This window comes from Mus musculus, chromosome 13, assembly GCF_000001635.26.
Source record: "Mus musculus strain C57BL/6J chromosome 13, GRCm38.p6 C57BL/6J".
Lineage (NCBI taxonomy): Eukaryota > Metazoa > Chordata > Mammalia > Rodentia > Muridae > Mus > Mus musculus.
Window position 1 is genome coordinate 120,138,033 of NC_000079.6, and position 71,800 is coordinate 120,209,832.

A 71,800-nucleotide genomic window follows, 5' to 3' on the forward strand; every position below is an offset into this window, starting at 1 on the left:
AGATGGAGGTTATGCTTGGGCTCAGCAACACGGGCTTCCACTCACCAAGGCTGACCTGGCTACAGCTGCTGCTGATTGCCAGATCTGCCAACAGCAGAAACCAACACTGAGTCCCAGATACGGCACCATTCCTCGAGGTGACCAGCCAGCAACCTGGTGGCAGGTTGACTACATTGGACCACTTCCTTCGTGGAAAGGACAGCGTTTTGTTCTTACTGGAGTAGATACTTATTCTGGTTATGGATTTGCCTTTCCTGCACGTAATGCCTCTGCTAAAACCACCATTCACGGACTGACAGAATGCCTTATCTATCGTCATGGTATTCCACACAGTATTGCTTCTGACCAAGGAACTCATTTCACAGCCAGAGAAGTACGACAGTGGGCCCACGATCATGGAATTCACTGGTCTTACCACATTCCCCATCATCCTGAAGCAGCTGGTCTGATAGTGAAAGACCCCCGAAGGGAGACCCTCACTCAGGCACTCAAGTCCCGGGACAGCCGCGGACCCAAGAAGACACTGAGACCATACATAAAATGTAGAAGGCAAGATTTAATAAAGCAGCAACATGAAAGCACACAGACCAGAGCTCTGGGGTCGAAACTCATACACCTAGTGGTGTAGAGGAGAATCGACGGCCAGCCAAAATTTTTCACAGGCTTATATAGTAAAACTCAAAGGGGGAGAACTGGGCAGGGAAAGTACAAGTTTACATCACTAGGGGGTTCTGCCAAGGGACAAGGGGTTCTGCCAAGGGAATCTACGTAACTAAGGGGTCATGTCCTATCATTTGGCAATGTACCGGTTCATTTTGAGGTTGTTCCAGGAGGCCCTTATCTCAAAAATGTTCTTGGAACAGTTTTTAGTTGGGAGGGTTCGAACTTTAGGGTGAGGAGTTCAGGAATGCATTCTGGGGTGAAGAGTTTAGGAGTGTTCCGGGAACAATCTCTAGATGGGAGGGGTCGGGCTCTGGGGTGAAGAAGAGTTCAGTAAAAATTTTTATTCTTCAATAGAAAGATGGAATGGCCTTTTGAAGACGCAGTTACAGCGTCAATTAGGTGGTAACAGCTTGGAAGGCTGGGGCAGAGTTCTTCAGAAGGCAGTATATGCTTTGAATCAGCGCTCGATATATGGTACAGTTTCACCCATAGCCAGGATTCATGGGTCCAGGAATCAAGGGGTGGAAAATGGAATAGTTCCACTTACTATCACTCCTAGTGACCCTCTAGGAAAATTTTTGCTTCCTGTCCCATAACTCTAGGTTCTGCTGGCTTAGAAGTTTTGGCTCCAGAGAGGGGAGTGCTCCTACCAGGAGCTACAACAAACATTCCATTGAACTGGAAGCTCAGACTTCCCCCTGGTCATTTTGGGCTACTAATGCCCTTAAACCAACAGGCTAAAAAAGGAATAACAGTGTTAGGAGGGGTGATAGATCCAGATTACCATGGGGAAATTGGATTACCTCTTCACAATGGTGGTAAGCAAGATTATGTCTGGAGTGTAGGAGATCCCTTAGGGCGTCTCTTAGTACTACCATGTCCTGTGATTAAAGTCAATGGGAAACTACAACAGCCAAATCCAAGCAGGATGACCAAGGATGCAGACCCATCAGGAATGAAGGTATGGGTCAATCCTCCAGGAAAAGAGCCAAGACCTGCTGAGGTGCTGGCTGAAGGTGAAGGAAATACAGAATGGGTAGTAGAGGAAGGTAGTTATAAATACCAATTAAGGCCACGTAACCAGTTGCAGAAACGAGGATTATAAAGTAATATGAATGCCCATTGTAAATTTACAAATGCATTTGCGATTGTACGAGGGATAGTTATATCATGTTAGGCGTATTCACAACCTTGTTATTGTTTCATGTGAACATGAGATATTATTTGTGTCAAGTTGACAAGGGGTGGATTGTAGAGGCTATTCCTGGTTGTCAACTTGACAATATTTGGAATGAACTACAATCCGGAATTGGAAGGCTCACCAGTGACCCTTATCTGGAGGCTTGGAGATCCTTATCTGGATCTTGGTTTGAAGATCTTGAGCCATAGTGGCTATGGATTCCAGAAGATTGAATCTCCGAGTTTAAGGAACACACCTTTAATCTGGGCTACGCCTTTTATCTGGGATTAAAGGTGTGGTGGAACACACCTTTAATCTGGGCTACACCTTCTGCTGGAGACAATATAAGGACATTGGAAGAAGGGAGTCTAGCTCTTGCTCCTTCTCCTGCTTGCTGCGTGAGACTGAGTAACTGCTAGATCCTTGGACTTCCATTCACAGCTGCGACTGAACAATTGTTGGGAATTGGACTGCCGACTATAAGTCATCAATAAATTCCTTTACTATCTAGAGACTATCCATAAGTTCTGTGACTCTAGAGAACCCTGACTAATACAATAACTTAGGTAGAAAAGTGCTCTGAACTCACACAGGAATAGAGAGATATGGGAGGGTCAAAAAGTGAGAGTGAAGACCATCTGTGCAATAGCAGATCCTAAGGAACATGAATGACCTCACATGGAGAATTTGAACTGTCATGGCAATGTCCCTCCATTCAAGCAGAGATTAAAGAAGCTTTGAGAAAAGAAGGAGGCTGAGAGCCAAGCTGCAGCAGGCCGTTCAGAAGGGGCATCTTGAAGAGAACTCCTGGCTCTAGAGGAAGTAAGTTGAACTGAGTGGACAGTCAGTGAGCCTCATATGAAATCCTCTCACATAAACATCTCTGGGCTGCAAAATCAATGCTCTGTTTCTGGCCACATAACAGAAGAAAGAACTTTGAGCAATGTGACTATCATGCTTCTGTCTCATGATGCCATGCCTTCTGTCTTTGATGCTGGAGTCTGTCTCCTGAGATTCAAACTGCCTTAGAGGTTTGAAAACCTGGGCCCACTTCTTGTATTTCTTTTTTTTAATGACTTATTTATTATTATATGTAAGTACACTGTAGCTGTCTTCAGACACATGAGAAGAAGGCATCAGATCTCATTACAGATGGTTATGAGCCACCATGTAGTTGCTGAAATTTGAACTCATGACCTTTGGAAGAGCAGTCAGTGCTCTTAACTACTGAGCCATCTCTCCAGCTCCCATGCCTAATTTTAATGATGGTTCTTAAATACATTAACCTCCCTTCTAGCCCACCACCAACCAGAGGTAGTAGAAAAGAAAAGATATGGGTGAAATGGACCTGTTTAGAAATGGTTCTTTGGAGCAGATTGCATCTTCGTTGCCAGCAGTTCAGTTCACAGGTCAGCAGCTGCAGCTCGATTCACTCGCAAACACTTCACGGATACACCAGCAGTCTAGTTTGGTAATGTCAGGATAGCAGCAGCAGTGGCATGACCTCTGCCAGGCCTCTGCCTCCACACGAGTCAGCAGAAGAGACCAGGGCCAATGGGAATGCTAGGAAAAGTTCTCAGCTGTGCCTCTCTCAGTGAAGCCGTGAAAATCCAGGACCAACAAGCATGCACAGCTAACTCTAGAAGCAAGCAAGCCTAGTTCAGCCTCCATCACTGTCTGAGGAGTGAGTCCTATTTATGCCTCAGCATGAGTCTTACCTCAGTATATGAGTCTGTATCAGCTGACATCACTCTGCCAATCGGTCCAGTTCCAAGGAAGGAGCAAGAAACCACAGCATATCACCAGAAGTTTTTGTGTGTGTGTGTGGTGCATTTCTCTCTATGGAGTCCAAGTGCTCATGCAGTGAGAGCAACTGGCCTCTTCTTCCTGCTGCTGTGCCTACCCTGCTGTGATAGACTGTATCCCACTAGGACCATCACACCCTAAATAAACCTTTGTTGTCTTCAGGGTCAAAAAACAAATAATCATGTATTTTAGTGCTTAAAGCCAAAATGACCAAAAGAGCTTGACATTGACTCTGTTTTTTCTATGCACAGAACTAGAGATAACCTGAAACCTTGCTGGTGTTTCAGTCATCCAATAGCTATAGGAAAGATCCCTGTACCCAGATGTGGTGGTCTACCTTCTGTACCCCACAATACATGCACCTGATATTAATTAATAGGGTATCAGCATAGAAGCTTTTTCATTCTTTATATATGTATCAGTTCATCCATTAATTCATCTATCTACTTTCATTCATTCATTCTGTGATGGTTTAAAGGAAGGCGGTTGTCAGAGGCTCATATTTGAATGTTTGTTTCCAAGTTGGTTGAACTCTTTTGGAATGATGAGGATGTGTGATCATTCTGGTAGAAAGTGTTCTCTCTGTTTCTCTCTTTCTCTGTCTCTCAATGTCCCTCTATGCCTCCCTCTGCCTCTGTTTCCTGTCTCTGTCTGTCTGTCTCACTGTCTGTCTCTCTGTACACAGACACCACCCCATAGCCTTACAAGTGCTCAGATTATTAAAGAACCTGACCATCTGAAATTCTTTTCATCAAATATCTATACTCAACATGAAAAGAATCCATTATGTTTTGACACACGGCCTAACTATGCAATCCTTGCTGTCCATTTAATAGCTCTGTAGACCAGAAAAACCTTGAACTCAGAGAACTTCCTGTTTCTAAAGTGTTAAAATTAAAAGAGTTCACAGCATGCCTGGTTCTGCAAATCCTCATTATTTAATTATAAACCTTTAGCGGCCCTTTGCTGTTCCTCAGACTCCATCCATGAACCCCATCTGTTGGCTCTGGCAGTCAAACTTACACAGTAATTTCTGAAACAGGCATGGCTTAAAGGGACGTGTTTTGTTCTTACCTGAACTTTTTTTTTTCCTATTCTTTTTTTTTTTTTGGTTTGTTTGTTTGTTGTATTTTTTAAATTAGATATTTATTTCATTTACATTTCCAATGCTATCCCAAAAGTCCAACACCTGCTCCCCCACCACTCCCCTACCCACCCACTCCCACTTCTTGGCCCTGGCGTTCCCCTGTACTGAGGCATATAAAGTTTGCACAACCAGCCTCTCTTTCCACTGATGGCCGACTAGGCCATCTTCTGATACATATGCAGCTAGAGACACGAGCTCTGGGGGTACTGGTTAGTTCATATTGTTGTTCCACCTATAGGGTTGCGGATCCCTTTAGCTCCTTGGATACTTTCTCTAGCTCCTCCATTGGGGGCCCTGTGATCCATCCAATAGCTGACTGTGAGCATCCACTTCTGTGTTTGCTAGGCCCCGGCATAGTCTCACAAGAGACAGCTATATCAGGGTCCTTTCAGCAAAATCTTGCTAGTGTATGCAATGGTGTCTGCGTTTGGCGGCTGATTATGGGATGGTCCCCCAGATATGGTAGTCTCTAGATGGTCCATCCTTTAATCTCAGCTCCAAACTTTGTCTCTGTAACTCCTTCCATGGGTGTTTTGTTCCCAATTCTAAGAAGGGGCAAAGTGTCCACACTTTGATCTTCATTCTTCAAGAGTTTCATGTGTTTAGCAAATTGTATCTTATATCTTGGGTATTCTAAGTTTGTGGGCTAATATCCACTTATCAGTGAGTACATATTGTGAGAGTTCTTTTGTGATTGGGTTACCTCACTCAGGATGATGCCCTCCAGGTCCATCCATTTGCCTAGGATTTTCATGAATTCATTCATTTTAATAGCTGAGTAGTACTCCATTGTGTAAATATACCACATTACTTTATCCATTCCTCTGTTGAGGGGCATCTGGGTTCTTTCCAGCTTCTGGCTATTATAAATAAGGCTGCTATGAACATAGTGGAGCATGTGTCCTTCTTACCGGTTGGAAAATCTTTTGGAAATATCCCCAGGAGAGGTATTTCAGGATCCTCTGGTAGTACTATGTCCAATTTTCTGAGAAACCACCAGACTGATTTCCAGAGTGGTTGTACAAGCTTGCAATCCCACCAACAATGGAGGAGTGTTCCTCTTTCTCCACAACTTCCCCAGCATCTGCTGTCACCTGAATTTTTTTTATCTTAGCCATTCTGACTGGTATGAGGTGGAATATCAGGGTTGTTTTTGATTTGCATTTCCCTGATGATTAAGGATGTTGAACATTTTTTCAGGTGCTTCTCAGCCATTCCGTACTCCTCAGGTAGGAATTCTTTGTTTAGCTCTGAGCCCCATTTTTAATGGGGTTATTTGATTTTCTGGAGTCCACCTTCTTGAGTTCTTTATATATATTGGATATTAGTCCCCTATCTGATTTTGGATAGGTAAAGATCCTTTCCCAATCTGTTGGTGGCCTTTTTTGTCTTATTGATGGTGTCTTTTGCCTTGCAGATGCTCTGCATTTTATGAGGTCCCATTTGTCGATTCTCGATCTTACAGCACAAGCCATTGCTGTTCTATTCAGGAAATTTCCCCCTATGCCCATATCTTCAAAGCTTTTCCCTATTTCTCCTCTATAAGTTTCAGTGTCTCTGGTTTTATGTGGAGTTCCTTAATCCAGTTAGATTTGACCTTAGTACAAGGAGATAGGAATGGATCAATTCGCATTTTCTACATGATAACTGCCAGTTGTGCCAGCACCATTTGTTGAAAATGCTGTCCTGTTTTCCACTGGATGGTTTTAGCTCCCTTGTCGAAGATCAAGTGACCATAGGTGTGTGGGTTCATCTCTGGGTCTTCAATTCTGTTCCATTGGTCTACTTGTCTGTCACTATACCAGTACCATGCAGTTTTTATCACAATTGCTCTGTAGTACAGCTTTAGGTCAGGCATGGTGATTCCACCAGAGGTGCTTTTATCCTAGAGAACAGTTTTTGCTATCCTAGGTTTTTTGTTATTCCAGATGAATCTGCTGATTGCCCTTTCTAATTCGTTGAAGAATTGAGTTGGAATTTTGATGGGGATTGCATTGAATCTGTAGATTGCTTTTGGCAAGATAGCCCTTTTTACTATATTGATCCTGCCAATCTATGAGCATGGGAGATCTTTCCATCTTCTGAGATCTTCTTTAATTTCTTTCTTCAGAATTTTGAAGTTCTTATCATACAGATCTTTCACTTCCTTACTTAGAGTCACGCCAAGGTATTTTATATTATTTGTGACTATTGAGAAGGGTGTTGTTTCCCTAATTTCTTTCTCAGCCTGTTTATCCTTTGTGTACAGAAAGGCCTTTGACTTGTTTGAGTTAATTTTACATCCAGCTACTTCACTGAAGCTGTTTATCAGGCTTAGGAGTTCTCTGGTGGAATTTTTAGGGTCACTTATAGATACTATCATATCATCTGCAAAAAGTGATATTTTGACTTCATTTTTTCCAATTTGTGTCCCCTTGATCTCCTTTAGTTGTCGAATTGCTCTGGCTAGGACTTAAAGTACAATGTTGAATACGTAGGGAGAAAGTGGGCAGCCTTGTCTAGTCCCTGATTTCAGTGGGATTATTTCCAACTTCTCATCTTTTACTTATATGTTGACTACTGGTTTGCTGTAGATTACTTTTATCATGAATGTATGTTGGATATTGTCAAATCCTTTCTCTGCATCTAACGAGATGATCATGTGGTTTTTGCCTTTGAGTTTGTTTATATACTGGATTACGTTGATGGATTTCCGTATATTGAACCATCCCTGTATCCCTGGGATGAATCCTACTTGGTCAGGATGGAATATTGTTTTGATGTGTTCTTGGATTCAGTTACCAAGAACTTTATTGAGGATTTTTGCATCGATATTATTAAGGGAAATTGGTCTGAAGTTCTCTATCTTTGTTGGGTCTTTTTGTGATTTAGGTATCAGAGTAATTGTGGCTTCATAGAATGAGTTGGGTAGAGTACCTTCTGCTTCTATTTAGTGGAATAGTTTGTGAAGAACTGGGATTAGATCTTCTTTGAAGGTCTGATAGAACTCTGCACTAAACCCATCTGGTCCTGGGCTTTTTTTTTTTTTTTTTTTTTTTTTTTTTGGTTGGGATACTATTAATGACTGCTTCTATTTCTTTAGGGGATATAGGATTGTTTAGATCATTAACCTGATCTTGATTTAACTTTGGTACCTCGTATCTGTCTAGAAACTTCTCCATTTCATCTAGGTTCTCCAGTTTTGTTGAGTATAGCATTTTGTAGAAGGATCTGATGTTGTTTTGGATTTCTTCAGGATCTGTTGTTATGTCTCCCTTTTCATTTTTGATATTGTTAATTAGGATGCTTTCCCTGTGCCCTCTAGTGTGTCTGGCTAAGGGTTTACCTATCTTGTTGAGTTTCTCAAAGAACCAGCTCCTAGTTTGGTTGATTCTTTGAATAGTTCTTCTTGTTTCCATTTGGTTGATTTTGCCCCTGAGTTTGATTATTTCCTGCCATCTACTCCTTTTGGGTGAATTTGCTTCCTTTTGATCTAGAGCTTTTAGGTGTGTTGTCAAGCTGCAAGTGTGTGCTCTCTCTAGGTTCTTTTTGGAGGCACTCATAGCTATGAGTTTTCCTCTTAGAAATGGTTTCATTATGTCCCATAAGTTTGGGCATGTTGTGGATTCATTCTCATTAAACTCTAAAAAGTCTTTAATTTCTTCCTTTATTCCTTTCTTGACCAAGGTATCATTGAAAAGAGTGTTGTTCAGTTTCCATGTGAATGTTGGCTTTCTATTATTTATTTTGTTATTGAAGATCAGCCTTAGTCCATGGTTATCTGATAGGATGCATGGGACAATTTCAATATTTTTGTTGTTAATATTGGCATTCTGTTTTTGTGGCTGTCTTCTTTTAGGTTAGTTGAAGAATTACTTTCTTGTTTTTTCTAGGACCTGGTTTCAGTCCTCCCATTATTTTTTTCTATTATTATCTTTTGAAGGGCTGGATTTATGGAAAGATAATGTGTGAATTTGGTTCGTTCATGGAACACTTTGGTTTCTCCAGCTACAGTAATTGAAAGTTTGGCTGGGTATAGTAGCCTGGGCTGGCATTTGTGTTCTCTTAGTGTCTGTATAACATCTGTCCAGGATCTTCTGGCTTTCATAGTCTCTGGTGAAAAATCTGGTGTAATTCTGATAGGCTTGCCTTTATATGTTACTTGACCTTTTTCCCTTACTGCTTTTAGTATTCTATCTTTATTTAGTGCATTTGTTGTTCTGATTATTATGTGTCAGGAGGAATTTCTTTTCAGGTCAAGTCTCTTTGGAGTTCTGTAGGCTTCTTGTATGTTCATGGGCATCTTTTTCTTTAGGTTTGGGATGTTTTCTTCTATAATTTTGTTGAAGATATTTGCTGGCCCTTTAAGTTGAAAATCTTCATTCTCATCTACTCCTATTATCTATAAGTTTGGTCTTCTCATTGTGTCCTGGATTTCCTGGATGTTTTGAGTTAGGATCTTTTTGCATTTTGTATTTTCATTGATTGTTGTGCCGATGTTCTCTATGGAATCTTCTGCACCTGAGATTCTCTCTTCCATCTCTTGTATTCTGTTGCTGATGCTTGCATCTATGGTTCCAGATTTCTTTCCTAGGGTTTCAATCTCCAGCGTTGCCTCACTTTGGGTTTTCTTTATTGTGTCTACTTCCCTTTTTAGGTCTAGTATGGTTTTGTTCATTTCCATCATCTGTTTTGATGTGTTTTCCTGTTTTTCTATAAGGACTTGCAACTCTTTAGCAGTGTTCTCCGGTATTTCTTTAAGTGAGTTATTAAAGACCTTCTTGATGTCTTCTACCATTATCATGAGACATGCCTTTAAATCTGGGTCTAGGTTTTAGGGTGTGTTGGGGTGCCCTGGACTGGCGAGGTGGGAGTACTGGGTACTGATGATGATGAGTGGTCTTGGTTTTTGTTAGTAAGATTCTTACGTCTGCCTTTTGCCATCTGGTAAACTCTGGAGTCAGTTGTTATAGTTGTCTCTGGTTAATGCATGTTCCTCTCGTGATTCTGTTATTCTCTACCAGCAGCCCGGGGAGACTAGCTCTCTCCTGAGTTTCAGTGGTCAGAGCACTCTCTGCAGGCAGGCTCTCCTCTTTCAGGGCAGGTGCACAGAGATCTGGTGTTCAGACTTGCCTCCTGGAAGAAGATGAAGGCCAGAAACAGGACCTGTCCCAGGAGCTGTTAGGTTCTGTAGTCTACACTCTCACCTGTGCAGAGTAGTCTCATTGGGTCTCAGATCCAAGATGTCTCCCACAGATGCTCAGGGTAAGCCCTCCCGGGCCAGGAGGGCTGACACCTGTGCAGAGAAGTCTCTGTGGAGTCCGGGATCTAACTTGCCTGGACTTAATATCTTGCTATCTCTCGGTGGCCAATACAGAAGATCTGAAGTCAGATTGTTCCTTTCTTTGACTGTAACCTGTAGATCACTTACAGCCCCAAGTACCTACACTTCCACTCTGCCCTATTCTAGAAAACCATCTTAAGAAATCCTAGTGGGTGGGCCACACTTTTGTCCCTATAAAGACTGTTAGTGTACATATCCCTCCACCCCAGTGAAACTCCACCCCAGTGAAACTCCACCTACAGGAAAAATCCTCTGACTTGATTAGTGATTATTTCCTACCCTAGATTTGAACCCTCACTTTTCTACTGAAAAAAAAAATACACAGCTATTAGGAAAAATTTTAATTATGTACACTTTCAATCAGAATGCAATGATTCTACATAGATTTAAGGAAATATTCATATCAATTGGACAGTCAGGAGGACAAAGAAAGAGACTTCCAGGCTCCTGAGCATGTAGGGCATTATCCCAACTCATAAGTCCACAGAAGCAGCCTAAGGCTTTTGCTCAGTTTTTCTCTGGCTCCTCCCAGCAAGTCTATTGAAGGACATCAAGGTGTATGTTCTCCTCAAGGCTTGCTTGTCTTTCCTTTTCAGGTACCTCTCTCATGTAAGACTCTGTTTTGATTCATTTCTTGGAGCCCCCCCCCCCTGGCTCCAGAATTCACCTGGGGTAAGCATGTTTCCACCACTTGATGGGTGCTGTCATCTTCTGGCTGGTTCAGAACCCATTGAACCCTTCTCCTGGAAGTGGTTGCTACTTTTTGAATGCCCCAAAGTCTCTCTTCAGTTTCAGGCATTGGCTCATCAAAATGTGGTTCTCTATACACTTTCTGCCCCCTCTCATCTCCAAATGCAGCTCCATCCAGCAGTGTGGCTATGCTGGGGTTCCCAGGTCCACAGCACCAGGGGTGCTGGCAGGAGTGATGGTTCAGTGCCTCAAAGTTATCCATTGCCCAGGCCCATGCCTATTCTCAGGTCATGTCTGGTGGCATGTGGGGCTCTGGGTGGTCGGTCCTTCCTTCCAGGCAGCTCTTCCAAGGCTGATGCAACTAAAGCCATTGCTTCTGTTTCCCAACGAAGCAGCAGTTTAGCAGCAGTTGGGCAACTGTGAATTGGAAGTATAAAAGTCTAGTTATTTCATGTGGTCTTCTGTATAAACTGGAACCCTGAAGAAGTAGGTTCAAGAGTTCCCTAAGTTTCCGGCCGCCGGATTGGAAAAGGAGTTATGGCTAAACATCATCCAGATTTGATTTTCTGCCGCAAGCAGACTGGTGTGGCTATCAGAAGACTGTGTGAAAAAACGGACAGCAAGTGTGTGATCTGTGATTCCTACGTGCATCCCTGCACCCTGGTCCACATATGTGATAAGTGTAACTATGGATCTTACCAGGGCCGGTGTGTGATCTGTGCCGGCCCCAGAGTCTCCCATGCCTACTACTGTAAAGAGTGCACCATTCAGGAGAAGGATAGAGGTGGTTGTCCAAAGATTGTCAATTTGGGGAGCTCTAAGACAGACCTGTTTAATGGATGCGAAAAATAGGGCTTCAAGAAGAGGTGATGGTTGGGTGGCTCCTTCCTCCCCCATCAAACTGCTGCAGCTGCCAGAATAGACACCTACTACCACCAGCCTAAAGGGAATGGAGCTGAGTGTCACCAGAGCAGCCTGCTAGTGCTAGTCTCCGGGCCCCTGCCAGTAGCAAGTGCACATGGAGCATCTGGCAGACTGGAGGAGACATTGCTTGCTTAGTCCCTAGTTCCCTTTTTTTTTTTTTTAAGTTGGAAAAGCAAGGCTCTGTTCTCCACATTGATCCTTTCAACTCAAAAGCCTCAAAACAAGTTGGTGTGTGTCCTTGGTGATGAAAATGTCACGGCAGAAGTGTGGTCTTGCAGCAACTATGATGGGTTTGTCCTGTGATCCTCACTGTGGCTAGGTATGACCTGAACAGTAATGTGACCTGACAATTTGCAGGTGGCACTGGGCTCGTTTTATTTTCCTTGTAAATTGGAGGTTTCAGTTATGCTAATAAAGTTGGCTACCTTCCCCCTTTAAAAAAAAAAAAAAAGGAAGTAGGTTCAAACAGATGTGCTTTCAAGTAAGTGCAACCAGGCAAAGACTGAGTCCTCCTTTTTCCACTGTCCTTATATAGCCCTCCAGCAGAAGGCATAGCTCAGATTAAAGATGTCAACCACCAGGCTGGGATCTAGAACTTGCTTTCTACTCAAACATAGTGGACTCTGGGGCAGAGGGACCATTGTCAGCTTCCTGACAAATACCAAGTAGGCTAAAAGAATGCATTAGTTGTGAAAGAACAGAGCAGTTATCACAATGACAAAGGAAGAGACTCATCATCCAAAGTTCACTGAAGTGTGTGTGTGTGTGTGTGTGTGTGTGTGTGTGTGTGTTGGATGTGAGTTGCTGTGGTCTCTTCCATTGTCTCTCCAGGCTTGGCCTTTGTGCAGAGTATAAACTCCTCTCCTCCCTTTCCTTACTCAACTCTCGGGCTACAGCCAACCCTGCAGTGGTGGTCCTGAGTCTATGCCTCCAGCACTAAGGTCCTTATGTGGATTTTAGTCCTGCTTCCACTTTTCTCACTGCAGCTCTCACATCCTGTTTCTGTTCACACACACTGACTCTTGTAACAGAAAGAGCTGGGGTTTTCCTGCTCAGTGTAACCAATGTATCTTGTGTAAAGAGGTTCTGCCATGCCCTTCTGTATGGCTTATCACCACATGTGTTGTGACCTCGTTCGTTACAGTAGCAACAGGTTAAAGTCATTACTTGAATGTGACCATATCTGAGTCACAATAAGCTCCAGGTGCTTTAGAGGGAAGGGAGTTCTTGGGAAGAGTCTGGTCAGAGCCTGGGTGAGGTTGTATAATTGCTTTGTCCAGGCAATAAGAAATGCACTTTCTCAGTAACAACCACTCACAGGCCCTGCCCCCTTAGATCCTAGAGGTCTCTTAGCTAAGGATGTCAAAAATTCCAGAGACTGTCAGCAGAGAGCATGAAAGTGGAGAAGGCAGGAGAGTCTGCATCATAGGGTTCTCTTTATTCTGTTGGATTTTTTTCAAATGAAAACAACTTGGGTGTGCTAACAATTCCTTTTCCCCCCACTGTTCTACTACAAGCCAAATAGTATACTCTTCCTCTCACAGTTTTATACAACACATTTTTAATCTAAATTCAAGTTTTGTACTCCAAGAAGAACCCATTTTTTTCCATCGTGCTAGTTTGTCTTGTCTTGACATTTCAAGAGTGATTTTTATTAATTTTTGTCTTGGGTCCTGAAACATAAAGGTTTTTATACCATACTCTGACCTTGATTTTCAATATATTTTTTTAAAGTGTGTGAGTATGTGTGTGTGTATGTGTTTGTTTGTGTGTTTGTATGCATGTGTGTATGTAAATGAGTTTTGGTCATTGAACAAAAATACAATCTGAAGGAGTTGGATCTTTCCTTCCACCATATAGATGTCAGGAATCAACTCAGGTTAACTGGACTGGTGGTGAGTTCGTTCACTCACTAATTTGTCTTGCAAATTTCCTCCTGTGTTCTATTCCAAGAAGTAACTGGTTCCCTTGACTGATCTCTGAGGACTCTCAATTCCAGACTAGCCTGAAATTACGCAAAACTAAAATATGTTCACTTATTCAGGGGAGCAGTTTAGTAGGAGTGACTGATCCACTCCTACTGAGGTGCTAAGTCTCCCTAAAAATGCTGATTATAGACAGAGGCAGAGTAAAAATGGATGGCAAAGAAGAGGCATGTGGTGAAAACTGCTTTTTGAACAACCCTGTTCTTAGCAGTAAGTGCAGCTGAGAGTCATTTTCAGACCTGCTAGCCTACATGTATCAATATGGATGATGACTCAGACCACTTGAGCTAACAGAGACACTCTCCAACCTGTCAAGATGCCTGGCTCCTTGCAGGCTGTGCAGAGAGCACCACGTTTCCATCTTTTGTAAGCCATCACCTATGATAGGGGCCTTTGGGCAATTTATGTCCCTGTATGTAAGTCCTGTGTCCCTTACTCCTGTCAGCAACCTCTTCACACCAACATTTCTATAATTCCTGTAAAACAAGTTCGACTCTGATGACATCCTTACTTTGACCTATTGTTAATTCCCTATCTGGGGTGAAGAATTTTATTCCCCAATGAATTGTTCCACACAGCAATAGGAGAGGAGGAAAGGAATTGGAGATCATTGAGGGATCCCTAGATGGATCTCCTGTCTTGATAGCTCCTTCTCTTCCCTTCTCTGGTGGGTCTCAGGTTCATCCAGAAAAAGATGAAGTGGAACTGAATGGGGTTTTCAATGTGATGGAGAAGAGGAGAACAAAGGAAATGCTCATGGTACAGTCTGGAGGTGTCTCTGCAGGAGAAGTTAATTTCCACAGTGCAATTTCTATGGAAGCAAAATAGCTGTGTTACAATGTTTTCCATCTGAGAAATCCATGTCCATTCATTTCCTAAGAAAGGCATACTGAGGGGTTAGTCTTACTGATGTTCAAGAAGAGGTCTCTCATTTAATTCTCTTTTCTCATGTCATTATGCAATCTGCAGTGGTATCTCACACAGTCCAAGATTAAAATACATATGGAGAGAAGTGAACACAAGGAAAAAATCCTCCATATTTGCTTATTATCTAGTCCAGCCCCAGAAGAACTAAATTGGGCTTTTACGTGTTTAAACTTACACTTTTCAAAATATTTCAATTCCCAGAAACCAAACAAGGCTGTTTTAGAGAGAGTACTGAACTGTGAGTTTCAAGATACTTACCATTCAACTTTGATACCGAATTATTTTGATAGTCTTTTAAGAAACTGCTTTCCAGTCTTGCTACGTGGTTCCTGGCAAATATGAATCCAGTTCAGGGCAGCCGGTAGCGCAGCTATCCCAGCAGATCCCTGCCTGCCTTCTGTCCATTAATAGATACTAGAGGATGGAAATGTAATGCACATCAACTCAAAAACATACATAGAAAATGGCGCTGGGGGAATGGGCAGGTAGAGAGAAGATTCCCTGTCCTGAAGTTTCATCTCTACACTCGGCTGTTTCCCATAACCACTCCTCTGGTGGGAATACAGGATTAGCACCTGCTCAGGGCTCCAACTGACCAAAGGACTATTAACAGCATTTCAAAGCAGGACCTGGTAACACATGCCCTTAATCTAAGCACATGAGAGGCAGAGGCAGGGAGGTTTTGAATTTGTACATAGTTTGGTCTAGAGTTAGTTTCATAACGGACAGGGTTGCACAGAGAAACACTCTCTGTAGTGGCTCTTCACTGTTGTCAACTTGATTATATCTACAATTAAGCAAAATCCAAAAATGAAGGGTAGACCTGTAAGTAACTTTTGCTTAATTTGTAGAATGTAATTCATATTTTTGAGATAGGAAGACTTGCTTTTAATGCAGATCTTATTGAGCTTGAAAGACACAGGCCTCTAATCAGGATTGAAGCAAGATATACACGTATCTTTGTTAATGTGATTATTGTTATAAGCCAGGGTTTGTCTATAATACACCTGGATGTGCTGGAACTCACTTTGTAGACCAGAATACTCACAGAGATCCACTTCCTTGATTCAATTCCGTAGTCCTTGGATTAAAGGCGTGAGCAAGCAGAAGACACTAAGATTTAATCCAGACATTGAAGCTAACACACACCTTTAATTCAGGCCACACCTTCAGCTGGAGGCCTATATAAGAACACGGAGGAAGAAAGTTTTCACTTTGCCTGCCTGCTCCCTCCTGGCTAGCAAGTCGATTACTTCCCTAGCAGTAGAGCCTCCTTGCGTGTGGTTCCATCTTCTACTGAAGACCAGCTGAGACATCAAGCCTCGGGAACTGAGAACTTCTGGATTCTTGGACTTTGCTTCCTATCCAGCTCTTGAGGAGTAAGTTCAACTGCAGCCTGTAAGTTATCTTAATAAATGCCCTGCCAAGAAAGAGAGAGTAAGGGATCATTATTCTTAATATTTTAATCTCTAAACTAGGCACCCAAGTAGATTGGATGGTCCATTAGAACTTTTCCCATTGTCTGTCTAGTCGTCGCCTATAGTGTTTAAGTGTAGACAATTGCATCAAGAGTGACAGGATCTTAATTTGAGAAGCTCCACTCCTTTTTGTTTTCTTTTTTTGATTTTTGAGCCTAGGTTTTCCTGTGTAGCACTAGCTGAACTGAAACTAGGCTTGACATCCAGGCCGGCCTTGAGATCAGAGATCCACCTGCCTCTGCTTATGTGTAGGATCTGCTCTTTCCCTAAGGTTCTGGGATGAAAGAATTTTGCCACCAGATTTGGCAGAATCGTGTCTCCTTAGGCACTGCAAATAGATTCTAGGATTGTGGGTTTAAAACCCAGCTTCCCACAGTGTAATGGTTGGGAAGGGTCAAGAAATATAGAGCACAATTAATTAACTGGACTCTTCTCTTAATCAGAAGGTGGAGGACTTATCCTCAGGGATCCATGGATAAAGCCAAGAAGATGATGCAGTCCTTTTCCGGTTTTGTCAAGGATACATCAGATACTGAAGAACATGCACTGCCCAATGCACAGGTCTTGCCAGCCCTGAGTACAAGGTGTTCCAAGTCTGAGACACTTTGTTTCAGCAAAGAGCAAAGCCACTGCTCTGAGGATGGCTGGATTGCCGAATGGGATCTATACTCCTTTTGTGTATTTGAGAGTGTGGACTACCTGAGATCCTACCACAGATTGAATTCTGCCATGAAGAAGGGCACAGAGGTCTTCCAGAGTGAGAGTCAGAGGAAGCCACAAGTGTCCCCAGGAGATGTGGAAAACTACAAAGATACAGAGGAGCCAGACCAACCCTTCCCAAGCTTGCTCAGGGAGAAAGGACTGGATCTTGCAACCTGTGATGGTGGAGACTGCCCTGACCAGGATCCTGTTTCTGATAATTCCAGGCACCTAGGCTGCTGGGCATGGCTTCAAAGGGCTTTTGGCCAGAAGAAGAAGTGAGAAAGGCACTAAGAACTGTGTTTGGAGCCCATCAACCCTGATGCCTGCTAAGACTTGCAATTAGGGAATCTTCTGTCAGCTCCTGCTGTTACAGCAAAGGCATACACGAGGCAGTTGTGTCTTTGCGGACATCTGGGTTTTGGTTGTGTTTGTTTATTTGTTTGTTTACAGCTCTCTTAATAAAAGTGTTAAAAAGCTGAATATTGTGTTCTTCTTAAAGTGGCCTAAGGGAAAATACAAAGGGTGGAGTTGACACAGATGACAAATCTGTATTTATTTCCTCCTGTTTTTTACAGGACTAACTCCTGGTTCTTTTTAAAGGAATTCCTCAGGGAACCTTAGGCATTCTAGTTCTCCTGTGTGCTGAGCCATAAGACAACCAGCACACAGGGAGCAACCTTGAGCACTTTGGGAAACCCTTCTGCTGAATCACAATGGATGATGACTGATCCACCCAGATGCTTCCCCCTCAAATTAATTTAGGGGACACCTACAACTTCCATTTTACTCCTTCTTCCTAATGTGTAGACTAGGCTACCCCTGAACTCAGATTCACTTTGTCTTGCTTCTCTATTATGAGGAGTAGAGGCCTGTGCCACCACTTCTGCACAGGAGAAACTTTCAATGTTTAGAAATTTCCAGAGCAAATTTCTGCATCATAAGTGAACTCATCTGCATAAACAGGATTGCCTAAAGTGAAAAGTCAGGACAGTACTGGCCCGAACACAGGAAACCCAGCAACCTGGCCTTGAGAGGTGGCTTTTATGTGCTTCCAGTCTTGGAAGAGCTTCACATTTTATAAGCCTTAGTTTTGCTGTTGGTCTTCCAAAAAGTTCAGCTTCTCAGTAAGAAATTGATCTGAGGTAGGTATGTTCACTCAGGCGTGTGGTTCTTGGGCTGGTGGTATAGTTGCAAGGAGCTCTGAGGGTACTTACTGGTTAGTTCATATTGATGTTCCTCCTATAGGGTTGCAGACCCCTTTAGCTCCTTGGCTACTTTCTCTAGGTCCTTCTTTGGGAACCCTGTATTTCATCCAATAGATGATGGTAAACATCCACTTCTGTATTTGCCAGGCACTGGCATAGCCTCACAAGAGACAGCTATATCAGGATCCTGTGAGCAAAATCTTGCTGGCATATGCAATAGTGTCTGGGCTTCGTGGTTGTTTATAGGGTGGATCCTTGGGTGGGGCAATCTCTGGATGGTCCTTCCTTCTGTTTCACCTCTGAACTTTGTCTCTGTAACTCCTTCCATGGGTATTTTGTTCTCTATTCTAAGAAGGAACAAAGTGTCCACAGTTTGGTCTTCCTTCATCTTGAGTTTCATGTGTTTTGCAAATTGTATCTTGGGTATTTTAAATCTCTGGGCTAATATCCACTTACCAGTGAGTGCATATCAAGTTGTTCTTCTGTGAGTGAGTTACCTCACTCAGGATGATATCATCCAGATCCATCCATTTGCCTAAGAATTTCATAAATTCATTTTTTTAACAGCTGAGTAGTATTCTATTGTGTAAATGTACCACATTTTCTGTATCCATTCCTCTGTTGAGGGACATATGGCTTCTTTCAAGTTTCTGGCTGTTATAAATAAGGCTGCTGTGAACATAGTGGAGCAGGTGTCCTTATTACAAGTGGGGACTTCTTCAGGATATATGCCCAGGAGAGGTATTGCTGGATCTTGAGGTAATACTATATCCAATTTTCTGAGGAACTGCCAGACTGATTTCCAGAGTCATTGTACAAGCTTGCAATCCCACCAGCAATGGAGGAGTGTTGCTCTTTCTCCACATTCTTGCCAGCATCGGCTGTCACCTGAATTTTTATCTTAGCCATTCTGACTGGTGTGAGGTAGAATCTCAGGGTTATTTTGCTTTGTATTTCCATGATGATTAAAGATGTTGAACATTTTTCAGGTATTTCTCAGCAATTCGGTATTCATTAGTTGAGAATTCTTTGTTTAGCTCTGTGCCCCATTTTTAAATGGGGGTATTTGATTTTCTTGTGTTGAGCTTCTGGAGTTCTTGTATACATTGGATACTAGTCCCCTATCTGATTTAGGAGTGGTAAAGATATTTTCCCAATCTGTTGGTTGATTTTTGGTCTTATTAACAGTGTCTTTTGCCTTACAGAAGCTTTGCAATTTTATAAGGTCCCATTTGTCAATTCTTGATTTTACAGCACAAGCCATTGCTGTTCTATTCAGGAATTTTTCCCCTCTGCCCATATCTTTGAGGATTTTCCCCACTTTCTCCTCTATAAGTTTCAGTGTCTCTGGTTTTATGTGGAGTTCCTTGATTTACTTAGACATGATCTTTGTACAAGGAGATAAGAATGAATCAATTTGCAATCTTCTACATGATAACTGCCTGTTGGGCCAGCACCATTTGTTGAAAATGCTGTCTTTTTTCCACTGGATGGTTTTAGCTCCCTTGTCAAAGATCAAGTGACCATAGTTGTGTGGGTTCATTTCTGGGTCTTCAATTCTATTCCATTGATCTACCTGTCTGTCGCTGTAATACTACCATGCCGTTTTTATTACAATTGCTCTGTAGTACAGCTTGAGGTCAGTCATGCTGATTCCACCAGTTTCTTTTATTGTTAGGAGTAGTTTTTGCTTTCCTAGATTTTTTATTATTCCAGATGAATTTGTAAATTGCCCTTTCTAACTCAGTGAAGAATTGAGTTGGGATTTTAATGGGGATTGCATTGAATCTGTTGATTTCTTTTAGCAAGATAGCCATTTTTAATATATTAATCCTGTCAATTCATGAGCATGAGATCTTTCCAGCTTCTGAGATCTTCTTTAATTTCTTTCTTCAGAGACTGGAAGTTCTTATCATACAGATCTTTCACTTCCTCAGTTAGAGTCACACAAAGGTATTTGATATTATTTGTGACTATTGTGAACAATGTTGTTTTCCTAATTTCTTTGTCAGCCTGTTTATCCTTTGTGTTAAAAAGACCACTGATTTATTGGAGTTAAGTTTATATCCAGCTACTACACTGAAGCTGTTTATCAGACTTAGGAGTTCTCTGATGGAATTGTTAGGGTCACTTATATATACTATCATATCATCTGCAATTAGTGATATTTTGACTTCTTCATTTCCAATTTATATTCTCTTGATCTCCTTTTGTTGTCTAATTGCTCTGGCTAGAGCTTCAAGTACTATATTGAATAGATAGAGGGAAAGTGTGCAGCCTTGTCTAGTACCTGATCTTAGTGGTATTGCTTAAAGTTTCTCTCCACTTAATTTGATGTTGGCTACTGGTTTACTGTATATTGCTTTTATGTTTCAGTATGGGCCTTGAATTCCTAATCTTTCCAAGACTTTTATCATGAATGTGTGTTGGATTTTGTCAAATGTTTTCTCAGCATCTAAGGAGATTATCATGTAGTTTTTGTCTTTGAGTTTGTTTATAGATTGGATTCCTTACATTGCCATATATTAAACCATCCCTGCATCCCTACGAGGAAGCCTACTTGATCATGATGGATGATCGTTTTGATGTGTTCTTGGATTTGGTTTGCGAGGATTTTATTGAGTATTTTTGCATCAATATTCATAAAGGAAGTTGGTTTGACATTCTCTTTCTTGTTGAGTCTTTATGTGGTTTAGGTATCAGTAATTGTGGTTTCATAGAATGAATTGCATAGAGTACCTTCTGTTCCTATTTTGTGGAATTTTGAGGACTATTAGAATAAGGTCTTTTTTGAGGTCTGATAGAACTCTGCACTAAACCCATCTGGTCCTGGACTCTTTTTGGTTGGGAGACTATTAATGACTGTTTCTATTTCTATAGGGGATATGGGAATGTTTAGATTGTTAATCTGATCCTGATTTAACTTTGGTACCTGGTATCTGTCTAGAAAATTGCCCATTTCATCCAGGTTTTCCTGTTTTGTTGAGTATAGGCTCTTGTAGTAGGATCTGATGAGTTTTTTTTTTTATTTCTTCAGTTTCTATTGTTATATCTCCCTTTTCATTTCTGTTTTGTTAATTAGGACACAATGGAAAGAGATCTTCTTTAAAGACAAGTTTTCCTACCTCAAAGACACTGATTACTTTCTACAACAGGCCATAACAGATACAAAATCCTGAAATTACCCCATGCATCATATCAGATAACCCATACTAAGGCTGATCTTCTATAACAACATAAATAATAGCAAGCCAACATTCACGAAGAACCTGAACAACACTCTACTCAATGATAACTTGGTCAAGGAAGAAATAAAGAAAGAAATTAAAGACATTTTAGAGTTTAATGAAAATGAAGCTACAATATACCAAAACATATGTGTCACAATAAAAGCAGGCCTAAGAGGAAAACTCATAGGTCTGAGTGCAGTTAACATTCAAACACGGTTGCTCCCATCAGAAAAACACTGTCTCTGTAGGGTATTCTTTATTGTCAACTTGACAATATCTTGAATTCAGCAAAATCCAAAATTGAAAAAAATATTTACTTAATTTGTAGAAAGTAATCAGTGTCTTTGAGCTAAGAGACTTGTCTTTAATGCAGATCATTTTTGAGTTTGAAAGACACAGTTTCTGGATCTGAACCAAGAAAGACACATCTTTTTTTTTATGTAATGTGGCTGTTGTTCTTGTTGTTGTTGATGATGTTGTTATGAGCAAGGATTTGTCTATAATACCACTGGCGGTCCTGGAACTCATTTTGTAGACCAGCTTGTCAACAGAGATGTAATTGATTGATTCAATTCCATGGTGTTTGGATTAAAGGCGTGAGTCACAACACCCAGCAGAAGACACACACCTTTAATCCAGAGATTGAATCTGGAACAAACACCTTTAATTCCGGCCACACCTTGAGCTGGATTCCTATATAAGAACTCGGAGGAAGAAAATTTTCACTTGGCCTTCTTGCTCTCTTTTAGCTAACAAGTCTATTACTTCACTGGTTCGAGAGCCTACCTGACGGTGATTCAACTTCTACTGAAGGCCATCTGAGACATCCACCCTCTGGAACTGAGAACTTCTGGAATCTTGGACTTTGCTTCCTGTCCAGCTGCTGTGGAACAATCTCAACTGCGGAATGTAAGTCATTCTTATAAATCTCCTTTCAGGAAAGACAGAGTAAGTGAAAGATCGTTTTATGGTCTCTTACTCTCTAAATCAGGCACCCCAAGTAGATTTGCCAGTCTATTAGCACTTTCCCCATTGCCTGTCTAGTCAGTTACCTATAAAGTTTAACTCTAGACAATTGCATCCTGAGTGATAGGATCTTACTTTAAGAAGCTTCACTCTTTTTTGTTTTCTTGTTTTGACTATTTACCCTAGGTTTTCCTTTGTAGCCCTAGCTGTCCTCAAACTAGGTCTGACAACCAGGCTAACCTTGAGATCAGAATTCCACCTGCCTCTACTTCTCTGCCTGATCTGCTTCTTTTCATCAGGTTCTGATTTTGCCACCAGACTGGGCAAAATCTTGCCACCTTAGGCAATGCAAATAGATGCTAGGATTATGGATTTAACACCCAGCTTCCCACAGTGTAATGTTTGGGAGGGTCCTTGAAGTATAGAGTATAAATAACTAACTGGAGTCTTCTCTGAATCAAAAGGCCAAGGATTTAGCCTCAACAATACATGGATAAAGCCAAGATAATGAAGGAATACCGTCAAAGTTTTATGAAGCCTACATCAGATTCTACAGAGCATTCCACAATGAAGCAGTACCATCTCAGTTTCATCAAGGAGACATCAGAATCCACAGAGCTTTCAACAATGAAGCAGTACCGTCTCAGTTTTTTAAAGGATACATCAAATTCTGCAGAGCATGCACTGCTGAGTGCACAAGTATTGCAAGCCCTGAGTCCACGATGTTCCAAGTCTGTGCCACTTCATTTTGGCAGAGGCAAGCCACTGTTCTGAGGACAGCTGGATTGTCGATTGGGATCTATATTTGAACTACATGAGATACCACTGCAGAATTGTGCCATGAAAAAGCACACAGAAGTCTCCCGAGAATCTGAGGGAGTCACAAATGTCCCCTGGAGATGTGGAAAACAAAGACAAAGATACAGAGGTGCCAGACCAACCCTCTCCAAGACTGCTCAGGGAAAGTTCTAGAACATGAGCCTTGAGATGGTGGAGACTGCCCTAATGAGAATCCAGGTTCTGACATGCCAGGCACCTAGGCTGCTGGCCATGGATTCAAATGGCTTCTGCTTTTGGGCAGAAGTGAAAACCCACCCAGAACTCTGTTTGGAGCCCAGGAGTCCTGATTCCTGCTAAGGACTTGAAATTAGGGGATCTTCTGTCAAGTCCTGCTCATAAAGCAAAGGCACACAAAGGTTGTTGTGTCTTTGCAACCAGCTGGTGTTTGTTTGGTTTGTTGCAGTTTTCTTAATAAAAGTGCTAAAAAGCTAGAAATTTGTGTTCTTCTTTAAATGTCCCAAAGGAAAAGATGAGGGGTGGAGTGGACACAGATGAGGATACACTATTCTTTCCTACTGTTGGTTACAGGACTAACTGGTAGGTTTCTTTTTGTTTTGTTTTGTTTTGTTTTGTTTTGTTTTGTTTAGGAAGTCCTCAGGAGACAGAACTTAGGCATTCTGGTTCTCATGTGTGCTGGGCCATAAGATAAACAGCACACAGGGAGCAACCTTGAGCACTTTGGGAAACCCTTCTGCTAAATCAATATGAAGTAACCAGCACCCCCAGAGCTCATGTCTCCAGTGACATATGTAGCAGAAGATGGCCTAGTCTGCCATCACTGGGAAGAGAGGCCCATTGGTATTGCAAATCTTATATGCCCCAGTACAGGGGAACACCAGGGCCAAGAAGTGGGAGTGGGTGGGTAGTGGATCAGGGCGGCGTGGGTGGGTGTGTGTGTGTGGGGGGGGGAGGGTATAGGGAACTTTTGGGATAGCATTTGAAATGTAAATAAAGAAAATATCTAATTAAAAAAAAAGAACACAGAGTGAAGTAGGGAGGAGATTTCACCCACTAGGCAGGACTTTTTGGGCAAGTGGATAAAACCTTTGGGCAAGCTTTGGTACTTATCAGGGAAGCAAGCTACTGCCTGTTTAAATGATGGTTCTAGTCCATAACAGTTCATTTTGTTCTGAAATAGTGTTCTAGAGAAAACTAGCCAGGACAACCAAGGATACACAGAAAAAAAAATCAAATAAACAAATACAAAAAGATAAATTTTGAACAAACACAACAAAGTTATGCAGATCTCATCTGAGCCACCATAGTCCTTGGAGTTTCACTGCCCTTCTAATTCAGGCATCTCTGAACTGTCAAACCCCAGAGGCTGTGGTTGTAGTGGGATTAGCCATGCCTCACATGCTATGTAACAACTTTTCTAAGCTGTTTCACTCCTAGGGTTGTAGAACTCACAGATGTCCTAGAATGGGGCACTGTAATTAGCTGTCTCAGTTGCTTCTTTACATTGTGTCTAATCCCCTCACTGATCTGTCCAGATCAGAGATCTTTCCTAGAAGTCTATTAGCATAAGGGATTCTTTTCCTTGTTCTGAGAGTTGCTACTTATCTTCACCTTCTCTTTGCACACAGACAACACCCCATACCCTTGCAAGTGCTCAGAACATTAAAGAACCTGAATGTCTGAAGTTCTTTTCAGCAAATCTCTCTACCTAACATGAAAATAATACTTCACCTTTTGAGACAGGGTCTCACTATTCAGTCCTTACTGTCATGAAACTTACTCAGTGGACTGGACTGACCTTGAACTCAGAGACCTGTCTGTCTCTAATATGCTAGGGTTAAAAGAGTGCACAGTATGCCTGGGTCTAGAAATCCTCATTATTTAATTATAAACTTTAGAGGCCTTTTGTTGTACAGCAGACCCCATCCAAAAACCCCATTTGTTGATGTGGCAGTCAACCTTACAAATTAACATCTGAAAGAGGAATGACTTAAAGGGAAGTGTTTTGTTCTTTCCTGGACCTGATATCCTGTCATATCTTGATAGCCAATTCAGAAGATCTGAAATCAGATTGTTCCTTTCTTGCAATTGTACCCTGCGGATCACTTACAGCCCCCCACCTCCTTTTACCCAAATTTCCACTATGCTCTCTTCTGGAGAACAATATAAGAAATATTAGTAGCTGGGCCACTTTTTAGTCCCTACTAAGCCTGTCAGTGTCCACATCCCACCCATATCAAAACTCCACTCACAGGGAAATTCCTCTGACTTGATTAGTGATCAGTTCCTACCCCAGATTCAAATCCTGACTTTGCCACTGAAAAACAATTACACAGGTGGTGGAGAGGAAAGATTTTAATTATGCACACTTTCCATCAGAATGCCATGATTCTACCTAGATTTAAGGGAAAACTCTTTAACATATCAATTGAACAGTGATGAAGAGGAAATAAAGAGATTTCTTCAAGGCTCCTGGGCATGTGGGGCACAGCCCCAGCTCCTTAGTCCACAGAGGCAGCTTGAGGCTATTACTCAGTTTATCTCTGGCTCCTCCCAGAGAATATATTGAAGGACTTCAAGGTGTATGCCTTCCACAATGCTTGGGTATCTTTCCTTTCCAGATTTCTCTCTCTTGGAAGACTCTGTTTTTAGTCTTCTGGGAGCCCCCATTTGCTCCAGAATTCACCTGGGGCAAGCAGGTCTCCACCGCTATGGGCACTGCCATCTTCTGGTTACCTCAAAGGTAACCATTGTCCAGGCCCATGCCTGTTTGTGGTCATGTCTGGTGGCATGTGGTGCTCTGGGTGGTCCTTAGTTCCAGGCAGCTCTTCCAAGAGTTGCAAGAGTTTAGCAACTCATGTTCTCCATATTATATTATAATCTGAAAAAACTGAAATGATAATGGTATGTTATATCATGTACATTTGCACTTCTAATATGTATTTAATATATTTACTTCAGGATTGGTGGCAGATTTAGCTCATTTATTACTTGTAGTATCAGGTGTAGTTATAAAATATATACAGATAAATTCATTAAATACTTTCAAATGGTATCTATTTTATGATAGCTGCTTTCCGTACTTTGCCTCTATTCAATGACAGAATGCCATTTTAGTGACTGTGAATGTAACAAAATGGCAACCCAAAGGAATACATTTACTTCTCCAAAACTGACCACATACTTCATCCTGAATCAAGCCTCAACACATAAACAAAAATGAAAATAATATTTTGTATCTTGGTAGACTACCATGGGTTAAAGCTACACTTGAAAAACAAGAGAAACACCAGAGGGGCTAGAAAGATGGCTCAGTGGTTAAGAATCCTGACTGCACTTCCAAAGGTCTTGAGTTCAAATTATACCAACCACAGGGTATCTTACAGCCATTCATAATGAGATCTGATTCCCTCTTTTTGTGGTGCCTGAAGACAGCTACAGTGTACTTACATATAATAAATAAATAAATCTTTTTTTAAAAACACCAGAAAACTTACACAACTCTCTTCTAAATGATCTCTGGGTCAGGGGAGACATAAAAGAATGAAAGTAAAGACTTTCTAGAATTTAATAAATATATAGGCACAACATACCCAAATTTATGAGACACAATGAAAGCAGTCCTAAGAGGAAAGTTCATACTAAAGTGCCTCAAATAATCAAATTAGAATATTCTCATATCAAGAATGTGTAAGTCACATTAATTAGAATTCTCTAGTCACAGAACATATGGAATGTCTCTATACACTAAGGGAATTAATTGTAATGACTTATGATCTGCAGTCCAGCCAACCAAATAATGGGTAACTGTGAATTGGATGTCCTAAAGTCTAGAAGTTTCAGCTGATCTTCTGTATAGGCTGGAATCCTGAAGAAGTAAGTTCCAACAGATGTGCTGGCAAGTAAGTGCAAGCAGGCAAAGAGTGGGTCTTCCTTCTTCCACTGTCCTGAGGTAGGCCTCCAGCAGAAGGTGTGGGTTAAAGGTTAAAGTTAGATTCCACCAGGCCTGAATGTGGACCTTCCTTTGTCCTAGGCTGACCTTGAACTCAGAGAGCTGATTGCCTCAGTCTCCTAGGATTAGAGGTGTGTACTACTTTGCTTGGGGCTAAGTTTTATATGGCCAACCTGCTTCAAGATCTCCTTGCTAAGATCAGAATCAGAAGCCTGTGTCTTCCAGCCTCAAGAACTGGATCACAGGTGTTCTCTCCATTTCGGGATTGTAGTTCATTCCACCTGTAGTCAAGTTGACAACCAGGAATAGCCATCCCAAAAGTACACCTGAAAGCTCTAGAAAAGAAGAAGAAGAAGAAGAAGAAGAAGAAGAAGAAGAAGAAGAAGAAGAAGAAGAAGAGGAGGAGGAGGAGGAGGAGGAGGAGGAGAAGAAGAAGAAGAAGAAGAAGAAGAAGAAGAAGAAGAAGAAGAAGAAGCAAGCCAGCCAAAGAAGAGTAGAAGGCAGGAAATAATAAAAATCAGAGATAAAAGCAAATCAGTTAGAAACAAAGAAAACAATTCAAAGAATCAAGGAAACCAAGAGCTGGTGCTTTGACAAAATCAACAATATAGACAAATCTTTAGTCCAACTAACCAAGAAATAGAGAGACAACATCCAAATTAACAAAATCAGTAATGAAAAGGGAGGCCTAAGAATTGACAGTGAGGAAGGTCAAAGAATCATTAGGTCTTACTTCAAAAACTATACTACACAAAATTGGAAAATTTAACAAAATGTACAATCTCCTAGACAGATACCACTTACCAAAGATCAAGATCAGATAAACTCTTTAAACAGCACCACAACCCTAAAGAAATAGAAGCAGCCACTAAAAGTCCTTCAACAAGGACAGCAAAAGCCCAGGGCCAGATGGCCTTGGTGCAGAAATCTACTAGTTTCCAAGAAGAGCTAATTTCAGTACTCCTCAAACTATTCCACAAAATAAAAACAGAAGGAACACTGACAAACTTATCCTACAAAGGCACAGTCAACTAGATACCTAAACTACAGAAAGTCTCTATGAAGAAGGAAAATGTCAGATATATTTGTTTTATGAACATTGATACAAAAAATGCTGATTAAAATTCTCACAAACTGAATCCAGCAATGAAATGAAAATTCATTCTTCTTGTGAAGAACAATAAGTCTTGCACATCTGATCCCCACACCCTCTTCATTCGGTCTTTTACCACTTGATTCCTTTTCTGGTTATATCAGTGAACTTTTAGAAACATGGCTGCAAGTGACTTCAATGTTTATGTATCTCTGGGGTGTGTTGATTCTCTAGTCTCCAAGAACATTGGGCATACAAATGGCAGTCAGCCATTCACAGAGGCTTAGCCCCCTGAGAGGTAAAATGAAGCTCCAAGCAACAATAGCACCAAACCAAACCAGGTCAATACAGAGAAACCAGATGCAGCACTGTGTGAGTTACAACACTAAAAACTGTAATGTGCATAGAGGCCCACTGAGGTGTCATGCCAGGCGTATAAGTAAAACTACAAAGGCACACAGAAAGGGACTGCAGTGTTCTGAGGGCAGTCCCAGAGAGGACCCTGTACTGCCACTGTAGGAGAAGCCAGAGGCCTCAAACCAGACCAATGACCCATTGCAATAAACATTTTCAGGTAAAGCTGTTTGGGCAAACAGTATATTGTGTGACACACCATGACACACCTCAGCTGTCACAGAGAGATGTTTTTTATTCATTTTTATACTTGGTTTCTTTTGCAGGATGTGTTTGAAGTGCAGTGTTTCAGTGCTTTAATATAGGGTAGAGCTTGTTGTTGTTTTGTAAATTACTGTTTTCTTCATTCAAAAGCTGACTTTTTATGGAACAGATTAGATTTTTATTTGCGCGCATATATTTGGTTTCTTTTGCAGTTGGGTTTTCAAAGCTAGAGGCAGGATATGGAGGGGTGGAAAGGTGAGTGGGATTTGGGTTTAAATATACAATTCAAAAAACTCAAGACAAAGTTTAAAAACATTATGGAGATCATAGTTATTAATATATGTATAAATAAAAATATGCATGGAATATCAATTAGGACACAAATTTAGGAATTTGAAGGAGCACTGAAATAGGTACCTGGGAGGAAATGGAAAGAGGAAAGAGAAGAAATATGTTCTTACTAAACAATCTCAAAAATCTATAAAACCATATAAAAGTTCCCAGATATTAACTACACAACCCACGTACAGGATTGAAACCATACAACATCAAAATTCCATACAAATGAAATCTAACACAGAGCTTTGCAATTGATACAGTTGAAAAGTTCTAGATCATGCAAAAACTGGCAACATAGTGCGAAGACTCTGGGTGAAAGACAGACTTTTCAAAAAGAAAGAAAATTTTCTCATATAAGAATCGAACACAGCTGTGACTGACATTAGTTTTACAAGGAGGACCTGGTTCAGATGCCTTGGGTAACTTGCCAGACTGAAAACCTGCCTTTGTCTAAGGGGATGACGGGCTTGCAATCTATAATCCTTAGAACTTAGACTGTTTTTCAGCATTTAGAAACTATGGTGAGCATAGAAGACATGAAAAGAAAATGAAATTGGGTCTGGATCACATTTCCTGCACACTGGCACATAAGCACCAGGGGTTTCATCCAGGGTATCCTCCTCCCCTTCTGGTCCCTGGGTTTGCAATGGATCCCACTACAGCCTCCCTGGCAACGTCTGGCTCCATCTGAAAACGAAAGCACCTGGAAACAAAATCAACTATGCTGTTAGCAATCAAGGTCGGATTCAGCCTCTGCTGGCTGATAGCACAGGGGAACTTGGCTTGGCTTACAAGTGGCAGTCACTACTGATCCAGGATCAGACAACCCAAAGTTCAGGCACTGGAAATTAGTAATGTGGGAGAGGCACATTCCTGGAGACACAGTGCCCACTGCTGCAGAAGTCGCTCCCCTATTGAATGGAAAATTCTGAGGGTACAGTAATCAAGGACTTATCCAGGACCACAAGGCTGAGATAAAACACTGACAGTCCTAGTGAAAAGCCATTAGACCACCATCTTAGCTTTCTTTTCGCCAAACCAAGTGACCCCCAGGAAAATAACCCAGAGGCTTCATTACAAAGTGTGTGTGGAGAGATGTCAGCCATCCTGGCATGGTTTTAGCGCTCAGGACCATGCCTTGAAGGTCAGCATTGAGGCATAAACATCTGGATCCTAGGTTCAGACAGAATTCCACTTCAGCCTGCCTGGCAGAGTCTCATCCTGTCTGCAAAATGAAAGCACCAAGAAACAAAATTACATACCCGGTTAGAAATCATTGTCAGATTTCAACCCAGTCTTGTTGTCATCAGAGTGGAAATTGGCTTGGCAGCAGCAAGTAGCAAGCACTTGCAAATAGGATAGTCAGAAAGGACTCTGGCCATCTGAAACTGGCCCAAAGCACACTGCTGGCACCTGAGCGCCCTCTACTGTGAAGAAGTCACAGGCTTTCAACTTGGAGCTGAGAACTCTTTAACCTTCTGGCCTGACTCATTCATTGGCCAGGATGCCTTTGTGGGATCCACCAGTGTAGACAAGCAAACAGGTTTCTAACTATGGACTTGTCAAGGATCACAAGCTGGCTTCAAACCTTGGGTGTGCGAGTGAGAAGCCGCCAGTTAGCCTCTTCTGGCGTCTTACACACTGGGCAAATGTACTCCAGGGCCATAGCCATGGAGGGACTGCAGAAAGAAAGGCATGCAGGAGAAAGACAGCTCAGAGAAATACAGCTTAAGCGTCCTGGGCAATGCTGTCCTGGAAAAAGCTCTTCACAACAAAAGCAACGCAGCTTCAACAGAGATTCCAGCAGACAGCAATTTTGTAGACCTCCAGAGGTGGGCTGCAGTGGGATGGAGTGGATGCCTTGTTACACTTGTAGGGCAGAAAGCGAGTTTACCAACGACAGCTTCGCCAAGATTCAATAATGGAAAGAAATTGGACAGATTTTCAGCCTTTAGAAATGAGGAAGAGCGGAGAGGACGCCAGACAGTTGAAAACCGCGGGTCTGCATCTTGTCTCCTGCAGACTCATGCCTGGGCGCCAAACATTTCTGTCAGCATTTAAGAACACACCCGGGGTTCCAATCAAATCCCACTGCATCCTGCCTGGCAGAATCTGATCCGATGGACAGAAGGAAAGCACCGAGAAACAAAATCACGTACGCGGTTTGAAATGACCATTGGATTTCAGCCCGAGCATGCTGACAGCCAAGAAGAACTTGGCTCTGTGGGAAAGTCGCAGTATTTGCTCCCTGATAATCCACAGGGTTGGCATTTACCATTGAGTGGCATTCCTCTGGGGGTGGGGGAGAGCAGCCCCAAAGCGACCCCTGCTGTGAAGAAGTGGCACTTGCCTGGAGGTCCAAGGCAGAGCTGGGGATCTAGGAAGATTTGGGGCTTCTGCCTCCTTCATTGGTCCCTGATCTAGCTGTGGCCTCTACAAGTGTGAACAGGGGGAACAAACTATAAACTTGGTCAGGATCGCACGACTCGCTTAAACTCGTGATGTGCGAGAGAGTCAATTGGGTGGTCCAGTGTTTTTCCTGTTGGACAAGTGTACTCTTGGGCCGTGGCCACGAGGCAGCCAGGGAAACTACAGTGAGATGGACAGAAAACCTGAGATTGAAAGGACTTAGGTAAACAGAAAGGAAAGCAGCTGCGATGGAGAGTTGTGTTTGCACTCCGTTTGTCTTCTTCAGGGGAGGGGGCGGTGCTGCAAGTCTTGGCACACTTGGTGGGCTAAGAAGATGGTATGTAATCTAAGTTTTGAAACGCGGGGAGGCCGGGAGGACCAGAAAACAAACCAAATCCGTGGAACCTGAATAGGATCTTCTACATCCCCGCACACATGTGCCAGGCATTTTGGTCAGCATTTAAGTGCACACCTTCCCAACCTAGAGTCAGCACAGAATCCCACCTGCTCCTGCTTGACAGAGTCAAATCCTGTGAGCACAGCGAATGTACAGAGAAACAAAATCATGAACGACCTTTGAACTCACCTTCGGATTTCAGCTCTGGACTGCTGGCAGCCCTGTGGAACAAGGGATACAAGTTATAGCTACTAGAGAAGGGTGTCCAGAGTGTGAGCACCAAGGTTGCCACCAGCTGGAGCGCCAGCGCCACAGCGACCCCTGTTGTGAAGAAGTCTCTGGGCTGCACCTCTGAAGGAGAACTGTGGATCTGCCAATGGAGACTATTGGCTTCTTGCCAGGACTCCTTCCTTGGCTCTGGCTCCTGTATTGCCCTGCAACCACCAAAACCCATCCTGCATGACAGCGGTTCATTGGAGGGGACCAAGCTAACTAAAATGAAATTAAAAACCTACTATTAGTTACATTATATTGGTGCATGTCTGTTATTTTTGGAGATAACTAACATTTCCCTGGCACTACAATTCTCTTCTTAACCCTCGCCTCCTTAGTGTGTTTTCACTTCTTTGTCTATGCTGTGGATTTATAAACACCAGATTTCAGGGTCCTTTGCTTGCTTCCCCCACCTCTTTCTGGATTGCACATTCCACCCACAGTGTGACTGCAGAAAGTTCATGTGAGCCATCCCAGAATACACACTGCTGATGTCCTTGTGTGCCTTGGCCTAGAGCAGTAGAGCTGGCTTTTTGGTCTTGTGTGTGAAGAAGCTGTCCTGGGATTCTGCACCAGTGTCTCCTGGCCTCGCCCAGTACTAACATGAGCAGATTTTGTGCCATGGCTTTCTGCCCTTGACATCTGTACTGGCTAGTTTTGTGTCAACATGACATAGCTGGAGTTATCACAAAGAAAGGAGCTTCAGTTGAGGAAATGCCTCCATGAGATCCAACTGTAAGGCATTTTCTCAATTAGTGATCAAGAGGGAAAGGCCCCTTGTGGGTGGGACCATCTTTGGACTGGTAGTCTTGGGATCTATAAGAGAGCAGGCTGAGCAAGCCAGAGCAAGCAAGCCAGTAAAGAACATCCCTCCATGGCTTCTGCATCAGCTCCTGCTTTCTGACCTGATTGAGTTCCAGTCCTGACTTCCTTTGGTGATGAAAGGCAGTATGGAAGTGTAAGCTGAATAAACCCTTTCCTCCCCAACTTGCTTCTTAGTCATGATGTTTGTGCAGGAATAGAAACCCTGACTAAGACAACATCCCTGACTTAGAAGGTCTCTCCTTTAATTCTCTTTTCTCATGTTATGAATCTGCGGGGGAATCTCAGGAAGTCCAAGATCTCAAATACATAGGGAGAGGAGTGAACACAGGGAAAAATCCTCCATATTTGCTTATTATCTAGTCCAGGTCCAGGGGAACTGAACTGAAGAGGCTTCTACGTGTTTAAATATACACTTTTCAAAATATTACAATGCCCAGAATCCAATCAAGGCTTATATGAGAAAGTGCTGAGCTATGAGTTTCAAAATAATCCCCATTCAACTTTGACACCAAGTTATTTTGACAGTCCCTTAAAAACAGCTCTCCAGTCTTGCTGCCTGCTTCCCTGCAAATATGAATCCAGTTCAGGGCAGCCTGGAGCTCAGCTACTCCAGCAGATCCATGCCTGCCTTCTGTCCAGACACAAAGACTAGAGGATGGAAATGTTATGTGCATTCATCTTAAACACATGCATCGAAAACAGGGCTGGGGGAGTGGGCGGGTGGAGAGGAGATTCCCTGTCCTGAAGCTTCATCTCTACACTTAGCTGTTTCCCCTAACCACTTCTCTGGTGGGAATAAAGGATTAGCATCTGCTCAGGACTCCAGCTGACCTAAGGACTATTAACAGGATTTCCAAGCAGGACCTGGTGACTCATGCCTTTAATCTCAGCACAAAGGAGACAAGGCAGGGAGACTTGACTTGGTCTACAAAGTGATTTTCATAAGACCCAGTGTTACATAGAGAAACACTCTCTGTGGTGGCTATTGTTTGTTATCAACTTGATTATCTCTGCAATTAAGCAAAATCCAAAATGTTGGATACATCTGTAAGTAACTTTTGCTTAATTTATAGAAAGTAATCCATACCTGTGAGGTAGGAAGACTTGCTTTTAATGCAGATCTTTTTGAGCTTGAAAGACAAGGCCTCCAATTAGGATCTGAAGCACGAAAGACACACTTTTTTGTTAATGTGATTGTTGTGATAAGCTAGGGTTTGTCATTAATACCCCTGGCAGTCCTGTAACTCACTTTGTAGAGCCGACTACTCACAGAGATCTACTTCCTTGATTCAATTCCATAGTGCTTGGATTAAAGGCGTGAGCCACCACACTTAGCATAAGACACTGAGTTTTAATCCAGACGTTGAGGCTGGAACACACACCTTTAATTCTGGCCACACCTTCAGCTGGAGGCCTATATAAGAACAGGGAGGAAGAGAGTTTTCACTTGGCCTGCTTGCTCTCTCATAGCTAGCAAGTCTATTACTTTGCTGGCACTAGAGCCCCCTTGCGTGTGATTCCATCTTCTACTGAAGACCAGCTGAAACATCCATCCTCAGGAACTGAGAACTTCTGGAATCTTGGACTTTACTTCCTCTCCAGCTGTTGTGGAATAAGTTCAACTCCATACTGTAAGTCACTCTAATAAATCCCTTTCCAGGAGAGAGAGAGTGAGGTATCATTACATTTAATATTTTACTCTCTACACCAGGCAGCCCAAGTAGATTTGATGGTCCATTAGCACTTTCTCCATTGCCTGTTTAGTCAGCTGCCTATGATGTTTAACTGTAGACAATTGCATCCAGAGTGATAACATCTTACTTGGAGAAGCTTCACTCCTTTTTGTTTACTGGTTTTGATTTTTGAGGCTAGGTTTTCCTGTGTAGCACTAGCTGATCTGAAACTAGGTCTGACAACCAGGCTGGCCTTGAGATCAGAGATCTACCTGCCTCTGCTTCTGTGTAGGATCTGCTCTTTCCCTTAGGTTCTGGGATGAAAGGATTTTGCCACCAGATTGGGCAGAATCTTGTCTCCTTAGGCAATGCAAATAGATTCTAGGATTGTGGGTTTAAAACACAGCTTCCAATAAAAAATGGAAAAAAAAAATAAAACACAGCTTCCCACAGTGTAATGGTTGGGAAGGGTCAAGAAATATAGAGCCCAATTAATTAACTGGACTCTTCTCTTAATCAGAAGGTGGAGGACTTACCCACAGGGATCCATGGATAAAGCCAAGAAGATGATGCAGTCCATTCCCAGTTTTGTCAAGGATACATCAGATATTGAAGAACATGCACTGCCCAGTGCACAGGTCTTGCCAGCCCAGAGTACAAGGTGTTCCAAGTCTGAGACACTTTGTTTAGGCAAAGAACAAAGTCACTGCTCTGAGGATGGCTGGATTGCCGAATGGGATCTATACTCCTTTTGTGTATTTGAGAGTGTGGACTACCTGAGATCCTACCACAGATTGAATTCTGCCATGAAGAAGGGCACAGAGGTCTTCCAGAGTGAGAGTCAGAGGAATCCACAAGTGTCCCCAGGAGATGTGAAAAACTACAAAGACAAAGATACAGAGGAGCCAGACCAACCCTCCCCAAGCTTGCTGAGGGAGAAAGGCCTGGATCTTGTGACCTGTGATGGTGGAGACTGCCCTGTCCAGGATCCTGTTTCTGACAGTTCCAGGCACCTAGGCTGCTGGGCATGGCTTCAAAGGGCTTTTGGCCAGAAGAAGTGAGAAAGGCACTAAGAACTGTGTTTGGAGCCCATGAACCCTGATGCCTGCTAAGACTAGCAATTAGGGGATCTTCTGTCAGCTCCTGCTGTTACAGCAAAGGCACACAAAGGCAGTTGTGTCTTTGCAGCCATCTAGTTTGTGTTTGTTTGTTTATTTGTTTACAGCATTCTTAATAAAATAGTTAAAAAGCTGAAAATTTGTGTTCTTCTTATAGTGGCCTAAGGGAAAACATAAAGGGTGGAGTGGACACAGATGGGGATATTCTATTTTTCCGACTGTTGGTTACAGGATAACTGGTGGTTTGTTTTAAAGGAAGTCCTTAGGGGACATTAGGCCTCCTTGTTCTCCTTTGTGCTGGGCCATAAGATGAGCACACAGGGAGCAACCTTGAGCACTTTGGGAAACCATTTTGCTGAAGGGTGATGGATGATAACTGATCTACACAGATGCTTCTCTTCCAAATTGATCTCAGAGACACCTGCAATTTCCATTTTACTCTTAGAAGGAGAGTGTGAAGGAGAAAGAGAGGGAGAAGAAGGGAGAGAGGGAGGAAGGAGGGAGGACTGAGTGATGGACATGTCTGAATGACAGGCCTTACTGTGGTTTTGGAGAATAAATGGAAGCAGCTATGTAAATCAGGGCTCAGGAAATGAGAGAGTTGTTATGATCTTTCTCCTGGGATTTCATCTGTTAAGACAATGCCTGGGAACTTAGTGGCTCTTACTCTGAAGCTCACTCTTTCCCTCCACTGCCAACTGTGTTCTCTGCACCATGCTGAGGATGTCTGTACCATCCCTAAAACATCAGGTGAACAGAAAGAAAAGCAGCTGCGATGGAGATTTGTGTTTGCACTCCGTTTGTCTTCATTGGGGGAAGGGGTGGTGTAGCAAGTCTTGGCACACTTGCAGGGCTAAGAAGGCTATTTACTAACAGTAAACGGTATGAAATCTAATTTTCGAAATGTTGGAAGGCCGAGAGGATCAGAAAACAAACTGAATCCAGGGATCCTGCATAGCATCTCCTACATCCTCACACACAGTCACCAGGCATTTTGGTCAGTGTTTAGACACACACCTTCCTGACTGGAGTCATCACAGAATGCCACCTCCACCTGGCACAGGCCAATCCTGTCAGCACAGAGACTGTACGGAGAGCAAAATCAATTACCACTTTTGAAATCACGTTCAGATTTCAGCTCTGAACTTCTGACAACCCAGCTGAACTTGGCTTGGGGGACAAAACATAGCTACTAGAGAAGGGGGTCCAGAGTGTGAGCACTGAGGTTACCACCAACTCAAGTGCCAGTGCTGCAGCACCCCCTGTTGTGAAGAAGTCTCTGGGATGCAGCTCAGAAGGAGTACTGTGGATCAGTCAATGGAGACTTTTGACTTCTGACCAGGACTCCTTCCTTGTCTCTGACTCCTGCATTGCCCTGAAACCACAAAACCATCCTGCATGACAGCGGTTCATTGGAAGGGACCAAGCTAACTCAAATGAAATAAAGAACCTACTATTAGTTATATTATATTCGTGCAAGTCTGTTATTTTTGGAGATAACTAACATTTCCCTGGCACTACAATTCTCTTCTTGCCCCTCACCTCCTTGGTGTGTTGTTTCTGTTTTATAATAGTCTAAAAGTGTAATATCAAAAATGAATTCAAGACCACCAGTACCTTCTCCCTTCGAAAAGGACTTTCCAAACTGTACTAGCAGGCCAAGTGCAGAGCCGGATAAGGAAGCTGGCTGACTAAACAAATGTAAAAACATAGTTTTAGCTGTCAAAATGATTAAGCCTGAGGCTGTCAAAATAATATTAGCTGTTCTCAGAGAAATTACCATAACAAAAATAGCAGCTCTCAGAGAAATCCCCCTACCCCACACCACACTGAATTCTGAGGACCACAAACCACCCTGACCTTGTTGCTAGAATCCTCCTGACTTTGATAGTCATGACTTAATAGCTATGACATTAATAGCTGATCCATAAGTTCAAAATGTACTACTGCTTTGCTGACCAAATCATAATAACCCACCATGGAGACAAGCAAAGTAAGACACTAGGCCAGAAGTAGTCACTATGCAAACCAACCAATGCCTGAAAGGGTTACTTGCTACAACAATGAGAACCCTGTTGATCAAATCTGCCCTTTACAAGGTATAGAATGTGTGTTCTTTCTTTGTTCTGGGTCTCTCCTCTGGCCTGCATGCTGAGAGGGGAGTCCCCAACTTGTTGGATCAATAAAAATCTCCCTGCAGTTTGCAGCAATGGCAATCTCGGTGGACTCTGTGAGTGAGGATCTTTTGAAGAACTCCAACGAAAGCAACTTTTGCCTTTTTCACTTCTTTGTCTATGTTGTGAATTTGTAAACCAAGTTTCAGGGTCCTTTGCTTGCCTCCCCCACCTCTTCAGGATTATGAATACCACCCACAGTGTGACTGCAAAAAGCTCATGTGACCCATCCCAGGATTCACACTGCTGATATCCTTGTGTGCCTGGGCCTAGAGCAGTAGAGCTGGCTTTTTTGGTCCTGTGTGTGAAGAAGCTGTCTTGGGATTCTGCACCAGTGGCTCCTGGCCTCCTCCAGCACTGCCATGAGCAGATCTTCAGCCATGCACCTGTTTTGTTTTTAAAAGCCAATTTTTCAGAGTGCCATGAAAACGTTCGACAATTCCTTGTCCCATGGGGTTTAAGGAATTCCAGTTTTATGTCTGATACCAAATTCCTTACAAAATGAAATAAAATTGTTGCCAGTATAGGATGGCCCATTATCTGTCTTAATGAGTTTAGGCAATCCCATAGCATTAAAGGCTTGTAAACAATGATCAATTACATTTCTAGAGGCCTCTCCCGTATGTAGAGAAGCAAAAAGAAATCCTGAACAAGTGTCAATACAAACATATTTTTTTTAATTTTCCAAATTCTACATAATGAGTTACATCCATTTGCCAAATATGATTAGGCATAAGACCTCGTGGATTAACTCCTAAAAGTGGCACTGGAGATAGTGTAATACATTTAGGACATTCTTTTACAATCATTCTTGCCTGTTCTTTAGTGATCTTGTGTCAGAGCCTTAAGCTATGGCTAGAGAGATGAAATTTATCATGATCACGTCTAGACAAACCAACAAGATCTGAAATTAAGGCCTCTCCTATTAGAGCTCTGTCGATGCAATCATTGCCTGCAGCTAAAGGTCCAGGAAGACCAGAATGAGCTTGTATATGGCCAATATAAAACGGATGTTTTCAGGCAAGAATGATGTTTTACAATTGTGAAAACAGAGATCCTGCTGGTGTATTAAAGTTAAACATACCACAAGTCTCCAATAAGGGAATTGATTGTGCAACATATAAAACTATCAGTAAAAATATTAAAAGCATCATTTACTGACTGAAATACATTCAATACTGCTGTCAACTCTGCTAACTGAGCTGAGAGGCCAGGAGTCTCCATGACTACTTGTTGATTATTCATAAGATATCCAGCTTGCCCTTTAGAGGAGCCGTCAGTAAAAATCAAAAGAGCATTATTCAAAGGCTGTAAAGAAGTCGTATTAGGAAACATCACCTTATGTACATTTAAAAATTTTATCGGGGCTGGTGAGATGGCTCAACTGGTAAGGGCACTGACTGCTCTTCCAAAGGTCCTGAGTTCAAATCCCAGCTCACAACCACCCATAATGAGATCTGACACCCTCTTTGGTGTGTCTGAAGTCAGCTACAGTGAATTTATGTACAATAATAAATAAATCTTTTAAAAAATTTTTTATCAACCTATCTTGAGGATAATGATTATCTATAGTTCCTATAAATCCTTTTTGAGCAAGCAACCAATCCCTACTGGGCTGCTTCAGCCAAGTATCTTGATCTACACTATAACTCTGAGCAATGATATCTGGCTCTTTGCCAAAATAAGTTAGTGTCTGCTTCCTTCCAAGTATGATCATCTGAGCTACTGCTTCATAATATGGCAGGATATTATGTTTAGGAGATATCCTCAAATGTATCCACATTAGAGGAGCCCTTTGCCACAACAATCCTGTAGGCATATGTATCATATTAAAAATTAACAGATGTAAAGGCAAAGAATAATCTATATAATTAACAAATTGTTCTTCAATAGCTCTTTCCACTTGTTGTAAGGCCAGCAATCCTTCTGAGGTTAAAGATCTAGGGGAGGTAGGATCAGAACTCCCTTTAAGAATATCAAATAAAGGTTTCACTTCCCTTGTAGTAAGCTTTAAAAAGGGGTGAAGTCAATTAATATCACCTAACAATTTTTGAAAATCATTTAAAGTTTTTAAGTTGTCCCTGTGAATAACTATCTTCTGAGGGAAAACAGCTTGATTTGTAAGTCTAAAACCCAAATAATTATAAGGATCCTGAGTTTGTATCTTCTCAGGAGCTACTTGTAGTCCTTTATCAGCTAAGACATTTTATAAATCTCTATAACACAATAGCAAATCCTGGGGGTCTTTTCCCGCCATCAAGACATCATCTGTGTAATGAATGATGTAAATCATATTCCATTGTCATCTCACAGGCTGAATGGCTTGTGCCACAAACTTTTGACATAAGGTAGGACTATTCACCATGCCCTGTGGGAGAACTGTCCATTGATATCTCTTCATAGGATCTTTAAAATTAATAGAAGGAACACTGAAAGTAAATCCTTCACAATCCTCAGGATGTAAAGGATTAGTAAAGAAACAATCCTTTAGATCTACCACAATTTTATAATATGCTTTAGGAATGGCTACCAGAAACGGAAGCCCAGGTTGTAAAGCTCTCATAGTATCATGGTTTCATTAACCTTTCTTAGATCTTGTAACAATCTCGATTTACCAGATTTTTTTCTTGATAAAAAAAATTGGAGTATTCCAACGAGACTGAGATTCTACTAAATGCCCTGCCTCTAATTGCTCCTGCACTAGTGAAAAGGCAGCTTCTATTTTCTCTTTAGGTAAAGACCACTGATCAACCCACACCGGAATATCATTAAGCCATTGAATTTTATCAGCATGGGATGCAGGCAAGATAGTGGCCATTACTGAAAATACCCCAAACCTCTTGTGTTAGAGTAAGGTTTAGGACCTTCAAAAGCCTTCATACCTTGTCCTTTCTTTCCTAGCCCATGACCAGGAAAAAAATCCTTATCTGAGCATCTGCTTGATCACTGCCTCATTAGGACTGCACATTATAATACCCATCTGTGACAAGAGATCTCTTCCCCACACGGTAACAGGAAATTTTGACATAACATATGGCTTAATTTGTCCTGAATTGCCTTCCTCATCTCTCCAGGTTAGCAATTTGGAGCTTTGTTTTAGGTTATTGGCATAATCAATTCCTTGAAGGTGAGTAAGCATATCAGACAAAGACCAAGTTGAAGGCCAATCTCGTCCTCTAATAATTGTTACATCAGCTCTAGTATCTATTAATCCTTCAAAGCCTTTTCCTTCAATTGTCAATTTAAGGTTAGGTCTCTGATTAGTAATAGATTGTACCCAATACACACCAGAGGAACCAAAGCCATCTTGTTCTATCTCATTCTTAACAAATCTGGACGGTAGCAGATGCAAAGAACTAAGAAAAGTTGAGCAATTTTTTGATTAGCAGGTACAGTTATAACACCATGAGGGGAAGCAGCCATGATTTTAATTTCTCCCTCATAATCATTATCTATAACACCTGAATAAATCTGCAGACCTTTTAAAATAGAACTGCTTCGTCCTAAAAGAAATTCACAAGTTTCTGCAGGTAGAGGTCCAAAAACTCCTGTAGGCAGAGTCTGAACTCCCATTTCTGGGGTTAATACTGTGTGGGTGGTGGAACAGAGGTTCAATCCTGCACTTCCTGGGGTTGCCCTGACAAGTTCAAAAACAGTTTTCTTTGGCTGGACAGCAGCTTCATGGTCCCATAAGCTGCTTACTGTGGGTATTTCAGGGCCTGGGGCTGGCCCCTCCTCTCGTTTCCTGGCAATGGATGGCCTGGAATGTCTGACTTGGATTTACACACCCTAGCCCAAAGGTTGCCCTTACTGTATCGAGGACAAACTCCTGGAGCACGGCCTGCTTGCCCACTCTAGGCACCTTTATTCTTAGGACAGTCATTTTTAAAATGACCCAAACTTCCACACTTAAAACATGCATAATTCCCTTGTTTCTGTGAAAGCATTGCTTATATGGTGGTTCCTTGCAAAGCGGTGGCGAAAGCCAAACCCTCATTATATGATGGCCCAATCTCTGCACAAAGACAGATATATCCCACTAAATCCGTCTGTCCTTTGTACGTTTGGATAGCGGCGCGACACACTGCTTTAGCATTCTCATAAGCCAATTGCATAATGAAAGGACTTCCCGTGTCAGAGTCTTCAAGACTTTTACTAGCTGCTATTAATAGCCTTCCACAAAGTTCTGGTAAAGCTCATCAGGACACTGCCCAATGCTGGCTAAACTTCCACCAAGATCCCCTTTAGCTGGTAACTGTTTCCAAGGCAGCCATAGCAACCTGCTCATACACTCCAACAGGACAACCAATCTGATTAGCATTGCCTTCATATCGACCTCCTCCTAAAAGCATGTTAATATCCCAGTCTGGATTACCTGTCTGAGCATTTAAAGCGGCAGTTGTCTTACTGGCTTCTCGCCATTCAGAATCCCAAAGTAAGAAATCTCCTCCTGACAAAGTAGCCTTACGTAGAGTCTTCCAATCTGGGGGGTTAAGTGTGACTCCATGACAGTATCCAATAATGCTTGTGTAAAAGGAGCTGTGGGGCCATATTGTGCAACACCTGTTTTTAACTCATTCATCACCTTGAAATCCAAAGTCTGGTATTGTCTGACTCTGTTATTTTGCTGGTCAATTATCTTAACTACAGGAAAGGCTAGCACTTCAGATATATCTTGCCCTTCCGCACAAGCCATTAGTCAAAGCTCATTAGTCAATTTCTGCAACTTAATTTCAAACTCTGATTTACTTAGTTGCATGCCCATTTGAGTAGCATCTATAGTGGAGGCCATAGGTGGAGCGAGAGGTTTGTGAGGCCAATTCTTATCAAAATAATTGGTGGCTCCTCTTTCTGAATGATCTTCCTTGTCTAAAGTTAGTTCATCATCAGAGTCTCTATATCTTTCTAATTTAGGGTTGAGAGGGCCCCTTTCTGGGAAAGTCCTCTCTGACAGGCACTCTTCCTGAGACTCTTCAAGCTCTGTCTGGGTACTATCTGACACCTGCTAGATAGCCTTTTCAAGAGTGTCTTTTTTTATGTGTGCCCAGAGGCAAAGGGTGAAATTATCTGCCTGGGTGTTTTTCAAAGCTTCTCCAACTCTCTTCCAGGCTCTCTTATCTAAAGTTTTTTCTTCTCTGAACAGAAGTTTTTTCTTCTCTGGGCAGCAAGAACCTATCTTATCTGAAAATTTTTCTAACAATTGTTCTTCAAACCCTACTCCTCTCACCTGAAGCAGCTCTTGAAGGCTGCGGACAATTGCCTGTTTGGAATTTTCTAGTCCCATATTTCACTGAAAAACCTTAAGTGGAATCAGCACTGGGCCAGCACTGTTCCAACTTATCCCGTATCCTATCGCACCTCCAGCAACACTTTAAAAAATGAAGTTTAAAGCCAGCACTAGCATAAATACCTATTGCTCACTGTGCCCAATATGATCTTCTAGTTCTTCCCTTCTTGTGGAGCTCCACATAAGACAGTGGTCCCTCAGTTTACCCCGCAGTTTTCAGGTCTGAGTTCCTAGCGCCAATCTGTAACTGTAAACCGCCTGCAGCTTACATGAACCAGGAACTCCTGAAAGGCAGACTGGGGCTGAAACAGACTAGACGGTGAGAAAAGAATGAGGCCAAGACAATTTTTGCTCTGATCAAGGCATACTTTATTTATTTATTTATTTATTTATTTATTTATTTATTAATCAGAAATATAAGCATTCATTTGCAGTAATTGATTAAGTATAAGTCCTCAAGAATTAACACCATTATGTGGAAACAGAATCTGAGATCACCAAGAACAATTCTTTTTTTCAATTTGACATGCACATTGTCTAAAAATACCAAAATATTATCCCAAGCCATTACTGGTTTGAATATATAAAGAACAAGATTATATAGCCAATCATTCCTATGTAAGGCCTGTAATCTATCTGAGATATAAATCCAGCATGGCATTGCCTAAAGAGGTCTTGTCCAGGCAATCTAGAACAATTTATTAAATGTCCAAAAACAGTCTTCTTAAAAGAACAGCATTTTTATGAGTTGTATATGCATAAACAATTGCAAATTTGAGAATTTATAGTATCTGAGGGATGAACAATTTTAAGCAATTGTAAGCTCTGAGATATAATATTGACAATTAATATACAAATTAAAGCTTGATTATTCAACATTTTAAAACACCATCTACAGCACACAATTTAATTATCTGTGCTGAATAAGGAGGAAACTCAAAAGAATAAGCATGTGATCCAATTCACATATACTTTTCTCCCATAGAAGGGCTGTTTTTAAACACAGTAAATGGGATGCATGTGTGACTGAATTTATAGAAGGTACAAAAGCATGCATAAAAACAATTTTCAACTTATCTTTAGGATAATAATTATCAATTTTATTTAAAATGATGGTATGCAATAGGCCAAATATCAATATTCTACAATAACCAATTTAATTGCTGTTTGGAACAAGAAACAGACACTTTGTCAGGTTCTTAAGACACAATTTTTGTTATAGTTTTTCTAAAATATACGAATTTATCTTACAATTCTTTATTAGCACCACAGCAGCCTTAATAAGAGGTTAAAACTTTGCTTTGAGGCAAAGAAAGATGATTTTATGTTAATGTTTTCTCTTGCCAAAGAATTTCTGTGGGCACATTTAATAACCATAACTAAAATAAGCAGCTAATATTTAATTACCATTGATTATAATTGATAACAATTATAAAAGCTTTCTTTATTTTCTGCAAAGCCTTTTGTTCTTTCCCAGTTAATTTGTGTCTCTCAAGATAACATCCAACAAAGGTTTAAGTCACTTTAAGACCTTAAGGTGAGGCCTTAGCCAATTAACATCTCCTAGAAGCTTTTGAAAATAAAATTTTGAAGCAAATCAATTTTTCGTTCTTAGATTTTCTGTACCACAACTTTAAGGTATAACTAAAACCCTAAATAGTATAAAGATATTGCCTCTGAATCTTTTCTGGAGCAACAACTACACCCCATAACTTTAAAACTCATTATGTGAGAGCAAAGATTTGAAATAAACTCCTCTTGAGAGGCATTGGTTAATAAAATACTTTCCACTTAGGAAACAATATACACTGAAAGATTCAAAGTCTTAGCTTCTTGTATTGAAGCAGAGACTGTGGGAAGCCACATGTGCCGTTGCTGAGTGGCACTGACTACTGCTGGCTACCACACATAAGTTTGGACAAACAACCAATGTGTACATATGCAGTAAAGTTTTTTGCAAAGACACTGCCTGGCCTGGGCATGATAATGAGGTTCTGTAAGGTACTGAGAGTATAACCAATCAGATGTGAGACATGCAAATGAGGTATGATAATGAGGTTCTGTAAGGTACTGAGAGAGTAACCAATCAGATGTGAGACATGCAAATGAGGTATGATAATGAGGCTCTGTGAGGTACTGAGAGTGAGTAGCCATTCAGATGAGGAACATGCAAATGAGGCATAGTGCATAACCAATCTGGGTGTAAGACACGCCTCTCCTAGGCCTATAAAAGCAGCACCAATTCTGGGCTCGGGGTCTTTTCGCCTCTACAATCAAGCTCTCCAAATAAACTGTTGCAGCGTCGTTCTTCCTGGCCAGTCGAGCGCGCGCAAGAAGAAACAATAAAATTTTTTCTTACATAACATAAAGCTATATTAGCCATACCTAGAGGGAAAATTTTCCAGAGATCACCAGTTCACTAGAAGCAAACCCTTTACAATTATCAAGATGCAAAGGAAAAAAACAAACCTTTAAATCTAAAACTTTACATGAAGGAGGCAAGCCAGATTATAATGCCTTCTTAAGTTCTACAGCCTGATTGACCTTTTATAAATTTTGAATTTGAACTTTATTTAGAACAACATCTGGATAGATCTGCAACAGTGTTCTTTTAACTAACGAGAAATTCCCCTGAAGGCAGCAAAACCCAATTTCAAAACAATTTATCATCTTTAGAATCAATATTAGAAACATTACTATCATGTTACAAAGTTTGGCTGCCATTCTATACCTATGAATGCATGACACTGCAAATTTTAATGCTTCATTAAAGAGACATTGTTTTAAATCTTATCTTTAAGTCTACCTTTTAGGATAAGACTCCCATGAATAAAACTAAATGTTCATTTAAAAGAAAAAAAAAAGAATCTCATGTCTCAATATTGTGTAAACATTGCTCTCCCTCTAGGCACTGTTTGCAACACAAAAGAAAGACTTATAAGCCCTGCCTAGGCTGCTCTGAGCTTTGTTCCTCTTGTCTCGAGGACAGATTTTAGAATTTTCAAGTTTCTTTTGCAATATTAGACTATAACTACAACTTGGGAAAGCAAAACCCAATTTCAAACAATTTATCATCTTTAGAATCAATATTAGAAACATTACTATCATGTTACAAAGTTTGGCTGCCAATCTATACCTATGAATGCATGACACTGCAAATTTTAATGCTTCATTAAAGAGACATTGTTTTAAATCTTACCTTTAAGTCTACCTTTTAGGATAAGAATCACATTAAATATTATCTAAACTAGAAGTATCCTTAGAGGCCTAGTTTTTTGGCCTGCTTTGTGCCACGTGTTTGAAAGACTCCAAACCTGAGTTACCAATTTAAAGCTGTCTTGCTACCAATGTTACACCCTTTTAATCATAACCAATAACTTATAAGCTAATATTCTATGATGAAGACACGCAGAGCATATTATACCTTTAAGACCAGTAAAAACCAAGTTAAGTAGCTACAGGAATCTTATAAATTTAGACCAATCCAAGAATTTTACTTTTTCAAGCTATAATTATAAGATAAAAAGGCACTTTGTCACTTGCTAAACACAATAATCACGATTGCAGAGAATTTTCTAGGAAAATACTATCAGTTTATTTGCCTTAGAACCAAGAGGTTGCAGGCTCCTTTTCTTTAAAAGCAGTTTTTCTAGCAGTGGCTCCCCTGCTGTTCTTGATTCTTGGCTAAAGTGTGGGCCACTCTCTGAACATTTAGCTTTGCTGAACCAGCAGATAAAGTCTTAGCCATTTTTATTTTCCAACATGAAACACAGAACATTCAGTCATTCAGACAATGAAACAAAACACACATGAATTGACACTAAACAGATTGGTGCACCAGACATTAGACAACACAAAGAGAGCAGAGAACTTCTGCTGTAGGGGCCAGAGAGAATAAAGCAGGGTATCCCCCAATTTTCTCTCTGTCTCTGGGAGAGTTTCAAAATCCATTTTCCTCTATTTTATTTATTTATTTTTTTTAAACCCTATTCCTCTAGCCTGATGCACATGAACCGGGTATTTCTGGAAGGCAGGCTGGGGCTGAAAGAGACTTAGACTGTGAGAAAAGATAATGAAGCCAAGACAAAAATTTCTCTGATCAAGGCCTGTGAGTTTACTAAGAGAGTGTGCTTATAAGGGGGAAGGCCCATCCCTCCCCCGCCCCTGCCCCCTGATGCAGTTTTCGACTGTGAACAACCACCTGTTTTATTATTTTAAACCCTATTCCTCTCGCCTGAAGCAGCTTTTGAAAGCTGCGGACAACCGCCTGATTTCAAGTTTCTAATCCCACACATATTTCGCTGTCAAACCCTAAGTGGAACCAGCGCCAGGTCAGCACTGTTCCAACTTAGCCCATTTCCTATAGCACCTCCAGCAACACTTTTTAAAAATGAAGTTTAAAACCAGCGCTAGCATAAATACCTGTTGCTCACTATGCCTGATACGATCATTTAATTCTTTCCTTCTCCTGGAGCTCCATATAAGACAGTGATTCCCGCCCATCCCTCCCCCTTCAACTCCCCCCCCCCCATTCCATTCTTGGTGTCTGGAGCCAGCCTGTAGGCGACCTGCAGGATAGGATGTGCCTCCAGAATATCTCAGGGGCCTCTCAGCAGGTAGCAGTGTCTTGGAGGAGAGCAGCAGCAGGTTACAGAATAGAGCCATCTCGGTCTGAAGGCTCCACCCCAGGTGGTCTCATATTCAGTGGCAGCAAGGTCTGAATCAGCCTGCTTCAAGGCTAGGGAAGGCTACAATTGAACACAGGGCCGCCAATGAAGAAGCTAGAGAAAGCACCCAAGGAGCTGAAGGGGTCTGCAACCCTATAGGTGGAACAACAATAGGAACTAACCAGTGCCCCCCAAGAGCCCTTATCTCTAGCTGCATATGTAGCAGAAGATGGCCTAGTCAGCCATCACTGGGAAGAGAGGCCCCTTGGTATTGCAAACTTTATATGCCCCAATACAGGGGAATGCCATGGCCAAGAAGCAGGAGTGGGTAGGTAGGGGAGCAGGGTGGAGGGAGTGTATAGGGAACTTTTGGGATAGCATTTGAAATATATATAAAGAAAATATCTCATTTAAAATGTGTGTGTGTGTGTGTGTGTGTGTGTGTGTGTGTGTGTATAAGATAAAAAGAAACCCCTAACATGACATTATGAGACAAGGAATATCTCAAGATATCATTGGGTCTGTTTTCTGTTGGCCATCTACTGCTGGGCATGCAACTCTAACCCTAACCCTAATCCTAACTCTAACCCTAATCTTTAAGAGTAGTTTGTTTCCCCATGAGACTCCCATGAATAAAACTAAATGTTCATTTACAAGAAAAAAAAAAAGAATCTCATTTCTCAATATTGTGTAAACATTGCTCCCCATTTCTCCCTGGTTGGTCAATAAAGCTAGCTTATCAGCCAATGACTGAGCAGGAGGAGAGAATAGGGCTGGACTTCCTCCCAACCAGGTGAGGGGACAGGAGACAGACATAGGGATTCAGCCAAGGAGAGAGAGTTCAGGAGGTACCATGAGAAAACACCTGAAGCAGAAAGAGGCAGATCAATACTAAAATGCAAGTATCATGAAGATGTTGACCAGGAGGTAGACAGATTAGCCTAGAGGAGTTGTTGTGCAGTTAAAGCTTGATAAATAAATATAATAGTCCAGTCTCAATTATTTGGGAGCTAGTTTGGTTAAGAGAAAAACTGTAACATACTTATCATAAAACCACTAATGAGTATTGACGATAGTAACCCTAATATTTTCTAGAATCGCCCCATTTGAGAAGAATAAGATGCCATATATGTGTACAAATGCAGGGAAAAAAAGGAAGAGTTTCATGCCAATATATTAATAATAGCTACAGTCCGCTTAGCGGCAGGTGCTGAGTTTATGGGTCAGTGAAATCATCTTTACTCATCTATAATGAATATGTATTACTAATTAAAATACAAATTTCAAACATTTTAGAGTGTTCATAACATGTAGATTCCATTTATTCTTATTTTCAGCCTAATTTTCAGGGGGGAAATGCAGATCTGGCCTCTAATACATAGTTAATATTTATCATGGTCCTCCATCAAAGATATGCATTCATCAAAGAGTAATTAAATCAAACATTCCCGATTCTGTTTAACATTAAGTCTGCAACAGTAGACAATCCACAAACCAAAATAATCATTTTTTTTTTTTGCTATAAAACTGGAAATGCTTTTACCATTCCTGCCTCACAACATCTCTAAGAATAATACAGCTATTTAGCTATTTAATGGGGGAAATACAGTCTTTAAACTGATGCTTTGTGCGGTCATTGGAGTCGAGTCCTTTGCTCTGGTTGCTAGGACACAACACTGCGCTTCTTGTAGTACAACCTCCTGGGTCTCACTGGTCCAGGCTTAGGTCTGGCCCTGACCCAGCTGGAGGAATTCAAGATTTTATTTATGCTATGGCAGCAGAATAAGGCAGAATAAGAATAACTCATGACGACTTTTTTACAAAGGACAAGTACACCCAGGCGATCCCAAAGAGCAAAAGCCACAAGCAAACAGCTTCAAAGTGCTGAGCTCCTGCAGGGAGGGGAGGCTGGGGAGAGGGTTGAGCCTGCAGACTTCAGCTAGTGCCTTTAGTTGCTGCCCTGAATTTCACCTGCATGTGTTCCAGCCTGTCAGCCACTGCCAGGAAGTCGGACTTAATTAGGGTGAAAACTGATTCTTGAATGTTTCATGGATTGTATCTCTTGTTCTTATGACAAGAAATGTTATAATTTAAATATACCCAGAATTTGGCTGGAAAACAAGTTTTATACATCTAAGAGTTGAAAGACATAGTGATATTATTTCAAATGGAATCCAAGCATTTGTGAGCAGAGTGCGGGCGTGTGGGGAGGATAATGAGTAGGTGTAGTTCTTTATAGACATTGAGTTCCTTGCCGAGTTGTCTCAGTTACCATGGTAACATTAGACATGCTAAGCCTCATCTTAATGGCAGCATAGTACTCCAGGCTGTGATTCATGTAATTATTATACAAACTTTATTTCCAAGTTTTTGCTACTTTTAATAGTATTATGATCACTACATTTAAAAAGAAAATTCCTCATTTCAGATGATGCCTTAAGACAACATCCAGAGTGAAATTACACTCATAAACATTTTAAAATTATTTTCTAAAGGGTTGTAATTTTCTTCTACTAGCAACATATAAATGCCTACTTCCTTCTGAATTTATTCATTTTAGGACTCATTTGAGCTCTCGCTCTCTCCCCCTCCTGCCCCATCCCACAATCCCCAGACTTCATTCACTTTTTTATTTTTTACATAGAAACCCTTATGTGGTTGCCATACCCAGAGCCTGGGTCCTCTGAACAGAGACCCTGGTGTGGGTTTTCACAAGATGGCCAGTGAACTCCTGATAAGGAGACTTGGTGAACACAGTCTCCTTCTAGAGGTTGGGGTGGGGGGTGGGGGAGAGGTGTGTGTGTGTGAAATGGCTGTAGATCTTGGAGGTAGCATCAAAGGGTGCCTCAGCAAAGCTGCCCAGGGTGGCAGTTGTAGCCCCTGGCTTCGGTCACGAATACCAGCTATCAGCAACAGTTTCTTGGGCACAGGGTAGAGATAATGTCAGCATTTCTGGATCAGGGAAGAGACACACCAGCAGAGTCACCTTGCATGGAACAGCTTGGGGCTTGACCATCTTGTTCTCCTGGTTGCTTTTCTGCACATCGAGAATGGAAAGTTTGGCGAACACAATTGCCTCTCAGATGGCAGTGGCTACCTCCCTGGCACACTTAACACCAAGAGCAACATGACCTTTGCACTCCCCAATAGCCACAAAGCCTTGAACCTGGTCCACCGTCTGCCTTGAGTCTGCTTCTGCACTGGCACCATCTTTACAACTTCATCTTTCAGGGATGCGCCCAGGGAAAAGTCAGTGATTTCAGATTCCTTAATGGGCAGGGAGAACAGGTAACTCTGCTCCAGGGGCTTGATCCTCACGTCCTCAACCAGGTGGCCCAGGGATCCACTCCTTGTCTTTGGTTATAGCTCCATTGCCACAACCTCTACCACAACTGTGGCCCCAAGACCCATTGGACTGGCGTTTTCACCATTTGATGTTTTCCAGAAGGAGGAGGAGGAAGAGAAAGGAAGGAAGAGGAGAAGAAGGAGGAAGAAGAAAGAAGGAGGAGGAAAAGGGAGGGGGAATTGGAGGAGAAAAAGAAAGGAGGAGGGGAGGGGAGGAGGAAAGAGAAGGAGGAGGAAGAAGCAAGGAAGGGGGAGGAGGAAGGAGAGGAGAGGAGAGAGAAGGAGGAGGGAGAGGAGGAGGAGGAAGGAGAACTCATTTGTTCTTTAAAACTGAAGTCACAAAGCTTTAACTAATATTTGTGACTTTGTAGCCACAAAGATGTCTCAGTGGTTACCGATGACTGCAGCTAAGCCTGATGACCTGAATTCCATTCCCAGAACCTACCTGTAGGAGAAAACCCACTCCCTCCGATTCTCTGTGTAGCCCTGGCTGTCCTGGAACTCGCTCTGCAGTCCAGGCTGGTCTCTAACTCAGAATCTGCCTGCTACTGGGATTAAAGGTGTCTCTTTTTAAGACAAAGTCTTACTATGAAGCAGTCATGACTGGCCTCAAACTCATAGAGACCTACTTGCTTCTCGATCTCCAGTGCTGGGATTAAAGGAATATACTACCATGTCGGTCCCTTTTTTTTTTTTTTTTTTTTTTTTTTCACATCCTGATTTTAACCTGCAGTTGAGACCAATGGCATTTCAGTGACTTTGAACAAGAAGGAACTTTAGGTCGGGACAGAAGTACTTTTAAACTTATTGTATTAGCCATTCTCTGATCTAAACACAGGGAGTTAGATAATACTTGTTCACCTTCTGGCTGGAGAGATGGCTTAGTGGTTAAGAAAACTGACTGCTCTTCTGAAGGTCCTGAGTTCAATCCCAGCAACCACATGGTGGCTCACAACTATCCGTAATGAGATCCAATGCCCTCTTCTGGTGTGTCTGAAAACAGCTACAGTGTACTTACATATAATAAATAAATAAACTTTAAAAAAAAATACTTGTTCACCTTCATTAATTCTACCTTACTTCTGACATCATGCCTGTCATCATGAAATTAGATTTCCCTCTGCTTAGCAAGAAGGGTGGGGCTGTTTCTATAATATTGAGAGCCTGTTTCTGTGGTTGGAAGGGCTCTGCAGCCTGAAGACTTGGCACAGCTGGGTGGCAAGATGGCATCTGTGCAGTAGAACATTGTAGAGAATCAAGTTTGTTCCCTTGAAGTTGCAAGCTGGATTTGTCATGCAAGCTTAAAGTTTGCTCGCCAACCTTGCAATCATTAACCAGTGAGAGCCCTCTGAGGCCATATTTATGAGGACAACAGTACAAAGGACTGGGTTTTCTGACATGAGGAAAGTATCTGAAGTGTCTCTTCCCTGCACAGCATACGTAAATAACAAGGGAGGCTAAGGCTGAGTTGAGTCTCTACAGAAGCTGTCCGGGCAGGTGCAGGGCAGACTAGTGTAACAGGTCAGGGGATGCATATGCAAAGGCGACAAGGACAGAAATCAGACATTTACATCAAGATTCACAACAATAGCAAAATTACAGTTACGAACTAGCAACAAAATAATTTTACAGTTGGGGGTCACCACAACATGAGGAACTGTGTTAAGGGATCACAGCATTGGGAAGGTTGAGACCCACTAGTTTTAGTCACTGTTCTATTGCTGTGAAGAAACACCATGACCAAGGAAATTCTTATGAAAGAAAGCATTTAACCAGGGGCTTGCTTGAAGTTCTAGAGACGTAGTTCACTATCATGGCAGGAAGCATGGCAAGAGTGGTGCTGGAAATGTAACGACTACATCCTGACCTGCAGGCAGACAGAAAGACCGTGCCTGGCATGGGTCTTTGAAATCTTAGAGTACACCACACGTCCTCCAGCAACGTCACACCTCCCAGTCCTTCTATTCCTATCTGGGAGTTCCACTCCCTCGTGATTATATGAGCCCGTGGGGTCGTCCTTATTCAAACCACCACAGGCATAGAAACTTCTTGTTTTGATTTGTTTGTTTTTGTTCAAGATCTCGCTGTCTGTATAGCCCAGGCTGGCCTGGAACTTACTCTGTAGACCAGGCTGACCTCAAACTCAGAGATCTGCCTGCTGGTTTTATAGAATTTAAGGTGGTGTACCACCATGTCCAACCTGGCACATAAACTTTAATCTTCACTCTCAAAGCAGAGTGGGCTCTGCTGACTCCTCCTCTCAATCTACAACTCCATCTTAGTATCTTAGACTCTTTCCCCTTCGGCTGATCAAAGGGAAGAGTCTTCTAACCTTTTGCCTGGAGGGTGGGGGTCAGACTTGGAACTGTAGTTGCTGCATCCCCTGGGGACAACGTGCCATCCCTCCAGCTGCCCAGCTCTTTGACTCTGCTTTATATTATGAGCAAAGAAATATCTAGTCTTTAGGGGTCTGTAGCCTCAGACACTCCAGGAGTGGAGCAAAAGTTAGAGTTCAGAATTCGAGAACTCAAAAATCTTACCCCAATCCCCAGGAGGCTGAAGGAAAAAAAAAAAAAAAAAAAAAAAACCTTTTCCCCCACACCACCCCATTTATGTATCTGACCCAACAGGAAATGAGTTCCACATGTGTTTCTTTTTAAATTATTAATATACACCCTGCCACATTAGCTCAGCCTATGAAACCATGGAAGCCCATTGCATGGCTTTACCATCCATTAAGGAATGCCTTCATAAATATTTGTCTTCTTTTTGATGTAGTTTGTAGGGCATGCCAAATAAGGAGCCTGCAACAAGACAGTAAATGCTCTGCTGAGCACTTCACAGAAGCCTGCGCCCATGTCCACAGTAAGGGAGGGGAGGACTTTAACTTAAGTGCCTGACAACTCACATTTGCAAGTCATTCCATGGCACTTTGATAATGGCAGTAATTATATTTCCAATGCCACTTGGAAAACTTTATATTATCTGCGTTTGGAAAATATTTGTGATTTTCTGAGGGGCGCGCTATCACTACCGTCAACTTAAGTTCCCAGTTCTCTTGGGAACACGAAGGTCTGCCATCTATTTAACTTTCAAAGATATGTCTCTGTACAGGCTCAGTCTTTTCTGAGTCCTGGTCTAAATGTCTCCTTTTGGTTTGTTTTTTTTTTAAGATTTTTATTATTGGGGTGTGTATGTATGTATGTCTATGGATCTGGGTGTGGGTAGGTACACGTGTGGGTGTGCCCAAAGCTCTTGTGTGAGACAAGAGCTTTCCAGTCCCCTTGGAGCTGGGTTACAGGTAACTCAGGTTCTGGGAATTGAAGTTGGGTCCTCTGGAAAAGCAATGAGCACTCTTAACTGCCGAGCCATCTTCCAGCCCCACAGACACCTCATTTACAAGACTGTTTTCTGTGCTAAGGAGACAGGTCCAAACACTTCTTTTAAAGAGGTCCAAATTGATCTAAAAGTCTACCAGGTTTTCAGTCAGACTGTCTCCCTACTTAAAGTCCAGGATGTCACCTAGGTAAGCACACTTGCCTTGAAAGAATTTGTAGTTTCTGCTATGGAAAAAGATCCAATGTCTTTTGGAACTGTTCTAAAAGACACCAGAGATCTTAGTGTTGCCATGCTTTCTGTCACAGTGACAATACAGAGAGTCCCACCTGGCTATGCCTTTCCCAACACACTCAGCAAAACAGCCCAGCTCAGACATTCCTCACGAAGAGCCCATGTATCTGTTAGGGGCTTCTCTGCATTGCTTTGCAATCACGAGCACAACTCACATCCAAATTAACTCCATTCAACTCTGCTTCCAGCTCCTGACACTTCTTTTCAACCCAGTACCTCTCTCTGCTAGGTCCTCACCAATAAACCATCAATACGTGGTAAGTCTGTTCACTTGCTTTATATCAATAGAGTGTTCCACTTCAGTCTCTACTGAGTCTCTCCCATTGTCATTTTACCACAAATGAGTCATGCCTTCTCTTCTTAATCGGGACAGGAAATGTTCTATATAGTGCAGGCTTATATTTCCCTTACTCAGAGGCTTTACATAATGATGAAATCTCACACATTTCTAACCAAAGTGGAGGAGAAGAAGAAAAAAATGAAGCAAAGGACAGAGAAGCCAGGAGCTGCATAGCACGAGTTATTCCAGAATCTTGTTGCCACTATCACCTAGACATAAGGACACCTTCTGAACTTCATCAAGCTCCATGAATTCCAAGAAGAATTAACAAGAATTAACAAGAAGTCTGGGGGTGGAGAAGCAGAGACAGCTTAGCAGTTAAGGGCGTGCACCTCTCTTCCAGACGACCTATACTCAATTCCCAGCACCCATGCCCAGTAAGTCACAAAGGCCTGTAAGTCTAGATGCAGAGGGTCTGAAGCCCTCTTTTGTACTCTGCAGGTATCTGCACATGCATGGCATGCACTCACCTACATACACACACACACACACACACACACACACACACACACACGGTAGCACATAAACAAAAATAAATAATAAAAAATATATGTGTAATATTTAATATTTAATATATTTATTTATAATATATATAATAAAATATGTATAATAAATAATGAAAGAAAAAGATTTTTTTCAAAATCAAATATCTGCTTGCCAAAGCTCCTATTACTGCTGCTGGTTCCACACTAGCATGCTGAAAATGAGCTACTAATCAAGATCACTGCTCAGCTTCCTTTAGAGGCAGAGCCCCTAGAACTTGTATCATGATACCTTTCTCATTGAATTAACATTTTTCTGTTGATGATTTACTTTGCTTTCAAGGCAAAAATAATATTGTGTTGTTAACAACAAACAAATTGTACCCAGAAAGACAACCTTTGGAGACACCATTGTTCTTTTTCTTGGGGGTGTAGGGCAGGAGAGCGTCTTGATGGACCACTTCGGAAGTATTTACAAAGAGGAGGAGGAGGAAGAAGAAAAGGACGACTACGAACTATGTGTTCATCAGTAGTTAAGCATATTAACAAAATCTGGTAAAGGTAGAAAGAATGTCAACACCCAAAATTTGCCACTTTGGCTTAACAATTATTTTGTGCTGAAAAGCCAGGCAGGGCTACATAGTAGGATCTTGTGTAGAAAAGAAAGAACAGAAATTCAAAAGAGGCAAGTGTGGGGGATTGGTGTGGCAGATTGGCCTGGCTCCTGGATGGCCTGGCTCTGGTGTTTTGCAGCAGGAGCCCTTGAGAGGACACGGGTCTCGGGGCACCAGCACCTTGCCTACTGCCTTTGATCTCATCCTGTGCAGACCACCATGGATGTGCAGGCGCAGAGGCCACCTTTGTTAGAAGTGAAGAGGAACACAGAGCTGAAGACAACCCTGGTCAAGTCCTCCTCCCAACTGCTCGTGTCAGCAAGCAGGCTCAAGAGGGGTCCTGACCAGATGGAGGGTGCCTTGGAGCGCGCAAAGAAACGGACATGAGGCATGGGTGCAGTGACCAAAGTTGACACATCCCGCCCCAGAGGACCACTCCTCAGCACAGTGTCACAGACCCAAGGCCACACTGCAGCTCAGAAAGGCCCTAAGGGCCGGGCGTGGTGGCGCACGCCTTTAATCCCAGCACTCGGGAGGCAGAGGCAGGCAGATTTCTGAGTTCCCGGCCAGCCTGGTTGGTCTACAAAGTGAGTTCCAGGACAGCCAAACTCTGTCTCAAAAAAAAAAAAAAAAAAAAGTAAGAAAAAACAAAAAAAAAAAAAGAAAGGCCCTAAGAAGACAGGACCTCGTGGGTGCTCTACTGTTGGTACAGTGCTGAGGAACCAGAAGCCAGCTCCCGCTGCTCCTGCCCAGAAGCCTGGCACATCCACTGATCCTGTGGTGGAAAGGAAGAGACCTGGCAAACGCCCTGCCTGGGACCTGACGGGCCAGTTGTGTGACCTCAGTGAAGAGTTGAAACGCTTTTAGGAGAAGACTCAAACGCTGGAACAGAACTGGGGATTTCGGAAGCAACTCAGAGAGGTCCAGGAGCAGGCCATGACCCTGGGGACAGAGTGGAACACCCTGGAAAGGGAGCTGGCCAGTGTATGCACTTGAGGTGAGCAGGAACAGCAGAGGCTGGAGACACTGAGTGCAGGTGTCTTGGAGCTGGAGGAATGTCTGGGTACCACGGAAAGACTGGTTCAGAAGCTTCAGAGAGAGCGGCTGCAATTACAGGAGGAGCAGAGCACACTGAGCACCCAACTGGAAGAGCAGCCAAGCTCTGTCAAGCAGCCAAGAAGAGGTGGTGTGTCTTCGGCAGAAGACTGAAGCCCAGGTGACCTTACTGGCTGAGCAAGGAGACTGGCTCTATGGGTTAGAGATGGAGCGGCGGCGACTCCACAACCAGCTGCAGGAACTGAAGGGCAATATCCGGGTGTTCTGCCACGTGCGCCCTATCCTCACAGGGGAATCCACTCCATCTCCTGGCTTCCTTGTGTTTCCTCCTGGCCCTGTTGGACCCTCTGATCCCCCGACTTGCCTTAACCTCTCACAGTCTGATGATCTGCGCTCCACCCTGACTGGGGCACCAGCACCCACTACCCACCATGATTTCTCCTTTGATCGGGTGTTCCTGCCAGGAAGCAAGCTGGAGGAAGTGTTTGAGGAGATCTCCATGCTTGTCCAGTCAGCACCAGATGGCTACTCTGTGTACATTTTTGCCTATGGACAGACAGGCAGTGGCAAGACCTTCACTATGGAAGGTGGGCCTAGGGGAGACCCCCAATTGGAAGGGCTGATCCCTCAGGTCATGCGGCATCTGTTCTCTGTGGCCCAAGAGATGAGTGGCCAGGGCTGAACATACAGTTTTGTGGCGAATTATGTAGAGATCTACAATGAGACCGTTCGAGACCTGCTAGCTACTGGGCCCCGCAAGGGACAAGGGGGCGAGTGTGAGATTCGTCGGGCAAGCCCAGGGAGTGAGGAGCTTACTGTCACCAATGCACTATATGTCCCTGTTTCCTGTGAGAAAGAGGTGGAGACTCTGCTCCATTTGGCTCATCAGAACCGGGCTGTGGCCCGCACTGCCCAGAATAAGAGGTCATCATGGAATTATAGTGTGTTCCAGCTGCAGATTTCTGGAGAGCATGCAGCTTGGGGCCTGCAGTGTGGCGCTTTGTGGTGGCTGGTGACTGACAGCTGTGTCACATTCTTTCTGTTTCTTTGCTTCTCTTGAAATAGACTTGCCTTTCAGTCTTGACTTCCTCTCCTTCTAGTTCTGCCCTGGTGCTTCCGTTTTACTTGTTTATCTGGCAATAAGGAGATGGAGAGAGCAGAGCTTTAGAGGAGGAGAATGGGCCGGGATGGGCAAAATCACAAACGGGACTTGGAAGAGGAAAGGAGTCTGGCAGGGAGGCTACAAAGAGTAGTGGGGAGCAGGGTAGGTAGGGAAGAGGGAGAGCCACAAAAACATACTTCCTCAAAATATCCTACTAGTGCCTCACACGTTCGCTAATTTGAAACAATGAAAACATTTTAAAATGTTTAGTTACTACTTATTCTACTTTTCCATTGGAGAGTGCTAAAGCTAAGTCTGTAGCAAATCCTGGAACTGGGCCAGTTATGTGGTCCCCAGGTGTTTGTGGAGACCCCAGGCATGGACAGAACAAGCAGCACTGAAATGCTTGTATGACTTAGTACAGATCTATAAATATTTGGGGCTGATACTTCGAAGTGATTCTGAAGTCCAAAAGAATCTGAGTTTAAGTTAGACATGAGGACGCTATCTTTATATGTCTATCTGCTAAGACAATTTCTTCACGTTTCCTTACACTTGGACTCTGTCTTCACATCCTCTCTTCTTTCACTCAGGGGCAGCGATTCTGTGAAAAGCTTGGTTTCCTCCTTCAGTTGTTCGAACAATCAGCCTGAGTAACTAGACGTGGGTTGTTCTTTTTACCTGCTCTTCACACAGCAACAGGCAGATTCACAATGGTTCATCCCCCTGAAGAAGCCATATTTTAAGATTTTGAAATAAGGACATAGGCCAGGCCAGCTTCAGGCCTATAACCAGTACAGTCAAATGAGTCCCAGGCTTACACACTACCATGCTTGGTTCAATATTCTACCAGTGCCACCCTGCAATGATTAATTTTTATACAAGGAGCCCACCTTTTGCCACTCCCTACTGATAACAACACCATTATGCAGACTAGCTAACATGAAGAAAAGATGTTCATTTAACTTCACAGTTTCAGACATTGAAGGTTGAGGGGACCACAATTGGCAATGGCCTTCTTATGTATGTGTGGTACCTCAAGGTGATACCAGCCCTGACCAGGCTAAGTCTGCTATTAAAAAAAAAAAAAATTTAAATGACTAGATTGATCCACCCAAGGGAACAGAGCACAAATCTCTTCCAATATCTCAACATGGAAAGCAAATATCAACGAGTTTAGAAGACAAATTATAAGCACAGTGTTGCAGGGTCTCCCATCTTCATTTCCTGCTTGGCCCTGTAAAACATCCATCTGGTGTGGTGCCTGGGTCACTGGTTTCACAGTGCAAGGCTCTCTGTTCTGCAAGGAGAGGAGTCATACAGATAAAGAAGGACCATTCTCTCTTTACATTTTGGCATAGCATCACAAAAACCAAACAAACACCATCACCCACCATTTAAAGAGGAGCAACACACACACACACACACACACACACACACACACACACACACACACACAATTTCCAAAATAACTCTCCAAAGATGGTATAATCATCTCATAAATATTTACAGGGATTCATAGCTGGACATCAGTCCCTCCCTTTCTCTAGATCCTTTTTATTTAGGGCCATCCAACATCGACATCTGACAGAGGGAAATCTGTGAAGCTAATACAGAGAGAACCAAGATTGCCAAAAATAAATGTCTCCATCCTGAGCTGAAGAATACCTTGCTTGTGTGCTCATGGGTTATAGGAAATGTGGGTCTTATTTACCCAGTTTTGCAAAGCCAACACCTATCAGAAACACGCATTCTTATTTTTGCTGATGTAGACTGGGTCTCAAAGCAGTACAATGCCTGTTCATGGAAACGAACAAAAAACACATTTGTATCTTTATCTGAGATGGCTTGCCAGAACCCATTCCACATGAGCAGAGTAACCTTTGCTCTTACAGTTGTATATTTTACTGAATTTCATAAACCCAGAGCTGAGCAGATTTTTGCATGTAGGGAAATAACCTGATATCTGGAAAGCAAGGATGCAGCAGAGCTGAAACGTTGGTGCCTCGTCCATTACCCATCGTTGATCTCACTGAAGCCACAATGGAGTCCATCTTCTTGGGTTCTCAGAGCCCAGGTTTGGGCTTCACTTCCCCACCGAAGTGGTGAAAACACTAGCACAGGATACGACTCATCAACTCTTTCTTCATCCCAAGGTATCTCACACAATAGTGATATTTCAACACAGCGGCCAGTGGGTGAATATGATGCACACATTGGGTGTCACTCTCTAGTGCTCTTCTGTCTTTAGGTATCTATTATCTTAGACATCTATCAAGTACTCTATTATAGTGTTTCATTTCAGACAAGGTCCCTTACAGAACCTGGAACTCACTGAGGAGGTACAGTGGCTAGCCAGGAAGCTCCAGGGTCCTCCCATCTCTGGCCCATCCGCACCGAGATTATAGATGTGTGCTGCCCAACCTGGTTTATTTATGTGCATGCCAGGGAACCAAACTGAGGTCCCTGTGCATGTGTGGCAAGCACTATCCTAAACATTGCGTGGCAGTTCCTTACTCCCCGTCAGTGTGGAAGGAACAGCTCAGGGACCCCAGGAAGCAAACAAAAGGCCATACATCTGGGAGAAGAAAGAGTGGGAAGATTCTTGAGGGTCCTTCCCTGGCAATATGAAAGGGAGTAACCTGAGGCAGTACAACATAGAAGAAAACTCTTACTCCTGGGAACATTTAAACCAAGAGCAAGCCTGTTCTATGGAGACCAGGGCCTCAGGTCATCCACACAGGGGCACAGAGTTCTTCAGAACCAAGGAGCACCCCCACCCAATGGGGACTTCAGTTCATTCCAGAACCAGGGCACCAGGTTCTACTGTATCCCAGGAAATGGCGGCCCAATGGGGTAACCTGTGGGTGATTAGAAACTGGAAGACTCAAGTAAGGAATGTTTGAAAAGTTGTACATTAAATCCCTGCTAGACCTCAAAAGCTTTATGGATCGTTCAGATGACAACGCATCCATACCAACCCACAGTGCTGGATAGTTTAAAGTCAACTTGACACAAGCTAAAGCAATTGAGAAAATGCCTCCATTTAAGAGCTGACTGTAGGCAAGGCTGTGGGCATTTGTTTAGTGATTGATGTAGAAGAGCCACGCCCATTGTGGGTGGGGCATCCCTGGATTGGTGGTTTCTATTAGAAGCTGTGGGGAGCAAGCCAGTAAGTAGCACCCTTCCATGGCCTCTGCATCAGCTGCCACACCCAGGTTCCTGCCCTGTGAGAGTTCCTTTTTTGACTACCTTCAGTAATGAACTATGACGTGGAAGCAAGTCTCCTCAACTTGCTTTTGGTCATGGTGTCTCATCGTAGCCATAGAAACTCTAACTGAGACAGCCACCAATGACACACAAACAGGAATGGTGGGTGATAGCCCGGTAGAGTTAAAGAGAGTCGTGCAGGCCACCACCTGAGAAGCACCCAACCTTGATTTGACATACAGTTAGCTAGTCACTTTGTAATTGCTAATCTTAGACCTTAGAAACAAATATCATACACATTATCTTTAATTCTTATTCACTATATTACCGTATACCATCTTCTAAATACCTTAAATAACTTATTCGGCTCTTTATCACTAAAAAAGCCTTTAGGCTTTTTTTACTGTGTAAACATATATTTGTCCTAATTTGTCTTAGTTAAGGTTTTACTGCTATGAACAGACACCATGACCAAGGCAACTCTTTTTTGGGGGGTTGGGTTTTTTTGTTTTGTTTTGTTGTTGTTGTTGTTGTTTTTGGTTTTGGTTTTTTTTTGGGGGGGGGGTTAGTTCAAGACAGGATTTCTTTGTATAGCCCTGGCTGTCCTGGAACTCACTTTGTAGACCAGGCTGGCCTCGAACTTAGAAATCTGCCTGCCTCTGCCTCCCGAGTGCTAGGATTAACGGCATATGCCACCACTGCCCAGCCCAAGGCAACTCTTATAAGAACAGCATTTAATTGGGGCTGGCTTACAGGTTCAGAGGTTCAATCCATTATCATCCAGGCGGGAACATAGCAGCATCCAGGCAGGCATGGTGCTGGAGGAGCTGAGAGGTCTACATCTTCATCTGAAGGCTGCTAGCAGAATACTGGCTTCCAGGCAGCTAGGAGGAGGGTCTTAAAGACCACACCCACAGTGACACACCTACTCCTACAACACCACACCTCCTAATAGTGCCACTCCCTGGGCCAAGCATATAGAAACCATTATACTATGTAAACATATTTTTGTCTTAATCTTTATATACAAATGTTCATTTATTAAAATTGTTATCTATCATTTTTTTCATGTTTTAATTTTATGAGACATAATAATCATGTAGATAGATCTTCCACTTTTTTAAAAAATAAAATTGATTGGGATGGCCTGCATAGCTTTTTAATTATAAAAATATACATATTAATATTTAACCATTATTTTGTGATTTTAGGCCAGCACAGCTGGACAGAGGAGGATAGGGCAGAATCCCTGTATTTGGGTCCTTAAAAGCCCATTTTAGTATTTGTTTGTGTTTAAAGAGGTCAAACATATCTTGAAAATCCTTTGTGTGTGTGTGTGTGTGTGTGTGTGTGTGTGTGTGTGTGTGTGTGTGTGTGTAGAAAGACATATACATAAGTAACTTTTATCTAAAGGGGGAAGCCTGCCTTTAGGCAGTAAAACTCAACAGAACCCATCTGAACAGCTCCCTTGTGGCAGCAGCTGTAACTGCCCTTTAGTTTTGATGTTGTTATTGTTGAAATCTGTCGACCTTAAAGTGTTTGCCTTTTCTGTTAGTATGCTAGTGTTGTATATCATACAAACTTTATTAAAATTAAGACAAAACAAACCATTAAAATCATAACATAAACATCATTGTAGCTCCAGGAAGTTGAGAGAAGAAATAAACTAGAGGAACGCTTTAAGTCTCACTAAGGAATGTCAGCAGCTTGATTTTAGTTTTTACCTTTTGTATTTATATCTCGGGCTGTGTTGTCCTCCTTCTTGTCACACAGAGGGTCCTTTTGACCCAGGACAGGGGTTAAGGACATGCTGGGTCTCCTATGGGAGGGCCATCCCATAGTCCAGGGTTGGCGGTTTGGGATAAAACATCGTAAGACAATTTGTCAAAAACAGCTGTTCTGTCTTAACTCAGATGGGGCTCACTGCCCTGTCAGTATACAAGAGATAATTTAAGAATTAGTTTGGAAGTTTGAGCTTGTAAAACCTGATGTGTAGACAGGAAGGATGGGAGGGAAAAGAGAAAAGGGACCTGAAGGTGGGAAACACTTCAGATGCCCCGTCACTGTCTCAGTCTGGGGTTAATTGCTTCAAGGAAACGGAAATGGAAAAGCTGAGACCAAAAAGCAAGCCAGGAGGACAGCGTCTATTCAGCTTACACTTCCAGATCATAGTCCATCAATGGAAGAAGTCAGGACAGAAACTCAAAGCAGAAGGAATCTGGAGACAAGAGCTGATGCAGAGGCCATGGAAAGGTGTTACTTACTGGCTTGCTTCCCCTTACTCAGCCTGCTTTCTTAGAGAACCCAGGACAACCAACCCTGGGAAGGTACCACCTAAAATGGACTGTGCCCTCCCCGTTGATCACTGATTGAAAAAATGCCTTACAGCTAGCTGAATCTCCTGGAGGCATTTCCTCAACTGAGGCTCCTTCTCTGGTGACTCTAGCTTGTGTCAAATTGACACACAAAACTAGGCAGCAGAGTCATCAGGAGGTTTTCTGGACCTGGGGCTTCTCCTGCCACACTCCCTGCACGTGCGCGCACACACACACACACACACACACAGAGAGAGAGAGAGAGAGAGAGAGAGAGAGAGAGAGAGAGAGAGAGAGTCAGATAAATGGGTAGAAGCTATTTTTATTAATTTTTATAAGAGAGAGAACTTTTCCCTCATCCTCTGAGGCCTCAATAATTGAAAGTAGGGGCTGGAGAGATGGCTCAGCGGTTAAGAGCACTGACTGCTCTTCTGAAGGCCCTGAGTTCAAATCCCAGCAACCACATGGTGGCTCACAACCATCCATAATGAGATCTGGCGCCCTCTTCTGGAGTGTCTGAGGATAGCTACAGTGTACTTACATATAATAAATAAATAAATCTTGTTTGTTTGGTTTTTGTTTTGTGTTTCGAGACAGGGTTTCTCTTTATAGCCCAGCTGTCCTGAAACTCACTTTGTAGACCAGGCTGGCCTCGAACTCAGAAATCTGCCTGCCTCTGCCTCCCAAGGGCTGGGATTAAAAGCATGTGCCACCAGGGAAAAGCAAAGGTTTTAACAATGAACCCTTCAGTTAGTATGTATAACCCTGTATCCTTTCTCCAGCAATCACAGGCTGGCATACATACTCAGGCTTCTGACGGAGAAGCTATGGAAGCAGACAACTCAGCTTCTGATGCTTTCTTTACTCGGACACCCTCCAGAATTAAATGAGAGGTTTCCAGCAATGGGCAGGCCAAAGAGTGATTAGATTTGAATTTTGCTCCATTGCCAGTAAATAAAATGTTGCAATTTCAATGTTACAGCTTCTTGTTTCAGTGTCTGGGATTCCAGTTGGTCTTTTGGACTCCTCTTAAGGGCTGGCATCACTTTTCCAGCTCTGCCCGCTGTAGCATTCTAAGCTCAGGTTGATCCACTTCACTACGGCTGCTGTTCTTGGTGATCATCCCATGGTACTGACATCTCCACTACACTGGGGTGTTCTACTCTAATGAGGCTTCACCAACAGCCTCTCATAGGCTCTCTTCATGGTGCCAAGCATCAAATCCTTTGCCTGACCCCTTCAGTCCTAGGCCATCAACTACAGCTGAGGCTGAAAGACCTCCGAAGGGAGATCCTCACTCAAGTCTCAGGATAATAGTGGACCCCCAAAAACTCATGAGAAACCAAGCTTGATGCAAACCACACGAGGCTTTATTCGGGAAAAGCCAGAGCTCTGGGGACAACTCATATCCCATGCAGGAGTAGAGGAGTTGACCCAGAGGTTCCCCAGGAGTCCCAGTTTTTATAGGCCCTCAGGGGGAAAAGGAGAAGGAGGGAGTAGGGGATTTCCAGATCTAAACAATATCTACTTTCAAGAAATGGGTATGGGAGGGGTACAAGGAAAGAGTCTGGTGCAGCTGCAGCAACTCAGGATTGGCCCCGGCTGTGGTTGCTGGGGAGATTTTCTGACTCTTCACCAGCAACCAATATCACAAACACCTGGCAATGGGCTTTATCAGTGGGCACACACATGGGTTCAAGGAACGGTCAAAACATTGGCAGACACTCAGGTTCTAGGAGCAGCCAGAGCATTGTGCACCTCTATTTTTCTAAATCAGTGAAGCTAGTTCTGCTAACAATGAAATCTATTTTGCCAATTTCAGGGCTTCTGTGACCTTTTACATTCTGTCAGGATCTTTCATTCCCCACTTCTTCTAGTTACTAGTTCTAATCTTAGAACTAGACTGCAATCTCTTCTTCAAGGTTCTGCAGAGACTGGTATTGTTGTCTTAGTACTAACAGCTGGACGGCACCAATCCTTTCTCTACCAAAGGTCACCAATTTATTAAGAATTAGCGGGCCACATGTCAGCAGTAAGAGCAAAATTATTAGAGGGCCCATCAGAGTAGAAATGTGGGTGGTCAACCAAGGGGATTTATTCTTCAGGAGCTTGCTTTATATGAGAGGCATGAATCTAAGCAGATATGCCTTTTACTTTGACAGCAGTGGAGGTGGTCAGCAGCACTATGTAAGGGCCTTTCCAAGGAGGTTCTAGATTCCCAGCTCAGTGTCGTCAGACAAGAACTGCATCTCCCACCTGGAACTGGTGTGGTACCATCACATCTCCTGGTTCTTAGGCCTCCTTTAGCTGCTCCCAGGTGGTGTTTCTGACCACTTCTAGGGAGGTTCAGAGGTTCAGTCCATTATCATCAAGGTGGGAGCATGGCAGCATCCAGGCTGTCATGGCGCAGAGAGTTCTACATCTACGGAGCTGAGAGTTCTACATCTCCATCCAAAGGCTGCTAGTGGAAGACACTTGTTTTGTTTTGATTTTACTCATATAGCACAGTAACTGTAGGGTCCTTGTTTTAAATAGAGAAGGCTTGAATTAAATTGTGTTCTTCAAATGTCTGCTTCACAGTGTGCAGAGACAATACTGTGGAAGTCCCAGGAAAAAACAGCCCCTCAGTCTTGATGAAAACTGGCTAGTTTTCACTAATAACTTTCATCTGACTACCAATAGCCAGATTCCCATTCTGTGACATCATTAAGATACATTCCTCTTTCCTTCTTATTGAGAACTAACAGATCTGGTTTTGATGGAAGTGAAGATCTGATTTGGGGGTCCTCATTTGGGAAAAATAGACAGCAATGAGACTGAGACCCAGAGATTTAGGCTGAAGAGAAATGCCCAGAGTCCCAAAAGACCTGGGAAGTAGCAAGCATTAGATTATGAAGGAGCCAGAGATGAGTGAGGGGCTCAGAGATTGAGGCCTACTCTTCTAGAGGGTCAGGGTTCAATTCCCAACACCCACACTATACTACTCACAACTTGCTCCAGCTCCAGAGGGATCTAATACCAACACTATGTGATACCCACACAGACATGTACACTGTATTGGCTAGTTTTGTGTCAACTTGACTCAGGCTGGAGTTATCACAGAGAAAGGAGCTTCAGTTGGGGAAGTGCCTCCATGAAATCCAGCTGTGGGGCATTTTCTCAACTAGTGATCAAGGGGAGAGGGCCCATTGTGGGTGGTGCCATCCCTGGGCTGATAGTCCTGTGTTCTATAAGAAAGCAATCTGGGCAATCCAGGGGAAGCAAGCCAGTAAGTAACACCCTTCCATGGCCTCTGCATCAGCTCCTGCTTCCTGACCTGCTTGAGTTCCAGTCCTGACTTCCTTTAGTGATGAACAGCAATGTGGAAGTGTAAACTGAATAAACCCTTTCCTCCCCAACTTGCTTTTGGTCATGATTTTGTGCAGGAATAGAAACCCTGACTAAGACATACATGTATACATAAATAAAAATGATAGATTTTTAAAAAGGATATGGAGCAATAATATTCCAAGGCTCTGTAAAATTTATATATATATATATATATATATATATATATATATATATATACATATATATACATACAATATATATAGTGTCATGTTGTATTATATATAAAACAGATATTTTATAAATTTAAGCTAATATAATTTTAAACTATATATTAAATATACATAAATTAAAATTTTCTTGTCATACTGAGTGAGTTATTCATAAACAACAGAGTTTGGATTTTTGTTCATGGGAGATTCAGTTTTGACTGACTACACCATTTGCTGGCCAAGTGACCACAGGTGCATTATTTAAGTGCTCAGAGTTTCACATACTCATTTGAAAAATGGGAATAATGCCCTCCACCTTCTAAGCTCTTTAAAAGGGTCTTGTGAAATATGTATTATACATATTATTATATTATACACATGTATATATACATATGTATTGTACATATTATATATACGTATTTAATTTACCTATTTGCATGTGTGGTGCACACCTTTAATCCCAGCACTGGGTAGGCAGAGGCAGAGCAGATGGATCTCTAGGAGTTCGGTAAATTATATCATCAATCATGTGAGTCACTCATCCACACCGCACTTGGCTGGGTTCTCTACAGGTAATAATGAAGATAAGGAAGAGTTCCTATCCCGCAGGGCTCGAATCTCCAGGAAACACTGGGCTGTGACCAGGCCACTTCCTCATCTGGGTCTGACACTTTTTTGGAAGTTACTAAGTTAGTCAGCCCCTTACTCTTCACCTGAGTAACAGAAGGTGCAAGGGACAGAGAATGTTGTTACTCATTTCCTGCAGGCATCTGAGCGGTTTGCTTTGCCTATGGAGTCCTGCAGGGGGAGGACCCAGGCGAGTGGTACCAGACTGTCCTTGACAACTCAGTGTTTGCTTGTTAGCCTTGAAGACACCGAGGAACACCTGTGGAAGGACAACCAGTGGAGTGAAGCATCTCTTTCCATCACACAGGTTCTAGGGATCGAACTCAAGTCATCAGGCTTGAGAGTCAAGCACCTTTACCTGCTGAGCCGTCGAGCCAGCCCCCACGTTAGTTAAAAGGGCTTTTGGCCAGAAGAAGAAGTGAGAAAGGCACCCAGAACTGTGTTTGGAGCCCATGAACCCTGATGCCTGCTAAGTCTTGCAATTAGGGGACCTTCTGTCAGCTCCTGCTGTTACAGTAAAGGCACACACGAGGCAGTTGTGTCTTTGCAGCCATCTGGTTTGTGTTTGTTCCTTTGTTTGTTTAGAGCTTTCTTAATAAAATTGTTAAAAAGCTGAAATTTTGTGTTCTTTTTAAGTGGCCCAAGGGAAAAATGCAGGGTGGACACCGGTGAGGATACACAATTTTTTTTCCTCCTTTGGTTACAGGACTAACTGGTGGATCTTTTTAAAGGAATTCCTCAGGGGACCTTAGGCATACTGGTTCTCCTGTGTGCTGGACCATAAAGATAACCAGCACACAGGGAGCAACCCTGAGCACTTTGGGAAACCCTTCTGCTGCATCACCATGGATGATGACTGATCCACCCAGATGCTTCCCTTCCAAATTGATCTAGGGGACACCTGCTACTTCCATTTTATCCCTTCTTGCTTCTGTTTAGGCTAGGCTAGCCCTGAACTCATATTCACTTTGCCTTGCCTGTCTATTATGAGGATTAGAGTTCTGTGCCACCACTTCTGCACAGGAGAATCTTTCTATTTTTAGCCATTTCCAGAGCAAATTTCTGCATCACAAGTGAATTCAGTTGCAGAAATCGGACTGATTAATGTCATGACAGTGTTGGCCCTGACACAGAATACCCAGCCACGTGGCCTTGAGAGTGTATCTTTTATGTGCTTCCAGGCTTGGAAGTGCTTCACATTTTATAAGCCTCAATTCACCCATTGGTCTTTCAGAAACTCTGTCCTCTCAGTAGGAAAGGTATCTGAGGCAGGCATGTTTACTCAGTCAGGTGGATCCCTGTGAGTTCCAGACCAGCCTGATTTACACTGAGAATTCTGGGACAGACAGAGCTATACTGTGAGAGGAACAAGTAATTGAAGAGAGGGAGGGAGGACTAAGCGATAGATGGTTCTGAATGACAGGCCTTGCTGCATTTGTGGAGAATAAATGGAAGCAGCTCTGTAAAACAGTACTCAGGAACTGGGAGAGTCAGCAATGATATTTCTCCTCGGATTTCCCCTGTGTAAGACAATGCCTGGGAAGTTAGTAGTTCTCGCTCTGCAGCCCACCCTTTCCCTCCAGTGCCAACTGTGTTCTCTGCACCATGCTGAGGATGTGGGTACTAGTGCTCAAGAATGGGCAAACTCAGCCGTGCATGGTGGCGCACGCCTTTAATCCCAGCACTCCTCAGGAAGCAGAGGCAGATGGATTTCTGAGTTCAAGGCCAGCCTGGTCTACAGAGTGAGTTCCAGGACAGCCAGGACTACACAGAGAAACCCTGTCTCAAAAAACCAAAAAAAAAACAAAACAAAACAAGAATGGACAAACTCTATTCTCATTTCAAGATAGTATTTTGTACTATGTTGGATTATGGATTGCATTTTTTAGAACATTTTCATAGCATTTATTTTATATATTTTTTTATTACGTATTTTCTTCAATTACATTTCCAATGCTATCCCAAAAGTCCCCCATACCCTCCCCCCACTCCCCTACCCACCCATTCCCACTTTTTGGCCCTGGTGTTCCCCTGTACTGGGGCATATAAAGTTTGCGTGTCCAATGGGCCTCTCTTTCCAGTGATGGCCGACTAGGCCATCTTTTGATACATATGCAACTAGAGTCAAGAGCTATGGATTGCATTTTTACCTTTTAAGTATTCCCAGGATTTTTAAGTCATCTTCTTTCCCCCCAGGAAGACCTAAACTGTAATCTAAGTCATGTACCAGGCTAGACAGTGATCACACATGTATCAGTGTGAGGAGAACACTTAAGTAGCATCTCTTTCCCTTCATGACACATGAGAACCAGGATGCCTAAATCCCCTAAGGACTTCCTTTAAAACAAACCACCAGTTAGTCCTGTAACTGACAGTAGGAAACAACAGAGTTTCAATCTCTGTCCACTCTACCCTTCATCTTTTCCCTTGGGGCCATTTTAAGAAAAACACAAACTTCCAGCTTTTTAACACCTTTATTTTAAAAGCTGTAAACAAACAAACAAACACCAGGTGGCTGAAAAGACACAAATACTTTTGTGTTTGTTTGCTGTAAGAGCAGGAGCTGATAGTAGATTCCCTAATTGAAATTCTTAGCAGGCATCTGGGCTCCTGGCCTCAAACAGAGTTCTGGGTGGGTTTTTCACTTCTTCTCCTGGCCAAAACCCCTTTGAAGCCATGCCCAGTAGCCTAGGCACTTTGGACTGTCAGAAGCAGGATCCCCGTCAGGGCAGTTTCCACCGTTACAGGCAAGTGCTGCTAGAGGGATGGAGTCCCTCTACTTTCTGGACCATGCAAGTGAAGCAGGCCTGGGATTCTGTTCCTGAGGTGCAGGAGGCCCAGCCTCCTCTGCTACCCAGCTTCTCAGAAGACCTTGGTCTCTGGCCTCCTTTCTATCCAGTCCTCAGCCTGTGCCCACCTGATGTTGGAACTTACCAGGAGCAACTTCTTCCAGTTTGGATTGATGACTTCATTTGCATAGCTCTGTGTTAGATTTTTATTTGTCTGTATAGTTTTTTATGCAGTATGGTTTCAATGCTGGATCTCGGTAGGGTAGCCAATATCTAGTAATGTTTATATAGTTGTGTAAAATGTTGAGATTATTGGTTGTTAAGAAGATTTTTCTTCTCATTCCTCTTTCCAAGCCGTCCCAATCTCCTTCAAATTCATAGCCTAGTAGTCTATTTGTTCCACAATTGCTATTCCATGCATACATTTATTTATAGATATTAACAAGTATAAACTCCTTAATGGTTTAAAACTTACTATTCTTTGTGAATTGTATATTTAAACCCCAATCCCACTCACCTTCCCTCCCTTCACACCCTCCCTCTGCACTTGCAACCCCCCCTGAAAAAGAAAACAAATATAAAAATGTCTTTGTGACAGCTGTGATGACATGGTGTGTCACACAATATACTGTTTGCCCAAACAGCTTTACCTGAAAATGTTTATTGCAATGGGTCATTGGCCTGGTTTGAGGCCTCTGGCTTCTCCTATAGTGGCAGTACAGGATCCTCTCTGGGACTGCCCTCAGAACACTGCAGCCCCTTTCTGTGTGCCTTTGTAGTTTTAACTATACGCCTGGCATGACACCTCAGTGGGTCTCTATGCACATTACAGTTTTTAGTGTTGTAACTCACACAGTGCTGCATCTGGTTTCTCTGTATTGACCTGGTTTGGTTTGGTGCTA

General features: G+C 42.5%; 2 protein-coding genes, 1 long non-coding RNA gene and 3 pseudogenes across 4 annotated transcripts; 5 read left to right on the top strand and 1 right to left on the bottom strand.

The window, feature by feature from the left end:
- Positions 1–2,213: 2,213 nt before the first annotated feature.
- Gm20767 (predicted gene, 20767) lies at positions 2,214–17,303 on the top strand. Of its 2 annotated transcripts, NM_001039648.3 has the most exons (3): positions 2,214–2,665; positions 15,806–16,043; positions 16,567–17,303. In NM_001039648.3, the coding sequence occupies exon 3, from the start codon at positions 16,595–16,597 to the stop codon at positions 17,102–17,104; it is 510 nt and encodes a 169-aa protein (NP_001034737.2). In that variant the 5' UTR covers positions 2,214–2,665; positions 15,806–16,043; positions 16,567–16,594; the 3' UTR covers positions 17,105–17,303. The 2 variants fall into 2 exon arrangements, with proteins under 2 accessions (NP_001034737.2, XP_006517797.1); XM_006517734.2 differs by lacking the exon at positions 2,214–2,665 and having other exon boundaries at positions 15,855–16,024; positions 16,567–17,302.
- On the top strand, positions 11,339–11,661 carry Gm20769 (annotated as a pseudogene).
- A 5,412-nt stretch (positions 17,304–22,715) lies between the features above and the next one.
- On the top strand, positions 22,716–23,313 carry Gm52031 (annotated as a pseudogene).
- Positions 23,314–30,225: 6,912 nt separating this feature from the next.
- On the bottom strand, positions 30,226–34,063 carry Gm39477. Its single transcript, XR_874008.1, has 3 exons — positions 34,018–34,063; positions 32,022–32,053; positions 30,226–30,251 (listed from the first exon to the last, which is right to left on the bottom strand). It is a non-coding gene; the product is annotated as a predicted gene, 39477 (long non-coding RNA).
- Positions 34,064–34,375: 312 nt separating this feature from the next.
- Gm21818 (predicted gene, 21818) lies at positions 34,376–35,860 on the top strand. Its single transcript, NM_001371093.1, has 2 exons — positions 34,376–34,561; positions 35,124–35,860. The coding sequence occupies exon 2, from the start codon at positions 35,152–35,154 to the stop codon at positions 35,662–35,664; it is 513 nt and encodes a 170-aa protein (NP_001358022.1). The 5' UTR covers positions 34,376–34,561; positions 35,124–35,151; the 3' UTR covers positions 35,665–35,860.
- A 20,619-nt stretch (positions 35,861–56,479) lies between these two features.
- On the top strand, positions 56,480–58,376 carry Gm20763 (annotated as a pseudogene).
- The last annotated feature ends 13,424 nt before the right edge of the window (positions 58,377–71,800 follow it).

Excerpts from the sequence above, each read along its gene's own strand:
- Gm21818 (NM_001371093.1), top strand. The coding sequence starts at position 35,152 with ATGGATAAAGCCAAGAAGATGATGCAGTCCATTCCCAGTTTTGTCAAG.
- Gm20767 (NM_001039648.3), top strand. The coding sequence starts at position 16,595 with ATGGATAAAGCCAAGAAGATGATGCAGTCCTTTTCCGGTTTTGTCAAG.